General features: G+C 32.5%; 1 protein-coding gene across 1 annotated transcript; it reads left to right on the top strand.

Moving 5' to 3' along the window:
- The first annotated feature begins 18474 nt into the window (after positions 1 to 18474).
- On the top strand, positions 18475 to 70375 carry LOC142224432 (uncharacterized). Its single transcript, XM_075294205.1, has 3 exons — positions 18475 to 19134; positions 62805 to 62911; positions 70208 to 70375. Exons 1-3 carry the CDS (start codon positions 18867 to 18869, stop codon positions 70373 to 70375), a joined length of 543 nt encoding a protein of 180 aa, XP_075150320.1. The 5' UTR covers positions 18475 to 18866.
- Positions 70376 to 72089: the final 1714 nt, after the last annotated feature.

Genomic DNA, 72089 nt, shown 5'->3' with positions numbered 1-72089 from the left:
TAACAACCCTTTCATTTGTCTTCATTTTGGAATCTTCAATTATCAGGTAATATTCAGTGACGCTAACCTTTTGCAACAAAAATGTTTTATGATTTTATATATTTGTAGGTATTGGAATTGTAAAAGGAGGACAAAATCGTTAGGCAGCAATTTATTAAATGTGAAAAGTACAAGAAGAAGAAAAAGTGCGTTTTACAGTTGATAATATCACACGGAAATTGGAAATAGTGGAATAATAAACTAATATTTCAAAGAGATTCGATGCTGTTGATTTTTAATAAATATATTCAATATAATAATAAAACATGTCTTTTATTGAAGATAAAGTTGCTTATAGAAATAAATAAAATTGTATTTAAAAACGAAGGTAAGCAGTTCTAATTATGAAGTAAAAGTTTTACCACAAATGTGTAAGATTTGTCGAAATGAATGAAAAAATTTCAATAAAATCATTCCATATATGAATTCAAATTAGTTAAATGTTTTCATTCTGTAGTATAGTTGTATATAAATATAGGAAAATGTTAACTAATATATGGAATGCATTATTCCTAATTTCTACGAAAATCACATCGTTCAAACAAATAAAAATGTCTTTGGCGCTATACGAAGTTCAACTTTCTTCACAATGAGTTCATTTTAACTTAAAGAAGGGGTCACTTTTTTCTGGGTGTAATTGTAGTGAACATAGTTTAGCTTTGGCATCTGTTTAACAATGGACATTTTTCTGTGTATATTAGTCACCTTGTATAGAGTTTCAATTCTTCAAGAGTTCAATTAGAATGCGGTGTAAAAAACCACTAAGCAAACCCAGGTGTTATTTGATTTCTAAAAGACATGTTTATGGTTCTGTAGGTTTTAACCCTTAAATGCGCATTTTATATTTTATGACACAACTAGAAAAAATTCTTACGCCTTAACATTTTGACTAAATGTCAAGTTTGAAATCAAGTTTATTGCATTTAAACATCATAATGTTATTTTTAAAAAGATGTTTTTCTTTAAAATTTGTAGTATTTCTGAATAATCAATTAGCAAGTGTAACACATTCAAAATAAAATTAAATAATTTCTTAAACTCCCAGTAAATAAAACATTATTAATTTTATTAATTTATTTTTTATATATTTTTGTACTTTTTTACTTTTGTTAATTAAACATTATTTTTAACTATTTTGTGACAAAATTATCACTTATAAGATATAAATCTTGTTGTGCTTTTTTTTCAAATAAATACATAGAAATAAATAAATAAATTTGCAGTCAAATTTGAAATTAAATAATGTTTACCCGATTTGAAAATAATTGTGGTAAAAAAAACTGTGTAATGTAAAAATATCTCTATTCTCTATTTAAATAAATTTTTTTTCGTAACTAAAGACTTAGTTTAATGAGCACTGTATTTTTTAAGATACAACCACTATTTTGTTCAAAAGAACACATTTTTTTTTTTTTTGAAAAGAGTGTGGTATGCAAATGTTTTTTTTTTTTTTTTTGCCATTTTGCATATTATATATTTTTTCGTAAGAATCGGCGATCTTGTGCATTTAAGGGTTAAACTACAGCTTTTTTTTAACGACAAATATTATTGAAGTTTAGCTTTTATTACAATTTTTTCCACAAATAAAATATTTAAATTAAACAGCTGGTATATTGAATTCAATTAATTATTAAACCACTATGAACTATTATGCGGCTCCATCGTTGATTAAATGACATTTTAACTACTGCGGTTATGCATTATAAATTCCCCACATACATATATGGGTGCTTATGTGAGTGCATGTGCGTGTGTGTGTGGGTATAGATGATGGCATATATGATTTTCTGTTTATCAATTAATAAATATCAAATTTCATGCAAATAGATTAATTACGCACACACACAAACAAATACATTATTAAATATAGACAAAAGAGATGTTATAGTACTTAAATTTAATGACATAACAAACAATAATTTGACAAATTAATCTAAACAAATGAATGACAAGGAAAACAAAAGCTATTCACACAGTCAAACAGCGATAGTTCACTCGTACTCGTTTAGTTGGTGGCATTAAAACGCAACTCACACCATCATTGTAAATAATCACATTCAAAATGTTCAAATTGAGAGAACACCTCAAACAAATGCTTAAGGTAAAAGTTTTGCAATTAATTTTCATAATCTAAATATAATTTAATTGCTTTCATTTGTATACTTTTGGAAATGAAAATGTAGATCACACACACACACACTGGTACACTCACATATACACTCCAAGAATATCAGCTTCCTTAATTTTATCCTTCCTTCCTTCTATGGGTATGCTCATAGCATACACCTTAAAATCTTAATTTCTTAATACAAATACAAATAAAGACTTGATGCAAATAACCGCACACAAATATATGTGTGTGTGTGCGTGAACACACATTCATACATACATGTGTATATTTAACACATATGCTCATAGAATATGTTTAGAGAAATATAATAACTTCTTTAATAACCTAGGACGATAGACGAAGAAAACATCTGTAGAGATAATGATGATGCTGATGACATACTTGTGGAAATACAAAAGTCATCAACAAAACTCTTTTTCCTTATATTTCTTGAAATAACAAAGACAACAAACAGAGCCAAGTAGAAATTCAAGGGAAATGTTTTACATTTGCATACACCAAACACCATGATAGACACAGAGGGGGAGCACTCACAGCTGTAACAAGAAAACTTTTCTAGAATGAGAACGAAAGAGAGATAGAGAGACATTTGTCTATGAGCAAGTGGTTATGTTTAAGTTGTAGTAGCCTTACTAGTAAACACCCAACAAGCTCTCAATCATTCGCTCATACACACTCCCCTATGCAAATGCTACCTCACACATTCCCAGCCAAGCCGTTAGACTTTGGCAAAACATTCATTGAGAGACAACTGCAATAAAGTTTTCCCTTTTTTCTTTTTATTATTAATCTAGCAAAGTTTATTTAATAAAAAACCTTATAATAAAACCAAAAGATTCTTTTTTGAGGAAGTATGGACAAACAATCTCTGACAATTTCATATATTATTATGCAGCATCAACATCAATGAAGAAAAATCTCTTGAATGAGAGAAGACTATACCTAAGAATATAGAGATACATAAGTGGAAAAGGCGGCAGAAAAAAAAAAAAAAACAAAAATAGAAACAAAATATAACATTAGCTACATTGAAATTAATTGCACTCTGCCTGAGAAAAAAAAATTGCAAAAGCAGCCCACAACTTCAACTTGTTTCGTGGAATACACATTCATACTGATCCCCATACTAAGTCATTTATTCATACAGTGTCGAACAAAGTTATTTGCAGAGTGGAATTTTTTTTAATAAAACATCAAATCTTATAGCAAATAATATATATTTTTTAATTTTAAAGTTAACTTACTGTTACAATTGTATTTCACTTAAAGAAACTATAATTTAATTTTACTGTACTGTGCATAGATTGGCTAGTCATTGGTTAAGATTCGGTTCACCGCAAAGGATAATAAAAGTAGAAGTTTACTAAATCTATTCAATAATATCGGTATCATATTTACCTCTTCTTAATGATGGACAGAACGCTTCGAAATTGGTAACGAGTCTCCAAAAAAAAAAATATGAATTGAGGTAGGCGGGGATTTCAGACACAACCCTAAAAAAATCGCTAAAATCCTTGTAAAACCTTATACAACGCAGCAGAAAGAAGGAGTTCTAGAACTGAAATATCTGAGTTATATGGCTACTGGAAAATGGACTCTGAACTCAAATTTTAAAATAGGCCGAGAAAAAACTCAGTTGATGAGAATTCTTGGAAAAAACCAATGGCAAACAACTGGGGACTTAAACCAAGAATTATACAAAGGCTAATGGTGATTTCGTTTGGGGAAAAAAGTGTTGCTTGTATAACGGTACAACATTTTATGGTGTTACCACAGTGTTGCCTTAACCCCTTGCAATGACAACTCCGTTTGCGTGTGAAAACGAACAAAAAAGGTGCAACACTGATATAAAATCAAAATAAAAGAAATTTGGCGAAAATATTTCGATTATTTTTTGTATCTTTTTGTTGTTTTTTTTTCGATCTTTATTTTTCAAATAAAAGTTTTTCTGTTTTTTTTCGAGCTTGAGATCTATATGTATTTTTTATTTTCCTTCAATATTTCGCAATTTCCTTGAATTGCTCCTTCAGGAATTACTGATCTATAATGAGTATATTATAATAAATGCTATTAATTTAATTTATTATAATATACTTATTATAGATCATTACTTCCTGAAGAAGCAATTCAAGGAAATTGCGAAATATTGAAGAAAAATAAAAAAATACATATAGATCTCAAGCTCGAAAAAACAGAAAAACTTTTATTTCGATTAATATTAACAACTATTATTGGAATCTCAACTAACACACAAATTTTTCTTGAACTACTCTCCAATAGCGCATCTACAATGGAGTTGGCCAAAAAAAATGCATTTGCTTTTTGCATTTTGCTATTATATTAAAAATATTTAATATCGAATTTTGTTGTCGCGGCACTAAACAATTGATATGCTTCCTCTTGGTAAATTAATCAGCTGTGTTGAGGAAATTGAAAAGCAACCACAATACATGCGTCACGCACTTTCTTTTGAATTTGCAACAACGCTATTATTAAGGTCGAAGAATAAAAGCGTCTTCAACATCTGATTGAAAGTGAAACCATCTGCGCCGTAGACCAGCTACGTTGTAAAATGTGTTACACTTTTGCTCTTGCGATGGGTAACACCCCATCAATCGAACGTGCACATTTTGGGTAGGCTGCACTGAATTTTCCAATTTCCAACAAAAATTTTCGATTTATGGGGGTAAGGTGTAAAATATGCAACATATTTTTTACCAATCGAAATCACCATAAGTGTGATAGTGGTTGCATTTATGCGAGTATTACTGTAGGTAGCATTAAGTTTATGTCGTCTTCGTGGCATCAACAAAATTTAGAAAAAAAATTTTTTAGTTGCAAATTTTACTTCGTACCGTCTTTGATGAAGATGCATAGATGATTTTAAAAAATAGTTTACCAATCTTATTTAGTATATCTATTTATAAACCTTTTATGTAAAGGATAACTACTTCAATTCATTTGAGCAATTGGTTTTTTTAAACATAAATCTTAAAAAATTCCGCTTTGGCGCTTTCAATTTCTAAACAGGATATCACAACAAAAAAGTTCCAAAAAAAAAACTTACTTATCCCAGCAAAAAGTAATCGATGCTAGATTGGTTACTTCTATAGTTTTTGCGCCAAATTTGATTTTGAGCATTCCTTTTCAATTTTCTTCTATGGTCATAGCTTGGAAAAATTATCACTTTTTTCGCCGTTTTTTCGCTTTTCAACTACAACTATAGAGGCTCATAAAAACCGAACGCCAACCAATCTAGCAAAATCCAGAAATTGTTTTTCTCTTCTCTTCGAATACTTTCGGCTGGAATAAGTGATTTGAATGTTAACCCCCATTTTCATGAAGCTCCGTTAGTGCTACGTTAGCTAACGAATTTTTAAACCGCACTATGAACATATCTGTCATCTTGCCTGTCTTTCCATATGCCAGTTAAGATCGTAACAGCTGAAAAATGTTCAGTTAAAGTTAACCGGAGAGAAGAGCAATTTAAAATCAGTTAACTGGCAGTTAAAGCCTGACGGAGCTACATGAAAATGGCCGTAAGGTGAATATTGTGTCTCGGCGTATTTATTTAAACAATTTATTTATTTAATTATTTATTCAGTCTAGAAATTTTAAATAAATTAAAATGTAATTCAAAGTTATTATTTAAGTGTCTTAATTCCTTTAGAGATCTCAAAATTGGCTCAAAAGATGCAATTGATCGATATATCAATATTTCATGGATTTTACTGACGTTGGTAATGATGTTCATGAACTAGATTCAACAGACAGTTATAAAGTCTTTTAATGTCAAATAGCATGTATTGCATTCTTCGAGATTGGTTTATTTGGAACCTTGACAAGTTTATGAATTCTCATGGATTATGTTATCCGATGAATTCAATATAGAGTGCAACTTGAGTGACTAAGTTGTAGACAAGCTTCAAATTTAAGACTGTTTAAAATGAAGACTGAGTCTCAATGGCGCAACGGCAAATCTAATTCTCATCAGTTTTGCAGTCCTCTCACTGAGACTGCGATTATATCTAATTAGACCACCATTCTAAGGATTTAGCTACCGATTGAAGCCTCCACGCAACAGTTTCACATGAAAGTTTCAGTGGTTGAATTCAAGACTAAGTGAAAGAATGAAATACACACTGAAATCTCAGTGATTGAGCAGAATAACAATGTTGTTTATTCCAATTGAACGGAAGTCTTCAGCAATTGACCGAAGTCACAGAGCACAGTGATTGAATTAGGGTCTTAGTGAAAGAATAAAGTGCGCACTGACGATTCAGTGATTGAGCGGAAAATAAAGTTCTTCATTCCCATTAACTTAAGCAACTTTCTCACAGCCCCAGATTTGAATTCCGTAGGCAAGATAACAAGAATAACACGATATTGAATAGATACCCTTTGGTCCACTAACATACAATTGATCTCCGAGAATTTTATTTTAATTTCGTTATTCGTTTTCTTAACATGCCTTTTCCATTTTAATTTCGTGTTAAGAGTCATACCCAGATATTTAGCTCAGTTTGCATAGAGAATTTAATTGATCAGTGTCTTCAATTTTTCATGTGCCCAATAAAAAAATATAACAGCCATTTGGGTAAAAACTTACATATTGTTTCCTCAGCATAGACATATTTGGTTATATTTTCTTCATTTTTTTTGATATTCTCTATTTTCTAATGCCGTACGGACTTACATTAATGACTGATCCCAGTCCATTTGATGTTAGATACACAATATACACGCAGAGAAGGAATATGATCACCTCAACCATGTTTCAAGAGCAAAATGCTATTTTTGTGTGGTGACCATGTAACATGTTTGTCACTAAAATATTATTTTCTCGTCAAATATAACCAGCTTGCCGAAATCAAATACATGATTTCCGAGAAAATAACATGGTTACGAAAACCATGTTACATGGTCACCAACCAAAAATAACATTTTGCTCTTAAAACATGTTTGAGGTGATCATATTCCTTCTCTGAGTGTATTATTCTCTTTTTTTCAGGCAGTTACAATAAAATATTTTAGCATATAACTCCCACTGTAGTAGTGATGTTTGATTCTTTGCAAGTATTTAAATTTATCCTCTCCCATCCACTGTATTTTTGTGCCACATACATATGTGATAACAAAAAGCATCCTTGCCAATGTACACAGATGCAGCAGCGAAGAACTCATTAAAGAAAGAACTCTCAAGTCCTCATATGAAAACACTCCACGCATTAAGTTTGTCGTCATTCATTAAAAAGCAAAACCAAACCAAAAAAAAAAAATCAACGGCGAGAAATCACACTCGCATTGTTCGTTGCGTATGCCTACCACATTGTTGTCATCGGGCACGGATGGTGGCTGATAGTCGTACAAAACCACAGACCGCAGCAATTGCAAAAGAATTTTTCAGAACTACTCAAAATGATATGAAATTATGATGAATTCCAACTGTGCACGAATTCTGGGTTGGAGAATTCAGTGTTTGTATAAGGAGGCCATACTAGAGTTTACAAAAAAAAAAAAAAAATAACAAGAGAAGAAATTTTGGTAACGTATTGCATCTTTGGAAAATATTAATACTTAGGACGAAGGGTATGGTTTTGTAGGAAGTTACTTGAATACTAGGCGGTACCATTTGTCATGCATTTCTTTGCAATATCCACATATGCAATCATATGCATTTGTACTCTCGTACAAATTTTCATTTATCATGTAACTCATGTAAAACTATTCTTCATACATTCTTTCAATATAATTTGTGAATATGACATACACCCACACACTTATATAGCCCAAAAAGGACTGTCTATGTTCCAGAGTATGAGTAACAGCAGTCTGCCATGTGTAGACATAGTAATAGCATTTAGCAATAAAACATATGAAAATTTAATTAACTTTATAATAATTTTATGCAATTTTGTTACTGACTATTATACATCATGTTGAAAGTTATTATCTTTACACTTTGTGTTGTTTGTGTGTAGATATCTATGTATTGTTCATTTCAGAATGAAGATACACAGCAATCATATTGAAAAATTAAAAAAAAATCATATGATATTTAGATTATTTGTAATGTATACATATTGTTTTAAGACAAAAGTTATGGGGTTTAAAAAAAAAAACTATTTTAATTAATTTGAGAATGGTCAAATATAGTTTGACGTTCTCTAAAAGTAGGGTTTGACAATTGCGAATTTAAAACACAACCACTTTTCTCATTAAACTGTCATCGTAAAATTGCCAATCATGCTGGAAGGAACAACGTTTACTCCGAGAATAGGATTCGCATAATAGGTACCATGCCATTCCATGAAAGTGGGGCCCAAAAATTCCATAACCTGACCATAACAGTTTGGCTGATAAGTCTAACAAAGAAAACTACATTTTTTTTTTGTTAAAATTCGTTTTTATTATTCAACATTGTTCCCTTCAAGAGCAATACAACGATTATAACGACCTTCCAATTTTTTGATACCATTTGGGTAGTACTCCTTCGGTTTTGCCTCAAAATAGGCATCAGTTTCGGCGATCACCTCTTCATTGCAGCCAAATTGTTTCCCTGCGAACATCCTTTTTGAGGTCTGAGAACAAGAAAAAGTCGCTGGGGGCCAGATCTGGAGAATACAGTGGGTGGGGAAGCAATTCGTAGCCCACTTCATGAATTTTTGCCATCGTTCTCAATGATTTGTGGCACGGTGCGTTGTCTTGGTGGAACAACACTTTTTTCTTCTTCATATGGGCCCGTTTTGCCGCGAATTCGAACTTCAAACGCTTCAATAACGCCATATAATAGTCACTGTTGATGGCTTTTCCCATCTCAAGATAATCGATAAAAATTATTCCATGCGCATCCCAAAAAACAGAGGCCATTACTTTGCCAGCGGACTTTTGAGTCTTTCCACGCTTCGGAGACGGTTCACTGGTCGCTGTCCACTCAGCCGACTGTCGATTGGACTCAGGAGTGTAGTGATGGAGCCATGTTTCATCCATTGTCACATATCGACGGAAAAACGCGGGTGTATTACGAGTTAACAGCTGCAAACACCGCTCAGAATCATCAACACGTTGTTGTTTTTCGTCAAATGTGAGCACAGACCTTCCGCATATCCAAATATTGATGAATGATATGACCAACACGTTCCTTTGATATCTTTAAGGCCTCTGCTATCTCGATCAACTTCATTTTACGGTCATTCAAAATCATTTTGAGGATTTTTTTGATGTTTTCGTCGGTAACCATCTCTTTCGGGCGTCCACTGCGTTCACCGCCCTCCGTGCTCATTTCACCACGCTTGAATTTTGCATACCAATCAATTATTGTTGATTTCCATGGGACAGAGTCCGGAATTTCATGATCAAGCCAAGTTTTTGCTTCCACCGTATTTTTTCCCCTCAGAAAACAGAATTTAACAAAACACGAAATTCCTTTTTTTCCATTTTTTTCATAATAACAAAAGTTGCTTCACAAAAGACGCTCTATCTCACAAAGTAATTGACTTACAGACGTCAAATTTTGACATGAATCATTTGAAGGTTGGTACTATATAAAAATAATATGCATTTAATACTAGCGACGCCATCTATGTGTCAGACCGGGAACTTATCAGCCAACCTGTTAAGAGACCAAGGGCTAAGGGAAGTAAATTTGGAGAAAACAAGGAACAATAATATTATGCAGGAAACTAAACAACTTACTGCAATGCGAAGTATAAGATATTTTGATACCCAATTGCTATGACTGTGGAGAATCCGAATCTGCGAACCGAAGACTCAATGGATGAACTATGGACCAGAGCCTTAGTGATTAAACTAAATACCTAGATCTCAGTAGTTATTCCACATACTTAAGTCTCGGAAATGAATATTAAAGTCAAAGATTCAGCTATATTGCTGTTCCATTGCCTAGGACTTTGGTGACTTATCGGTCTCAGTGGTTGATCTACAGACAAAAGTCAGACAGATCAAGTTCAATACCAAAGGATGTAATGAAAATAAAATCCTTGTTGTCAGGTATTTTGCTTTCCAATGAATTTGGTGATTGGTAAGCAGATCAAGATTTAATTGGTTGAACTACGTAATTCAGATGCTGGCCGAAGTGAGGAAACTGCTACTCGTAGTTACCGTGGTGCAATGGTTAGCATGCCCGCCTTGCATACACAGGGTCGTGGGTTCAAACTCAGTTTCGATCAAACATCACAAAAAGTTTTTCAGCGGTGGATTATCCCAACTCACTAATGCTGATGACATTTCTCAGTGCTACAAAGCTTCTCAGACTCGGCTATAAAAAGGAGGTCCCTTGTCATTGAGCTTAACATTGATCGGACAGCACTCAGTGATAAGAGAGATGTTCACCACTGTGGTATCACAATGGGCTGGATTGTCTAAGTGAGCCTGAAATATCGGGCTGCCACTATACCTAATCTAACCTACTCGTAGTGTGAGGTATTGTGTTGATTGATCGGCAGATCCAGGTCTGAGTTGTTGAAATATGGAAGAACGTGTTAGTGAATAAATTGAGACTGAAGAACTTCAAATCGAAGCCTCCGGTATTATTGGGTTGTCCAATCGCTATGACTTTGGTGATTGATCGACAGAACAAGGGTGATTGAGATCCTGACCAAAGACTCGCTGATTCAACCAAAGTTCCAGTGAATAAATTGAAAAGTGGAGACTCCGTGAAGAAACTTCAAATCGAAGCTCAAGTATTGTTGTGTTATGGTTCCATAACAAAATCTCATTGTTTGAACTTTAGACCGAAGTCTGAGTAATTGATATGCAGACCAAAGACTCATTGAGATCGAAGTCTCCGTAATTTAGATACAGTCTAAAGTCTCAGTGAATGAGCTACAGACCAAAATGTCATAGAATAAATGGAGACGGGCGTTTCTGTGCAGGAACTTCAAAACCGGACCTAATGTATTGTTGCATTGTCCAATTGATTGATTGATATGCGGAACTAGGTCTCAGTGGATTAACTGCAGACCAAAGTCTCGGTAATTGAGATACAAACCACAGTCTCATTGAGGTCGAAGTCTCAGTAATTTAGATATAGACTAAATTCTCTGTGATTAAGCTACAGACCAAAGTAACAGTGAATAAATGGAGACGGGAGTTTTAGAGAAGGAACTTCAAACCGAAGGCTAATCGCAATGACTTTGATGACTGATATGCCGAACTAGGTCTCAGTAGATGAACTTCAGATCGAAGTCTCGGTAATTGAGATGCAGAGCAAAACCTAGGTGAATAGATAGAACTGCAAACAAAAGTCTTAGTGAATAAATTGAGGTTTACAGTCTCAGTAAAGGAACAGCTTATTGAAGATCATGTATTGTTGTATTATCCAATAGACTTTGGTGATCTAACTCTCAATAGTTTAACTACAGATCGAAGTCTCATTAATTGAGATGCAGCCTAACGTCTTGGTGGTGGGACTGTAGACCAAAGTCTTGGTGAATAAATTGAAAACTGGAGTCTCCGTGAAGGAACAGGGTATTATAAGTTAGTGCATATGTTTGTAACACCCAGAAGGAGACGAGATAGACACATGGTGTATTTGGCAATAATGCTCAGGATGGGTCCCTGAGTTTATATAGCCATGTCCGTCTGTCCGTGACAACATTTTTGTAATCAAAGTCTAGGTCGCAGTTTTAGTCTAATCGACTTCAAATTTGGCACAAGTAAGTTTTTTGGGTCAGAATAGAACCCTATTGATTTTGGAAGAAATCGGTTCATATTTAGATATAGCACCCATATATATCTTTCGCCCGAAATTTTGCACAAGAAGAACTGGTACTGTAGTCTAGTGTGCCAAATTTGATAAAAATTGGTTCATATTTAGATATAGCTCCCATATATATCTTTCGCTCGATATGGACTTATATGGTCCCTGAAGCCAGAGTTTTAGCCCAATTTGGTTGACATTTTGCACTAGGAGTACAATTAGTAGTAAAGTCAAGTGTGCTAAATTTGGTTGAAATCGCTTCAGATTTAGATATAGCTCCCATATATATCATTCGGCCGATTTACACTCATATGACCATAGTGGCAAATCTTTAATTCCGATTTACTTGAAATTTTGCACAGGAAGTAGAATTAACATTCTGACTGTCCATACCAAATTTGGTTGATATCGGTTCAGATTTAAATATATCTCCCATATATAGCTTTCGCCCGATTTACACTCGTATGACCACAGAGGCCAATTTTTAACTCCGATTTAGTTAAAATTTTGCACAGGGAGTAGAATTAGCATTGTTGCTATGCGTGCCAAATTTGGTTGAAATCGGTTCAGATTTAGATATAGCTCCCATATATATGTTTTTCTGATTTCGACAAAAATGCTCAAAATACCAACATTTTCCTTGTAAAATCGCCACTACTTAGTCGAAAAATTGTAAAAATTACTATAATTTTCCTAAACTTCTAATACATATATACCGAGCGATAAATCATAAATAAACTTTTGCGAAGTTTCCTTAAAATTGCTTCAGATTTAAACGTTTCCCATATTTTTTTACTAACATTGTGTTCCACCCTAGTGCATTAGCCGACTTAAATTTTGAGTCTATAGATTTTGTAGAAGTCTATCAAATTCTGTCCAGATCGAGTGATATTTAAATGTATGTATTTGGGACAAACCTTTGTATATAGCCCCCAACACATTTGACGGATGTGATATGGTATCGAAAATTTAGATCTACAAAGTGGTGCAGGGTATAATATAGTCGGCACCGCCCGACTTTAGACTTTCCTTACTTGTTTTTTACTAACATTGTGTTCCACCCTAGTGCATTAGCCGACATAAATTTTGAGTCTATAGATTTTGTAGAAGTCTATCAAATTCTGTTCAGATCGAGTGATATTTAAATGTATGTATTTGGGACAAACCTTTATATATAGCCTCCAACACGTTTGACGAATGTGATATGGCATCGAAAATTTAGATCTACTAAGTGGTGCAGGGTATATTATTGTCGGCCCGCCCGACTTTTGACATTCCTTACTTGTTTTTTAATTGAAAAAGTGTTCAGCTACAATTAACTTTTGAATTGATTAATTATTTACTTAACACCAATTAGTTACAATACTCACTATTATGTCATTTCTATTAATTTGGTCTATTATTAGGTCTATGCCCTACGTTATGCATTTACAATTGAAGACAATTGGACTATATTTGAAGCTTACTGAAATTGGGTAACTTATAAAAATAACCAATTTCTGACAATTTTCAAAATTCATATCCTTAGGTCTGATAAATGTCATTTAATTAAAAACAAACTTAAAGTTTACCATTTACCATAGTCTGCATATTTGCAATCTTCTATAAAAATGTAGAAAAATAATTCTTCTCATGTTTGTCTTTCGAGTTACCAGAGAGCTTCCAGACAAAGTAACTTCCTTTAGAGATAATGCAAATATTTTGGCAAAATGTATGGAAATCCAAACAAACAAAAGAGGCACAAAGTTTCTCTAGTTGTAAGAGCAGAATAATTTCCTACACATTCCTGTAGGAATGTAAGAAAAATGAAATAGAAAAAGGGCCAAAAGAAGATATAAAAGTCTTTAGGAAATAACATTTGTTACCACAAATTCCAACAGTAAAAAAATCCCCCCCAAAAAAAACAAACAAAAATAAGGACGAGTTTATGCTTTACACTCTTTTTGTTTTACCTCTCGATATTCCTTTCTCTTCTCCTTAATATGTTTCATCTAAGGCCTTATGACTAATTCCTTGCTTAAGTTATAGGAGCAAAGTAAAGGAAACATATTTTTCCACAGGATTTGTAACCATGAACTTTATTGAATTTCGAAAATAAATGTCCCAAAACTATTGTTATGGAGTTGTAAAGATGCCAATGGTGTTTGGAATTCAAATAGAATTGGAAAGTTGCAGCACGTTCGAATATAATAAGCCTCTGAGAAGTTTTATTGTCTACAAAGAGTCAATAATACTGCAAGGAATGTGTAAAAGAAGCCTGTGGAAGAGAATCAAATGAAGATATTGTTTTTTTTTTTTTTTTTTTTTTTTTGTAATTCTATCTACATATTTTGCTTTTTTTTGCAAATTAATTCCTAAATGTATGTGAAGGAGTTTACAAGTTTAGAAATTTAAATTTTCTAAGATAAATATGCAATTTTTCAATCTATAGAAAATATTCCATGACAAGTATTTGAAGTTCAACTCAAGCACTTATATCTTTCGAAGGTTGATCGGTAACCCACTCTTGAATAAATTAATTTGAATCTCATACCACATTTGTGCACAGACGAATTTAATACCAGCCCTCAATACTTAAACATACAGTCCTTTATCAATTTGGATATCGGTACATATATCACTGCTTTCATAATTTACAGGGAGGGCATTTGGAGGGAGCCTAAATAAAAAATAAAATTAAATTAAATAAAAATTGATTTACGCCCATGTAGTCAGTACGCTGGACCAATGTTAACTTGCATCAAGATTGAGGAACTCTACAATTACTTTTGAGAGTGCCCAGAATGGTGAGCTGAATATCTTCCGCGTTTGAAGTGTGCCTTAGTGTCTTTTCTTATACCCACCACCATAGGATGGGGGTATACCCAGCAAAAACTGGGTAAGCACTAGTGATTCTTTCAGTAATACCGGTAATCAAAAAGTTACTACTTGCAGTATTACCTGGGACTTAAAAATAATAACTGACCTGATATTTTCTATTAATACCGTTAATCAAAATCATATCTTGAGGTCCGGGTTCGCCTCTACAGTGGGCACCGTTAATAGTAGCAATAAGTAATGCCAAATTACATTTCACAAAAAAAAAATTGCCAATAAAATATACCTTTGTTTTATAAAGTTGTATAGTACATAATTTATATTACAAAATAACATCATTGAATAGATCCATGTCGTGGAGCGTGGTATAGTTTTTTGGATGACAAAACAACAGGGGTGAGTTCGCACTTTTTGGGTATCTTTATGGTAAAGATATTATTTTTGGCGAGCTGGTATGCTTGCGAAGAAGTACTTATTTTTCGACTGCTGGTATGCTTGCACGGAAGTACTTTCCTCCAATGTCATGCCCGTGTAAAATATAACTAATGATATATGTACGAGGAAGTTGTTACCAATTTGGCGCAGGCATACTTGTACTCATACCTGGTAATAGGAGTTTTTGCTGTGTATTAACTTTGTCATTCCGTTTGTAACACATCGAAATATTGCTCTAAGACCCTATAAAGTATATTCTGGGTCGTGGTGAAATTCTGAGTCGATCTAAGCATGTCCGTCCGTCCGTCCGTCTGTTGAAATCACGCTAACTTCCGAACGAAACAAGCTATCGACTTGAAACTTGGCACAAGTAGTTGTTATTGATGTAGGTCGGATGGTATTGCAAATGGGTCATATAGGTCCACTTTTACGTATAGCCCACATATAAACGGACCCTCAGATTTGGCTTGCGGAGCCTCTAATAGAAGCATATTTCATCCGATCCGGCTGAAATTTGGTACATGGTGTTGGTATATGGTCTCTAACAACCACGCAAAAATTGGTCCACATCGGTCCATAGGTTAAAGTGGCAGCCCGATTAAGATTCAGGCTCACTTAGACTATTCACATCACTTACACTATTCACATTTAGACTATGGTCCACATCGGTCCATAATTATATGTAGCCCCCATATAAACCGATCACCAGATTTGACCTCCGGAGCCTCTTGGAAGACCAAAATTCATCTGATTCAGTTGAAATTTGGTACGTGGTGTTAATATATGGCCTCAAACACCCAAGCAAAAATTGGTCGAAATCGGTCAATAATTATATATAGGCCCCATATAAACCGATCCCCAGATTTGACCTCCGGAGCCCCTTGGAAGAGCAAAATTCATCCGATTCAGTCGAAATTTGGTACGTGATGTTAATATATGGTATCCAACATCCATGCAGGAATTGGTCCATATCGGTCCATATCGGTCCATAATTATATATAGCCCCCATATAAACCGTTCTCCAGATTTGACCTCCGGAGCCTCTTGGAGGAGCAAAATTCATTAGATCCGGTTCAAATGTGAAACGTGGTGTTAGTATGTAGTTTCTAACATCCATGCAAAAATTGGTCCACATCGGTTCACAATTATATATAGCCCTCATATAAACCGATCCCCATATTTGACCTCCGGAGCCTCGTGGAAGAGCAAAATTCAACTGGTATGTGGTGTTAATATATGGCCCCAAACACCCATGCAAAAATTGGCCGAAATCGGTTCATAATTATATATAGCCCCTATATAAACCGATCCCCACATTTGGCTTGCGGAGCTTCAAAGAGAAGCAAATTTTATCCGATCCGGTTGAAATTTGGAACATGGTGTTAGTATATGGTCTCTAACAACCGAGCCATAATTGGTCCATATCGGTCCATAATTATATATAGCTCCCATATAAATCGTTCTCCAGATTTGACCTCCGGAGCCTCTTGGAGAAGCAAAATTCATCCGATCCGGTTCAAATTTGGAACGTGGTTTTAGTATATGGCCGGTAACAATCATACCAAATTGGTCCATATCGGTCTATAGTTATATATAGCCGATCTCCAATCACAAAAAATTGGTCCACATCGGTTCATAATTATGGTTCCCACTCGAGTCGAAAATAGTCTACCAAAATTTTATTTCTATAGAAAATTTTGTTAAAATTTCATTTCTATGGAAAATTTTGTCAAAATTTTATTTCTGTAGAAAATTTTGTCAAAATGTTATTTCTATAGAAAATTTTGTTAAAATTTTATTTCCATAGAAAATATTGTCAACATTTTATTTCTGTAGCAAATTTTGTTGAACTGAATTATAAACGTATTTAATCGGTCTTTTTTGAATTAATATATACCATGTATAGACTTACTTACAATTTAGAAGACGGTGTTAGGAGGTTTTAAGATATCTTGTCATTGGCAAGCGTTACCGCAACTCAAGTCATTCGATTGTGGATGGCAGTGTTGAGAAGAAGTTTCTACGCAATCCATAGTGGAGTGTACATAAGCTTCGGCCTGGTCGAACTTACGGCCGTATGTACTTGTTAGTATTAACTCATCCATTAAAATTTTGACTTCATATTGACGGATTGCAGCTTGAAAATTGTCACGAAGAAAAATTGACCTGTACGATTCACCCGTACTCGAATGTTGTCTTAGTTTCAGTTCACTCTACCCATTTTCTAGACAACGGCTACGAAGTTTGAATCCAGGGACAGGAGGGTAAGTCAACACCCGGAAACCCCAGCTTTCAAAGTCACTATTGAACATTTCTTGGAATCCAGCCTTTGAGGCTTTTAGTAGTACATCCTTAACTTTGGCTGAGGTAGAATGTGGTGTGTTAGTCCTTCACTCTCGGGGCGCACGATAAATTGCCGGTTAAAACTGCACTGACTTCCCTTTTACCTATTCCTGAGTATGTGCTTTAGGTGCTCCAACATTGAGATTTGCTTCGTTCGTTGAGTTTTTAATTGATTTCTTAAATCAATTTCCAATGGTCAGAAGTAGTAGTTCTACAAATCCCATTATGTTTTTCAGCAAGTTCGTCTACTTCCGTGGAGAATTTGGACTTCATCTGGCTTGACTAGATCTTCGAGGTTAAACCTCGAACATTGCTCACAGATAATAGCAAAGCTCTTAATGTGAGGCCTCGCCTTGCATACACGGGTTAAATCCCAGTCTCAACTGAACACCTGGTTTATGCTGGTGACATTTCTGAGTTTATCAAAGCTTCTCTAAGTGGTTTTACCTTAATGTAAAACGCCGTTCGGACTCGACTACAAGCTAAACTTGGAATCGAGCAGACTTCAGTGGTAAGACAGAAAATTTCACCACTGTAATCAACAATGGACCGAATAGTCTAAGCGATCCTGAGATATGGGGATGCCATTATACCTAACTTAATCTAATGGTACTTTATTGTCTCTTAGAATGAATTGATTTCCGCACAGTAGTCACTTTTTTCATGGGCTATAACCGGGAAATGCGAAGTACCAAAGTGCCATTTCTCAGTGATGGACTCGCCCCATCGATTAAATGTGGTCCAGAGAATTCCATGGGACTGAAATACTATTATTTCATTTGGGTTGGGAAAAGGGAACACAGATTTGTATTACAGCAATCGTAACTTATTTTAAATAGAGCTAAAAAACTGTATTTCCAAGTACAACAATAAAAATCTCTCAATTTGATAGTGAATTTATATATTCTTCATAAAAACAACTTTCTTTATAAAATAAACTAATGCCTAAAATCATACTTTATATTTTTTGCAGATATTCAGCAGCCTAAAAGTAGGCTCATCTTAATAATTTAAAATATAACCGGTAAAAGAGAGCAAAACGAAAACAACGAATTTCATTGTTAGAATTTAAAACCCAAGCATCGACATGATTTCAATTCTCCCATACAAAACAATGATACGATGATGATGATGAGACCTTTGTAATCATTGCATGTCCACTGAATGTGTTAAAATAATGTTGTTGCAGCATTGCAACATTCATGGTGGCATAGGCTTATTTGATTTTGGCCATAACACAAGCATACGAGGAATAGAACAACAGCATCAACGACTAAATTCGAAACACCAGCAATATCAACTAAACGTTAAGGGAAACAGCCAAAGACAACAACAACAACGACGACGACAGTATCTGCATCGACAACCAGTGTCGAGTTGATGGGCCCCTGGTACTTAATTGGGGCCCTCCTACTGCTATCAGCAAGAGTGGGGGACTCCACCAATAAAATCATAATACCACAACAAATTGGCAGTGGCAGCATTTTGCATAACGGAAATGCCGTCAACGGTGGAGCCAGCAGCATGCATCATCACATACCAAAGACCTCCATTGCCAGCAATGCGGCCAACAACAAAGGTACAGTGCTCAGTGGCAATGGGGTTATCGTAGCAGGTGGTTCAATTGGGCCATCATCGTCGCTTAACAGTAAGTATCAGAATTTTGTAAATGCCCCCACCGACATTTTCATGTCCTGTTAACAATGGCCAATAGCTTTGCTTTTTGTTTGAAGGGGGTTCTTTTGTTAGCCTATCCTCGTTTACAATTCAAGCATCTTTTATTGAGTGGACTAAGAGTGGCTGCTTATGGCTTGGTCGTTTTTCAATTTTCGCTTGGAACATGATAAATGTTAACATATGTATATTTATTCGAGGGCCATAGATAGACAACAGCCGGCATCAAAACGAGACATGATACTCCACAAACGTGTCCAAATTTGACCATTATATGTGTGATGCATTGGAAAGTAGCATTTATGCAAATTTCAAGTGAGTGGACTTGACAAAACCGAAAAAAAAACGAAAAAAGAATAAAACGCAAATTTCTATGATACCATTTGGATGGATGAAATGTAAACAAAAAAAGGACATTCATGAACAGTGACTGCAAGATATGAGAAAAGGCAGGAATTGTAAAAAGTCTAGTTATTTTTTTGAGAAAAATTTTGTTTTGTTTTTATTCGTTTCTACTGTACGAATTTTTAAAGAAAAGTCACTAAGCCCTTTCATCTAACCTGGTCAACCCTGTTTGTCGATTTTTCCACTAGAAACATTATTCCATCTGTTAAGGTTAGATTAGGTTTAGTGGCCCGGTATTATTTCAAGCTCACTTAGACTATTCATTCAATTTTTTATACCACATGTGGTGAACTTTTCTTTTATCAATGTTAGCGGCCTTATTCCATGTTTGGCTCATTGATAAGGGACTTCCTTTTTATAGGCGTGTCCGAAATCACTTACTGAAAGGGGAAAATTCATTGAAAAAATTTTGTGTTCGATTGAAATTCTGATATAAAGTACTTCTGTTGTGCCAGTTTTGAGGCAAATTGGTCCCGTTTTTAATCGTTAACTCTTTTGTGCAATTTTTGTTATTATGATAGCAAATGCCACACTTTTTAAATTTTTGTGCCATCCTTTTGATATTTTATGGCACTTTTTTTTCTTGTTTAAAGCAATAGTGGTCATAAATTTTGACCATGGATCCTTTTCAATTTCGGGTGTAATCGGTGTCTTGGCATAAAATAGGACTAACGCGTTCAATACTATAATTTCGAGAATGTGCCCCTTCTCAAAAATATTTATCAAAGGGATATCTATGACTCCTGAAAATATGCAATGACATTTTTTCTGTTGTAGCTATACCGAATTCTCTCATGAACAGCAAATTCCATGGTGTGATTTTCGATTAAAAGGGAAATAAAATGGTAAAAATTAAAGAAATCACGCAACTTCATAATTTCATGGGGGGGAGGGGGGGTATATTAACTTTGTCATTCCGTTTGTAACATATCGAAATATTGCTCTAAGACCCCATAAAGTATATATATTCTGGGTCGTGGTGAAATTCTGAGTCGATGTGAGCATGTCCGTCCGTCCGTCCGTCTGTTGAAATCACGCTAACTTCCGAACGAAACAAGCTATTGACTTGAAACTTGGCACAAGTAGCTGTTATTGATGTAGGTCGGATGCTATTGCAAATGGGCCATATCGGTCCACTTTTACGTATAGCCCCCATATAAACGGACCCCCAAATTTGGCTTACGAATCCTCAAAGAGAAGCAAATTTCATCCGATCCGGCTGATGGTACTTGGTGTTAGTATATGGTCTCTAACAGCCATTCAAAAATTGGTCCACATCGGTCCATAATTATATATAGCCCCCATATAAACCGATCCCCAAATTTGGCTTACGAATCCTCTAAGAGAAGCAAATTTCATCCGATCCGGCTGAAATTTGGTACATGCTTTTGGTATATGGTCTTTAAAATCCATGCTAAAATTGCTCCACATCGGTCCATAATTATATATAGCCCCCATATAAACGGACCCCCAAATTTGGCTTGCGGAGCCTCTAAGAGAAGCAAATTTCATCCGATCCGGCTATTAGTATATGGTCTCTAACAACCATGCAAAAATTGGTCCACATTGGTCCATAATTATATATAGCCCCCATATAAACCGATCCCCAGATTTGGCTTGCGGAGCCTCTAAGAGAAGCTAATTTCATCCGATCTGGCTGAAATTTGGTACATAGTGTTAGTATATGGTATCTAACAACCATGCAAAAATTGGTCTACATCAGTGCATAATTATGTATAGCCTCCATATAAACTGATCCCCCGATTTGGCTTGCGGAGCCCCTAAGAGCAGCAAACTTCATCCGATCCGGCTGAAATTTGGTACATGATGTAAGTATATGGTCTCTAATGACCATGCAAAAATTGGTCAACATCGGTCCATAATTATATATAGCCGCCATATAAACCGATCACCAGATTTGACCTCCGGAGCCTCTTGGAAGACCAAAATTCATCTGATTCAGTCCATATTTGGTACGTGGTGTTAATATATGGCCTCAAACACCCATGCAAACATTGGTCGAAATCGGTCCATAATTATATATAGACCCCAAGTAAACCGATCCCCAAATTTGACCTCCGTAACAGCAAAATTCATCCGATTCGGTTGAAATTTGGTACGTGATGTTAGTATATTTTATCCAACAACCATGCAGGAATTGGTTCATATCAGTCCATAATTATATATAGCTCCCATATAAACCGATCCCCAGATTTAGCTAAGAGAAGCAAATTTCATCCGATTCGGTTGAAATTTGGTACATTGTGCTAGTATATGGCCGTTAACAACCATGCCTAACTAGGTCCATATCGGTCTACAGTTATATGTAGCTCTCAGATAAATCGATCCCCAATCACACAAAAATTGGTCCATATCAAGTTCATAATTCTATATAGCCCCCACATAAGCGACCCCCATATTAAAATTCTGGCTCTCTACGTATCGTGCAAAAAGTCCATATCGATTCGTAATTATTTGTAGACTTACCTATACATAACTTTTTTGTCTAATATATACCACGTATGGACTAACTCACAATTTAGAAAACGATGTTAAGAAGTTTTAAGATTCCACAACCCAAGTAATTCGATTGTGGATGACATTCTTTCGTATAAGTTTCTACGCAATCCATGGTGGAGGGTACATAAGATTCGGCCTGGCCGAACTTACGGCCGTATATACTTGTTTAAATTAGAATATCATCTTTTATTGCGACACTTTTTTGAGCCGTGTTGATAGCGCTTTGGAGATTGAACTCTTTGTATGCGAAAAAATTTGTTGTCCGATGGTGTAAAGTAGGGCCTATATGTGGGCGCATCGACACCTCTCATTTCTTGCTTCAATCCAATCAATTGATGAACCAGGATGGAGAAGCCCATAGTGCACTCAAAAAAGTTTACTTGGATCCAAAGATTTCGACCATCCTTTACGGATTTTAATATTGATTCCGAGACAAAGATGCGACCTTAAAATAAAGACATTTGTTAAGTGACCTATCTGGCTTTAAATCTAGGACTGAAAAAATTAAAATTGGGATACAGATCTCATTTATCGAATATGAGTTCTATTTTCCCGGTATATTAATAATAATAATAATGCTATTCACATACAAATAAATGTCAATTTAAAAATCCTAATTATATCTAATACTTCAAAGGTAAAAATGTTTTCTTAATTCCAACAAAATTTTAAACCAAAGATACAATATCCTCAAATAAGCCTTAGCCTGTATTTGAAGCTTTTTTAACATAAATATAAACATTCAATATTTTAGTCAATGTAACAACGTTTTTTTTTAATCAAAAATATGTTTCCTTACTTTAAGGAAAATTCGCCTTTGCTTAAAGACATACGATTTTAACGGATTTAAACTAATTAATTTAAAAAAAATTTAAACAATGATTACAAACTTTCTTTTAATTAAAATTTCATTATTTTAAAAAAATTTTCCCTTAATATTGTGTAAATTGAGCATCCTAAAATTTAGTTTGCATAATATTTAATACCACGTAAGTAGTTTTTCAGTGTGGATGATTTCTTTCTGATCCAGCTTTTGAGTCATCAATCCTAGCTATGCTACCATGTCTTGATCTCCACCACGTGTTCGCTATTATTTACACTACTATCACATTTCATTCACATTCCGTATCATGTTCTCTGTTCCGATTTCATTTTCCTTCAGCACCAAAATGTAAAAGAATGAAACGAAGCACTTAAGAATGACAACTTCAACGACATCTATTGTCAAGAAACCATAACAATCTTTTGACTACCCATAAATTAGGTTAGTTATAGTTGCAACCCGTTTTTTACAGGCTAACTTAGACAAATTAGTCCATTGAGATACCACAGTGGTGAGCTTCTCTCTTCTCACTGACTGCTGTTCGATTCCATCTTTTAGCTGAATAACAAGGACCTCCTTTTTATAGCCCAGTCCGAACGGCTTTTCACATTGCGGTGAGAGAAAGTTAGGTTGGGTTGTAGTGGATGACATCAATTTTGACTCAATTCCAATGAAATTTTCTTTGTGTACATTACAAACACCACGTTAGTTTTTTCTCGCATGAATCCACCGTCCCTTACTGAAAACAAAAAACAAAAATCTATGAAAAAATACTTCAGTAGAATTGGGTTCAGTGCAGTTCAGTTGTTAATACTGTCCCGCAAATTGTTATTATATTGGTCCTTTTCACCGTTTTGTTGCCATCATTGTGAGAGTGTGTATGTGTGAGACTCTGCCGACTACTATAACCTATGATAAAATCCTGGTGATGGTAGTGGCAATGGAGATGCCGATTTGAGGTCTGCTTTTGGTCAATGCAAAACCAAGCAAAAACCTATCAACAGATGTTGTATATTCACCATGATATGTGGCATATGTGAGTGGTTGCTATCCTGGTCAATTATTCACAGTTACAATATGTTTATTTTATCCCTCCCTTACATCTTTGGGGGCACATTGACCCATTAGCTGGAGCTGAGTTAGTTCACCCATCATAGTGGGGACAAATGACAATGGAATTGAATATGGGCTACAAAACCAGTGTGGTTAAATGAATTTTGGTTTTGTGTTGCACGCTAGTTTTTTTTTTTTTTTTTTGTGGAAATAATTTTTTACCCATTAATGCATAAATGTGACAAATGTAACTATGTGAATGATACGGCACTTCAACCTATAGATATTTTTGTGTAAACGAATATTCCATATAATTAAGAAAAAAAATCAACACAAGGTAGTCAATGACAAAATGTAAATCTTGAAGAGTTTTGGAGCATATTTTATGGAAATCCCGAATTGTCAAGTTCTCAATACAAATTTAGAATTACATTCCAACTAAAATTATTAAAACAATTTCTAATAACAGGTTGGCTGATAAGTCCCCGGTCTGACACATAGATGGCGTCGCTAGTATTAAATGCATATTATTTTTATATAATACCAACCTTCAAATGATTCGTGTCAAAATTTGACGTCTGTAAGTCAATTAGTTTGGGAGATAGAGCGTCTTTTGTGAAGCAACTTTTGTTATTGTGAAAAAAAATGGAAAAAAAGGAATTTCGTGTTTTGATAAAATACTGTTTTCTGAAGGGGAAAAATACGGTGGAAGCAAAAACTTGGCTTGATAATGAGTTTCCGGACTCTATCCCAGGGAAATCAACAATAATTGATTGGTATGCAAAATTCAAGTGTAGTGAAATGAGCACGGAGGACGGTGAACGCAGTGGACGCCCGAAAGAGATGGTTACCGACGAAAACATCAAAAAATCCACAAAATGATTTTGAATGACCGTAAAGTGAAGTTGATCGAGATAGCAGAGGCCTTAAAGATATCAAAGGAACGTTTTGATAATATCATTCATCAATATTGGAATATGCGGAAGCTCTGTGCAAAATGGGTGCCGTGCGAGCTCACATTTGACCAAAAACAACAACGTGTTGATGATTCTGAGCGGTGTTTGCAGCTGTTAACTCCTAATACCGCCGAGTTTTTCCGTCGATATGTGACAATGGATAAAATATGGCTCCATCACTACACTCCTGAGTCCAATCGACAGTCGGCTGAGTGGACAGCGACCGGTGAACCGTCTCCGAAACGTGGAAAGACTCATAACTCCGCTGGCAAAGTAATGGCCTCTGTTTTTTGGGATGCGCAGGGAATAATTTTTATCGATTATCTTGAGAAGGGAAAAACCATCAACAGTGACTATTATATGGCGATATTTGAGCGTTTGAAGGTCGAAATCGCGGCAAAACGGCCCCATATGAAGAAGAAAAATGTGTTGTTCCACCAAGACAACGCACCGTGCCACAAGTCATTGAGAACGATGGCAAAAATTCATGAATTGGGCTTCGAATTGCTTCGCCACCCACCGTATTCTCCAGATCTGTGGAATAGTCGCTGGGGGCAACTTTTTCTTGTTCTCAGACCTCAAAACGATGCTCGCAGGGAAAAAATTTGGCTGCAATGAAGAGGTGATCGCCGAAACTGAGGCCTATTTTGAAACCGAAGGAGTACTACCAAATAGGTATCAAAAAATTGTTGTATCGCTCTTGAAGGGAACTATGTTGAATAACAAAAACGAATTTTGACAACAAAAAATGTGTTTTTCTTTGTTAGACCGGGGACTTATCATCCAACCTGTTAAATAGTGAATTTGCAGTTATTTATATATTATAATTAACCCTTATACTACGTAGGGTATTAGGTCGTATTTTTCATCACCGAATTTCTTACTTTTGGATTATAATTAAAGGTTCTTACTACTCAGCATGAATTCAGCATATGTTACAAATTAATGCACTAAGTGATAGAAATTGTTAATTATATTCGAACAGTAAGATATGCGGTGTTGAAAAATACGATGTGGGGTCATCAAATGGCCCCAACGTAGCATAAGGGTTAAAATTCGTTGGCATAATATAGATATATTGAATTTTTGAAGTTTACTTAGGTACCCCTAAGCGTATGAGGACCAATATACACCATACGCCACTCTGGAAATAAATTAATAATAATCATCATACGACACTGAGGGCAGCTTTATGGACTAAAATAAAGGCACCATAAGGTATTACAATAATTTCATGATATATTAAAAAAAATTGCTAATTTGCATAGGAAATTAAGATAATAATATATACCCAGCAAAAAAATTTGGGAATTATTGTAAAGGCATAACTTTAAAAGCACTTCCAAAAATATCTTAATATCCAATAAGTTCATTTTAAAATTGTAACAATATGTAGGAAAAAATACCTTAACAAGCAAAAATTTTAAGCCAATTTGATTACAGTAGGACCCGTATTATATATGTCTGTGAATTCGTGTTCATTGGACATTGAATTCATAATGATGAACAGGTATCATTTGGCTAAAACAAATAATTTTCCATAGATGATTTAGTACTATTTACTATTTACTTTGGTATAATCCATGCCTAAAGCCAACGCTTGTCGTTAAACTCATTTTTATACCCTCCATCATAGGATGGGGAGTATATTAAGTATGTCATTCCGTTTGTAACACATCGAAATATTGCTCTCAGAACCCATAAAGTATATATATTCTGGGTCGTGGTGAAATTCTGAGTCGATCTAAGCATGTCCGTCCGTCTGTTGAAATCACGCTAACTTCACGCTAACGAAACAGGCTATAAACTTGAAACTTGGCATAAGTAGTTGTTATTCATGTAGGTCGAATGGTATTGCAAATGGGCCATATCGGATCACTTTTACGTCTAGCCCCCATATAAACGGACCCCCAGATTTGGTTTGCGGAGCCTCAAAGAGAAGCAAATTTCATCCGATCCGGCTCAAATTTGCTATATGGTGTTGGTATATGGTCTCGAACAACCATGCAAAAATTGGTCCACATCGGTCTATAATTATATATAGCCCCCATAAAAACTGATCGCCAGATTTGTCTTGCGGAGCCTCTAAGAGAAGCAAATTTCGTCCGATCCGGCTGAAATTTGGAACATGATGTTGGTATATGGTCTCGAACAACCATATTGGTTGGTATATGGTCTCGAACAACCAAAATTGGTCCACATCGGTCCATAAATATATATAGCCCCCATATAAACCGATCCCCAGATTTGACTTGCGGAGCCTCTAAGAGAAGCAAAATTCATTCGATCCGGTTGAAATTTGGTACATGGTGTTGGTATATAGTATCTAACAACCATGCAAAAATTGGTCCACATCGGTCTATAATTATATATAGCCCCATATAAACCGATCCCCAGAGGTAGCTTGCGGAGCCTCTAAGAGAAGCAAATTTCATTCGATCCGGTTGAAATTTTGTACATGGTGTTGGTATATAGTCTCTAACAACCATGCAAAAATTGGTCCATATCGGTCCATAATTATCTATAGTCGCCATATAAACCGATCCCCAGATTTGACCTCCGAAGCCTCTTGAAGCAGCAAAATTCATCCGCTCCGGTTGAAATTTGGTACATTTCTCTAGTGTATAGCCGATAACAACCATGCCAAAATTGGTCCGTATCGATCTATATTATATACAGCCACCATATAAGCCGATCGCCAATCACACAAAAATCACGATTGCTACTCGGGCCAAACATAACCTACCAAAATTTAATTGCCATAGAAAATTTTGTCAAAATTTTATATTTCTATAGAAAATGTTATCAAAATTTTATATTTCGATAGAAAATTTTGTCAACATTTTATATATTTAGGAAATATTGTCCAAATATAATTTCTATACAAAATTTTGTAAATATTTTAATTCTTATTTCTTCTTTCATTGCAAAATTTTATTTCTATAGAAAATTTATGAAGCATTTCATAGTTGGAGAGGAATATTTTGCAAGATCTTCCAAAACATTGAGAATTCTACCAATCTACCAAACAGTAAAAAATCTGTCATTTTTGACTCGTGTTCATAATTGTATATAGCCCCCATATAAAGCGACCCACATATTTCAATACTGGCTCTATAATTACCGCACAAACGTTCATATCGGTTCGTAATTATTTCTATATATACCGGTAAAGAACTGAATATATACGTATTTAATCGACCTTTCTTTTGTCTACTATATATCCGGCCTGGACTAACTTACAATTTAGAAGATTATGGTAAGAAGTTTTAAGATACCTTGCCTCGCAAGCCAAGTAATTTAATTGTGGATGACCATCTTTAGTAGAAGTTTCTACGCAATCCATGGTGGAGGGTACATAAGATTCGGCCTGGCCGAACTTACGGCCGTATACACTTGTCTTAATTAGGCCCTTCCATGACACATCCATAGTCCTGAGCCGATCCACTATCAAAGTACAATGTTAAGCCAGAGACGAAATTTGTCATTATGCCCACACAAAAATGCCTCAAAGGAACTTTGTCTTCCCAACTAGATGTAATTAGGTCAAATGGTTATCAAGGACAATAGGACTAAATATAGGCAATCATAGACATTTGTGTTCACAAAACTCTAACCTCTAAGACCTATGTAATACTGATACAATTTTAATAATATAATACTCATAAAATCATTTTACAATAATTTCCTAATAATCTTATAAATGTAAAATAAATATTTTGAGAAACATTCCAAGTAGATCATAATAAGATTTTAATACGAATAAATTGTTGAAGGGAAAAGTAACAATAAATCACAAATTTATGTAAGGACATAAGAATACTCCAAAGGGAAATGTCTAACATTTATTTCCTGCTCTAAAGCATATAATTAGATTTTAATTTGTTTGATAGGAAAATAAATTTACCAATCATATTATGGTCATTTACAATACAAAATTTCGATTATTACATCTTGTAAGCCAACGATGTATTTTGAGTATATTTTACAAATGTAATAGCATTATAAATCTATTTATATATAAATTTCTAATGTTTTCCACACACACACACTTTGAATAGATAACAAAATAAACTTTGATTTGGTAGTCAATAGCCAATTATGTTCTTTCAATACAAATATGGAATTACATTTCAACTAAAATAATTGAATCAATTTTTCCTAAAGCATATGAAACTTTGGACATTTTAATTTGTAATAGGAGCGCTTAGAATATTCGTTTTGATATTATTTCCTATTGAATATCGACTAATTGTGTTTGAGTTTATAAATGGTTATAGGTAAATTAAGATTATGAAATTAGTAAAGTAAAGAGGCCAATTATAAAGTGCCATTTGGCCTAGAGATTGAATTTGCATTATTATTTTTTGTCTAATTAAAATACTTTAAGAATAGTGTTGATTTATTGAATTTTTGTTATTAACTGAGGGACCCATATGCGTATGAGTACCAATATACATATACACCATATGCCACCCTGGAAATAAATTAATAATAATCATACGGCACTAGGGACAGATTTAAGAAATCGAGTAATTGCATCAAACGAAAATAGAATAATTTGATTAAATAATTACAACAATTTGATAAGAAACTGAAATAATGCAAAGGAAATATTCTACTGTAGGAAAATATATTAGGAAATAATGTCAACTGTATTTAATCTTAGACGAAATATGTTCAAAGTTTTGGAACTGAATGATTTGAAACTGAAGAAACAAATGTCGATGCCATGTCGCAAATACAATAGTCGATCGAAGATCAATAAAAATGGGTCTAATATTACATCCAACTTTAGGTTGTTAAGATTTCTTAACTGCTCGTATGTCAAATATATTCCAGGGACAGTATATTTTATTGTTTACAAGCTTACAACATCATTTTGATCTATTGAGTAAAGGAATTTAAGCGTGGGTGCGGGATTGCTATATATATGGTTGGAAAGCAACAAATTGCTTTCATTAGAGTCCTCGAACATTTTAATATTATTAGTATATCTTTTTTATACCCACCACCATAGAATGGTGACGGGGGTATAATAAGTTTGTCATTCCGTTTGTAACGCATCGAAATATCGATTTCCGACTATATAAAGTATATATATTCTTGATCAGGGAGAAATTCTAAGACGATATAACGATGTCCGTCTGTCCGTCTGTCTGTCTGTCTGTCTGTCTGTCTGTCTGTTGTAATCACGCTACAGTCTTCAATAATGAAGCAATCGTGCTGAAATTTTGCACAAACTCGTCCTTTGTCTGCAGGCAGGTCAAGTTCGAAGATGGGCTATATCGGTCCAGGTTTTGATATAGTCCCCATATAAACCGACCTCCCGATTTGGGGTCTTGGGCTTATAGAAATAGTAGTTTTTATCCAATTTGCATGCAATTTGAAATCTAGAGGTATTTTATGCCCGTAAAGAGGTGTGCCAAAAATGGTGAGTATCGGTCCATGTTTTGGTATAGCCCCCATATAGACCGATCTCCCGATTTTACTTCTTGGGCTTATAAAAACCGCAGTTTTTATTCAATTTACCTGAAATTGGAAATCAAGAGGTATTGTAGGACCACAAATACGTGTGCCAAAAATTGTGGGTATCGGTCCATGTTTTGGTATGGTCCCCATATAAAACGACCTCCCGATTTGGGGTCTTGGGCTTATAGGAACCGTAGTTTTTATCAAATTTGTCTGAAATTGGAAACCTAGAGGTATTTTAGGGCCATAAAGAGGTGTGCCGAAAATGGTGAGTATCGGTCCATATTTTGGTATAGCCCCCATATAGACCGATTTCCCGAGTTTACTTCTTGGGCTTCTAGAATCCGAAGTTTTTATTCAATTTACCTGAAATTGGAAATCTAGAGGTATTGTAGGACCACAAATACGTGTGCCGAAAACTGTGAGTATCGGTCCATATTTTGGTATAGCCCCCTTATAGACCGATCTCCCGATTTTACTTCTTGGGCTTATAGAACCAGCTGTTTTTATTCAATTTACCTGAAATTGTAAATCTAGAGGTATTATGGGACCACAAATACGTGTGCCAAAAATTGTGTGTATCGGTCCATATTTTGGTATAGCCCCCATATAGACCGATCTCCCGATTTTATTTCTTGGGCTTATAGAAACCGCAGTATTTATTCAATTTACCTGAAATTGGGAATCTAGAGGTATTGTAGGACCACAAATACGTGTGCCAAAAATTGTGAGTATCGGTCCATGTTTTGGTATGGTCCCCATATAAAACGACCTCCCGATTTGGGTCTTGGGTTTATAGAAACCGTAGTTTTTATCCAATTTGTCTGAAATTGGATATCTAGAGGTATTTTAGGACCATAAAGAGGTGTGCCGAAAATGGTGAGTATCGGCCCATATTTTGGTATATCCCCCATATAGACCGATTTCCCGATTTTACTTCTTGGGCTTCTAGAAACCGTAGTTTTTATCTGATTTGCCTGAAATTGTAAATATTCTGGTATTTTAGGCTCACAAAAACGTGCATCGGATTAAGTTTTTATCGGTCCATTTGGTAATGCCTCCATATAGACCGACTTCACTTCTTGAGGGTGTAGAAGGCGCACTGATCATGAAAATTGCTTGAAACTCAATGTAAAATTTCCAGATTTTACTTCTACAGATTTAAGATTTCAAATCAAGACGTTATTTTATAATTTTCTTGCACACTTACAAGAGATGTTAATGATTCCTCTAAAACTCAAACAAAAATGGTTCTTATAAATCCAGAATCTGATATAGTCCTCATAGTTGAAATCTTTAAATTTATCTTCGGGAAGTGTCCTCAAGCCCTCCTGAAATTTCAAAGGAAACCCTAATATTTGGTTCATGGTGGTGGGTATTTAAGATTCGGCCCGGCCGAACTTACTGCTGTATATACTTGTTTCTAGTACCATTTCCCGTTACCGTGATTCTGGCAATGATTCATCACGTCGAAAAAGTGGACGATAAAATACGGTGATAACTACAGAAATGATTCGAACAGTCAGGGCCTGTTTTAATCGCAATTCACGCCACAGTGGTAGAAACTTATTCATGAGCATATCGTGAGAGTGGATGCAATACATTCCAGAAAAAAATTGGAATTTGTTCTAAAGGCACGACTTAAGAAGCACTTTCAAAAATGTCCTCCTAAAAATCTTCTTTATTTTAAGTCCACAGGAGGTTCTTTTAATTATGTTTTTTATGACTCGCTTTTTCATATCTCTGATAAGTAATTTCAATTTGTTTCAAATAGGTAAAAAAAAACAAGTATACACGGCCGTAAGTTCGGGCAGGCCGAGTCTTATGTACCCTCCACCATGGATTGCGTAGAAACTTCTACGAAAGACTGTCATCCACAAATTTCAACTCACTCGGATGAAATTTGCTCCTCCAAGAGGCTCCAAAGCCAAATCTCGGGATCGGTTTATATGGGGGCTATAAATGATTATGGACTGATATGGAGCACTTTTGGTATGGTTGTTAAATATCATATACTACCACCACGGACCAAATTTCAACCAGATCGGATGAATTTTGCTTCTCCAAAAGGCACCGGAGGTCAAATCTGGCGATCGGTTTATATGGGAGCTATATATAATTATGGACTCATAGGGACCAATTCCTGCATGGTTGTTGGATACCATATACTAACATCACGAACCAAATTTCAACCGAATGGGAAGAATTTAGCTCTTCCGAGGTACTCCGGAGGTCAAATCTGGGGATCGGTTTATATGGGGCCTATATATAATTATGTACCGATATTAACCAACTTTTGCATGGGTGTTTGAAGCCATATATTAACATCACGTACCAAATTTCAACTGAATCAGATGAATTTTGGTCTTCGTAGAGGCTCCGGAGGTCAAATATGGTGATCGGTTTATATGGGGGCTATATATAATTATGGACCGATAGGGACCAATTTTTGCATGGTCACTAGAGACCATATACTAACATCATGTACCAAATTTCAGCCGGATCGGATGAAATTTGCTTCTCTTAGAGGCTCCGCAAGCCAAATCGGGGGATCTGTTTATATGGGGGCTATATATAATTATGGACAGATGTGAACCAATTTTTGCATGGTTGTTAGAGACCATATACTAACTCCATGTACCAAATTTCAGCCGGATCGGATGAAATTTGTTTCTATTAGAGGCTCTGCAAGCCAAATCGGGGGATCGGTTTATATGGGGGCTATATATAATTATGGACCGATGTGGACCAATTTTTGCATGGTTGTTAGAGACCATATACTAACACCATGTACCAAATTTCAGCCGGATCGGATGAAATTTGCTTCTCTTAGAGGCCTCGCAAGCCAAATTTGGGGGTCCGTTTATATGGGAGCTATACATAAAAGTGGTCCGATATGGCCCATTTGCAATACCATCTGACCTACATCAATAATAACTACTTATGCCAAGTTTCAAGTCGATAGCTTGTTTCGTTCGGAAGTTAGCATGATTTCAACAGACGGACATACTTAGATCGACTCAGAATTTCACCATGACCCAGAATATATATACTTTATGGGGTCTTAGAACAATATTTCGAAAACGGAATGACAAAGTTAATATGGGGGGTATATTATGGTGGAGGGTATAATAAGAATTGATAAAATGGTACAATTTTTTTTTTAAATTTGTGGAAAAAAAATGCTAAATCCATTCAAAAAATTTCGAATTTTTTAAAATATTTGACGTCAAACGTCTCAGACAAGCGTTATAATGCATTAAAAATTATATTAAATTATAAAACTTATTTATTTGGCAAAATATCACAGAATTTTTTAATTTAATGCATTAAAAATTATACAAAGCTATAAAACTTATTTATTTGGCAAAATATCACAGAATTTGGATCACACCTTAAGCACTGAATTCGGATCACACCTTAGGAAGTAATGCCTTTGAAATGGTGAACATTCGTCTTATGACAAGTGCATGTTAAATTCATCGCTTCTGCGCCAAGTTTGCACCACTTCCGGATCCAAAAAGAAAATTTTTATTACTTTCTAGGCGACGCTTTTTTGCTGGGTTATTGAGCAATGGACTTGGCCTAAAGTCATTAAAGTTCCAAAAAGTGCAAGAGCTCACCGATGCTGAAACAAAGTTAAACTGAAAAGAGCCAAAGCCAAAATGTACATCTCCGATTGGCCACCAGAACGCAAACGGCGCAGATGGTATTGGTGTGGGACAACGTAACAGCCGATGGTTGCTCTTTGTTCATATTTCTCGACCGTGCAGTCAAAATACATGCCGAATATTATCAGGAAAATATCCTGAAGTATTGAAAATCTGGACAGACACACATTTCAATACCATCGCTCTCAGAACATGTCAACCTAGAATAGAGGTTTCTCGTTTCTTTCCTATTGCCTTCAAAATCTCTGGATCTCAATCTGCTGGTCTTTTGTCCCTGGGGCATTATGGAGATATAATTAAAAACAGTGTCGATCATGTCAAGAGGGCGCTTCGCCGCGAATGGGCCAAAGTACCGCAGAACCACCTTCGTGTATCGTGTGCTATTTTTTTCGGCCGTGTGAAGACCATAGTTCGTGCCAATGATAACCAATCGGAACAAACTTAAATTGATTCTACAATTTGAAGTAATTTCCGAGATTTTTTGCTTTTGAAACATAAAGAGAAAAACAACAACAAAATATAGTGATTTACTTTGTTGCATTACATATTACATAAGACGATATTCGCCACCCTGTATGAGCTACATCACTAATAGCCCTTATGTCATTGTAATAATATTTATTGCATATATAATCACCTGCTCTACCATTCCACTATCACAAAAAACCAACCATATATTAGCTGCATATTTTTAGGGGGAAATGTCCGTTCAAATATATGGTCTACTTTTAGGGGCAAAATGTTATATTCTGACCATATGTCTTACTTTAAAACTTTTATGGTTTATTTTAAATGATTAATACGAATTTTTCGGTATACCGGTATAGTTTATTTGAACACCATAAAAATTGTCCATATTTCTATGGCAACGACACACAGTAAAAATGTCAGACTCGTAGGTATCTCTTCCTTTCAGTAATAGACACATCCACATGGGATGGAAAAGCAGAAATGCATAAAAGTAATAACATGCATACTTCATAACATTCCCATGTACGTTTGATGTACAGCAAACACATGTTACATTCGATACTGGATGCAGTCATCATTTGTGCTCCATGTTTTCATATTACTAAAGATTTATAGATGACGATAGGAGTAATAGAGAAATCTAGGAATGATCTGAGTGAAACAGCTACTTCCCATTCGTTGTTGTTGTTGTCACCCTTTTACTATTTCCAAATGGGCTTTGATTCTTAGCAGACATAGATTCATGTTAAACTAACAAATTCGTATGCCAAACACGTTTGCCAATTGGCTTTACAGGACTATTTCGTTCACCAAACCATGAATGCTATCCTTATAGCTCTACATGCGAGGAGGATAAAGGATATAGCTAAAAAACACACACACACACACACATACCCACAGAGAAGGTTTTCTCTAGACAAGCTATCGGTATAAATGCCAGTCAAAGGATATTAAACCAAATATTCGAAATGATTCTCTCCAATCAAAGAGAGGAATATATATTTGGTCATTGTACAACAAATATGGCTGGAATTAGTTTACCACCACCCCTTCCCCCATGGATGGTTTTGTTTGAGTGGGAAAATTCTTGATAGACCATAAAATACGAATAGCTTTTGCAGACCCCTCTTTTTGTAGCTATGGAGCCTAGACTGCCTCCACAATTTTTATGATAAATGATGAGGTAATGTTGACCTAAAATTCAATTGAATATGACAAATATTGGCCAAACTAGATAAGGGGACAGAATGCGAATTAGATTCTTTATGTTTTTTCCGAAGCCATTAACAATAAATCATATTCTAGTTTCAATTTAAAGCTTCCCTATTTACAAGGAAGGTCAATTTTAACTTCATGGTGATGCTCGAGGAATCCAGAAACAGAGAAATGTTCACAAGTTAGAAATGTGTTCGGATGGTATTGCAAATGGGCCATCTTGGACCACGTTAACGTATAACCCCCATATAAACCGACCCCCAAATTTGGCTTGCTTAGGCTCTAGGAAGAGAAAATTTCATCAGATCTGGTTGAAATATGGTACATGATGTTAGTATATGACCTCTAACATCCATGCAAAAATTGGTCCATAACTGCTCATAATTATATATAGCTCCCATATAATCCGATCCTCAGATTCTGCTTGAGGATCCTCTTGAAGGAGCAAATTTCATCCAATGCGGTTGAAATTTGGCACTTGGTGTCAGTATATGGACTCTAACATTAATGGCAAAATTGGCCTATATAGGACCATAATTAGATATAGCCCCCATATGAATCGATCCCCAGAGTTGACCTCCGGAGCCTCTTGGAGGTGCAAGTTTCATCCGATTCGGTTAAAATGTTGTATGTTATACTAGTATATGGTCTTTAACAACCATGAGAAAATTGGTCCATATCGATCCATAAATATATATATATAGCCCCCATATAAATCGATCCCCATATTTGACCTCCGGAGCCTCTTGGAGGAGCAAATGTCATCCGATTCTGTTGAAATTTTCTATGTTGTATAAGTATATGACCACTAACAACAATGCAAAAATTTATCCTTATCGGTCTATAATTATATATAGCCCCCAAATAAACCGATCCCCATATTCTGCTTGCGTATCCTCGTGGAGCAGTAAATTTCATCTGATGCGCTAGAAATTTGGTACGTGGTGTTAATATGTGGTCTCTTATATTAATGCTAAAATTGGTTATGGGGGCTATACTAAAATATGGACCGATACTCACCATTTTCGGCACTCCTTTTTATGGTCCTAAAATACCTCTAGATTTCCAATTTCAGACATATTGCATAAAAACTACGGTTTCTATAAGCCCATGACACCAAATCGCGAGGTCGTTTTATATGGGGACCATACCAAAACATGGACCGATACTCACAATTTGTGGTATTTTTGGTCCTACAATACGTCTAGATTTCCAATTTCAGGTAAATTGAATAAAAACTGCGGTTTCTATAAGCCCAAGAAGTAAAATCGGGAGATCGGTCTATATGGGGGCTATACCAAAATATGGACCACTACTCACAATTTTTGGGACACATACTTGTGGTTCTACAATACCTCTAGATTTCCAATTTCAGGTAAATTGAATAAATACTGCGGTTTCTATAAGACCAAGAAGTAAAATCGGGAGATCGGTCTATATGAGGGCTTAACCAAAACATGGACCGATACTCACCATTTTTGCCACACCTCTTTATGGTCATAAAATACCTCTAGATTTCAAATTTCAGGCAAATTGGATAAAAACTTCGATTTCTATAAGCCCAAGAAACCAAATTGGGAGGTCGGTTTATATGGGGACTATATCAAAACCTGGACCGATATAGCCCATCTTCGAACTTGACCTGCCTTCAGACAAAAGACGAGTTTGTGCAAAATTTCAGCACGATTGCTTCATTATTGAAGACTGTAGCGTGATTACAACAGACAGACAAACAGACAGACGGACATCGTTATATCGTCTTAGAATTTCTCCCTGATCAAGAATATATTTACTTTATATAGTCGGAAATCGATATTTCGATGTGTTACAAACGGAATGACAAACTTATTATACCCCCGTCACCATTCTATGGTGGTGGGTATAAAAATGTAATTAAATTAACTTCCTTTGTTGTTGAAATAAAGAACGTCTTTGGGAGTACACTTTTGGAAGTTCATTTAAAGTTGTGCCTTCAGTAGAACTTCAAATTTTTTTCCTGGGCTTCAATACATCTTTGAATCGGTATTATAGTTCGTCATAGTAGAGTTATATGATTATTTTACCCTTCGTCGATTATGTGATGTGTATCACACTAGTGCATGCCAGAATAGAGTGATCATTGCTTTCCGGCCGATGGAACAATCTTCAATTTCTTCGGAACATCTTATCCGGACTTGATACTCGACTCCAAATGGTCTTTAAAATCTTTTGTAAATAACGAAAAAATTGGTTTATACCAAATCGTGAACTTTTCTCGTGGTAGTCGTCTTTGAGACTCATTAAAACGGGCCTTGTACCATATATAAATACGATTTTTTGAAAATAGTTTTCTAAGGAGAAAATTCAATGTATACAAAATCCAACATTTTTTTGTTTTGATTTAACTGTGCCATTTTATTGCCAATTTCAAGCAGGTTGCCAGTATTTTCGGGGCTCTTGCCTCCAAAAATTGAACGTTTTGATTCCTGAAATCCCCAATTTAATTTAAAATTCCCCACAAAAATTCCCAATAAAGTTTTGGCATGGTTTTTCATAAAAGTTAAGGAATAGGCTGTAGAAATTGAAAAAAACAAGGAGAAGGTGGCTCAACATATCATCCGATACAATCCCTCATCATAGAATTTTTATATTATGCATATCGTCTTCTTGGTAAATGACCGAGAAATAAATATGAGAGTTTGGTCAACACGTGTATTTATGAATCAAAACTTAGTTCTAAATTGTCAAAATTGTTAATTGTTGTCCCGATATGACCTCTATTATATACCCAGAGAGTACAGATTGGTTGTGATAATCGAATTCATTGCCAACCTCCTTTTGGAAGTTACAACAACTATCTGATGGGATATATTTTCCACAATAGGGATGTACGCAGATGAGGCGGCAAGCCCTTACGAAAACATTTCACAATAGTAAAAAAATTCTTAGAAAATTGTAAAGTAGTTCTGGGACCCCCAAATAAATGCCGTGGAATAACGAGAAATATTTCTTTCTATACCCTCCATCATAGGATGGGGGTATATTAACTTTGTCATTCCGTTTGTAACACATCGAAATATTGCTCTAAGACCCCATAAAGTATATATATTCTGGGTCGTGGTGAAATTCTGAGTCGATCTAAGCATGTCCGTCCGTCCGTCCGTCCGTCTGTTGAAATCACGCTAACTTCCGAACGAAACAAGCTATCGACTTGAAACTTGGCACAAGTAGTTGTTATCGATGTAGGTCGGATGGTATTGAAAATGGGCCATATCGGTCCACTTGTACGTATAGCCCCCATATAAAGGGACCCTCAGATTTGGCTTGTGGAGCCTCTAAAAGAAGCATATTTCATCCGATCCGGCTTAAATTTGGTATATGGTGTTGGTATATGGTCTCTAACAACCATGCAAAAATTGGTCCACATCGGTCCATAATTATATATAGCCCCCATATAAACCGATCCCCAGATTTGGCTTGTGGAGCCTCCAACAGAAGCATATTTCATTCGATCCGGCTGAAATTTGATATATGGTGTTGGTATATGGTCTCTAACAACCATGCAAAAATTAGTTCACATCGGTCCATAATTATATATAGCCCCCATATAAACCGATCCCAAGATTTGGCTTGTGGAGCCTCTAACAGAAGCATATTTCATCCGATCCAGCTGAAATTTGGTACATGATGTTGGTATATGGTCTCTACCAACCATGCAAAAATTGGTTCTCATCGGTCCATAATTATATATAGCCCCCATATAAACCGATCCCCACATTTGGCTAGTGGAGCCTCTAAGGGAAGCATATTTCATCCGATCCGGCTGAAATTTGGTACACGGTGTTAACAATCATGCAAAAATTGGTTCACATTGGTCCATAATTATATATAGCCCCCATATAAACCGATCCCCAGATTTTGGCTTGCGGAGCCTCAAAGAAAAGCAAATTTCATCCGATCCGGCTGAAATTTGGTACATGATGTTGGTATATGGTCTCTAATAACCGTGCAAAAATTGGTCCACATCGGTTCATAATTATATATAGCCCCCACATAAACCGATCTCCAGATCTGGCTTGCGAAGCCTCAAAGAGGAGCAAATTGCATCCGATCCGGCTGAAATTTGGTACATGGTATTGGTATATGGTCTCTAACAACCGTGCAAAAATTGGTCCACATCGGTCCATAATTATATATGACGCTCATATAAACCGATCCCCAGATTTGGGTTGCGGAGCCTCAAAGAGAAGCAAATTTCATCCAATCTTTAACAACCGCCCCCATATAAAACGTTCTCCAGATTTGACCTCCGGAGCCTCTTGGAGGAGCAAAATTCATCCGATCCGGTTCAAAGTAGGAACGTGGTGTTAGTATATGGTCTCTAACAACCATACCAAAATTGGTCCAATCACACAAAACTTGGTCCATATCGGTTCATAATCATGGTTGCCACTAGAGCCAAAAATAATCTACCAACATTTTATTTCTATAGAAAATGTTGTCAAAATTTTATTTCTAGAGAAAATTTTGTTAAAATTTTATTCGGTTCATAATAAAATTTTCATCATTGTCAAAATTTTATTTCTATAGAAAATTTTGTCAAAAATTTATTTCTATAGAAAATTTTGTTCAAATTTTATTCGGTTCATAATCATAGTTGCCACTCGAGCCAAAAATAATCGACCACGATTTTATTTCTATAGAAAATTTTGTCAAAAGTTTATTTTTTTTTGAGATCTTAGGCATGTCCAAGTAAAAATTTTTATATAAACCATAATTCTAGACCTGATCTTTTATATCCACCACCATAGAATGGTGACGGGGGTATAATAAGTTTGTCATTCCGTTTGTAACACATCGAAATATCGATTTCCGACTATATAAAGTATATATATTTTTGATCAGGGAGAAATTCTAAGACGATATAACCATGTCCGTCTGTCTGTCTGTTGTAATCACGCTACAGTCTTCAATAACGAAGCAATCATGCTGAAATTTTGTACAAGCTCGTCTTTTGTCTGCAGGCAGGTCAAGTTCGAAGATGGGCTATATCGGTCTAGGTTTTGATATAGTCCCCATACAAACCGACCTCCCGATTTGGGGTCTTGGGCTTATAGAAATCGTAGTTTTTATCCAATTTGTCTGAAATTTGAAATCTAGAGGTATTTTATGAGCATAAAGAGGTGTGCCAAAAATGGTGAGTATCGGTCCATGTTTTGGTTAAGCCCCCATATAAACCGATATCCCGATTTTACTTCTTGGATTTCTAGAATCCGCAGTTTTTATTCAATTTACCAGAAATTGGAAATCTAGAAGTATTTTATGACCATAAAGAGATGTGTCGAAAAGCGCGTGTATTGGTTCATGTTTTGGTATATCGCCAATATAGACCGATCTCCGGATTTTATTTCTTGGGATTATAAAAACTATAGTATCCAATTTGCATGAAATTCGAAATCTAGAATTATTTTTGGACCATAAAGAGATACGCCGAAAATGATGAGTATCGGTCAATGTTTGAGTATAGAACCCATATAGATCGATCTCCCGATTTTACTTTTTGGGTTTGTAGAAACCGTGGTTGTTGGAGGTTGTTTAGGACTATAAATTGGTGTGCAAGAAATGATTTTATTGTTTGGGATTCTAGAAACCTTAGTTTTTATCCAATTTGCATGAAATTCGAAATCTAGAATTACTTTAGGACCATAAAAAGGTGTGCCGAAAACGGCGAGTATCGGTCCATGTTTTAGTATAGCCCCCATAAGAACGATTTCCCGATTTAACTCCATGGGTTTCTAGAAACCGTAGTTTTCATCCGATTTGCCTGAAATTTCAATTCTTGATCATGTTCATGATCATGAATTGCTTGAAACTCAATGTAAAACTTCCAGATTTTACTTCTCGGGTGAAAATCTACAGATTTAAGATTTCAAATCGAGACGTTATTTTATAATTTTCTTGCACACTTACAAGAGATGTTAATGATTCCTCTAAAGCTCAAACAAAAATGGTTCTTACAAATCCAGATTCTGATATAGTCTTCATAGGTAAAATCTTAAAATTTATCTTCGGGAAGTATACTGGTTGAACTGCTCTGCTTGATTTGTCCTCAAATCCCCCTGAAATTTCAAAGGAAACCCTAATATTTGATTCATGGTAATGGGTATTTAAGATTCGGTCTGGCCGAACTTACGGCCGTATAAACTTGTTATAATGAACAGAGTTCGAAAATTCCCCATAAAATGCCCAAATGTGTGGAAATTCCCCACCAAATCCCCTATTCCCCAACTCAAAAATTTCGTCCCCATCCATGAAATTTTCCCAGATTTGAGAAAAAATCCCCAACACTGGCAACACTGCTTCCAGGAAGTGTAGGAAGTCAAAACTGGGGAAACATACGTACCATATTAAAGTTAAACTTTCTTACCACAATAAATGGGAGGTATTTTGCACATAGGTCTTAGGTTAGGTTAGGTATAGTGGCAGACCAATATTTCAGGCTCTCTTAGACAATCCATTGTGATATCACAGTGGTGAACCTCTCTTATCATTGAGTGCTGCCCGATTCTATGTTAAGCTCAATGACAAGGGACCTCATTTTTATAGCCGAGTTCGAACGGCATTCCACATCGCAGTGAAACCACGTAGAGAAGCTTTGAAACAATCAAAAATGTCACCTGCATTACACTAATAGAAAAAGTTTCGTTATATAAACGAAATGTGTCGTTAAAAGTCAGTCAATGAAACAAATTCGTTAATACAACGAAATTTTTCATTATTATAACGAATTTTGTGTTAATCAACGTAACGTTTCGTACAATTAACGAATATTTTTATTGTATTAATGAAAATGTTTTGTTATATCAACGAAAAATTTTCGTTGGCTGAATTTTAATGAAATTTTCTTTGTGTGTATACTGAGGTGGGAAAAACCGTCGCTGAAAAACTTTTTGGTGCCTGCTAACCATTGCAGCATGGTGGGTCCCCATGATCACCTCAAGTATGTTTTGAGATCATAATGTTGTTTTTAAACAGGGAACATGTAAGATGTTTGTCAGCACCATGTTATTTTCAAGGAAATAACCGATTTTTTTTTACAAGATTAACTTCTAGACAGTTTTCCTTCTTTCATTTTTATTTGGGGATTTTCCCTTATAGCTGGTTCTGTTTATTGTAAGATTCAGCTCCTCTCTCCTCTCTAAGGGATGCCCTTGCCACACATCACTTTGAATGTTAGCGGTGGTTTTCAGCCTCATATCGAAGTCATGGAGGTGAAGCCATTTTTTCCTGTCGTAGAATGAATATAATACCTCTTTCGTTTTTTGGCTTATTGGCCACTATATCATTATTGAATTCGGATTCGTGTTATTTTATTATATTGAAATATCCCTAAAGCTACACTATTATATAACATTTACTATAATTAAGTAGCCATGTTACCAACTCCCCCACCACATACATGGAATATCTTGACATTTTACCATGAAAATCCCCAACAGTCCCATCAAACTATAAGCGACACGTAACACACTCAACTAATTGACGAAAGGTCACATTTGAAAACTTTTGGTTAAATGCTTTATCCCTAAAGACCCAAAGGCAACCAACCACATATATAAGTAGTCCGAATATCCACTCATGAATAAATCTCATCCATTTATCTCTACTCCGAAGAGGGAATATGTGATTGTGTTTAATTGTGACAGACTCCCGTTGGGATGAACCATAAATGGAATTGCAATTGGGGATGGGTGGTACATCGAGTGTATGCGTGTGTGTGTGTGTGTACGCACACAAAGTCAAAAGTTCAATTTGAATACGTGACACAAAATCACATGGGATCACCATATCCGGTGCATTCTGTGTGAAGTGCATGAATGCGTAAATGCGTGCTTGCATTTTGGCCCCTTTAGATACGCAACAACTGTTGCTGAAATGACAACATGAACATTTTGCGTTGAACCATGCTATCACTATCCAGCGAAATTGAATGAAGAAAAATTGAACATGTATTCGTGGGCATTGGATATTAAGGGATTTTCAGAAATCGTGGCAATATTTAATTGAAAATTTATTTACCACAAAAATCAAATATCGTGGATATCACATGGAAAACAACGTGGACATTGTTAAGGTAAGCACAAGTTTATTCATAGTTCGAATTGACTCACATTCACAAAATAAAATACCCAGAAAAATGTATTCAGTAACACTCAGCAATAAGATAGTATTCGAGCTTTATGGAGAGTATAGATTAAAGATTTGAATCGGCAATTGAGTCATTGCCGATCCATATCTATACACGCCTAAACTATGTGCCCAACCTGTGGCTGATATCTAAAGAATGGACGCAAAGGAAAGCGCTTTAGTTATGTGTTTTAATTTTTTTTTTTTAATTTTACTATTCAACAGCAAAAAATTTCGGAAATAACTTGAATTTTTAAAATCAGTACAAATTTTTTAGGATTTGGTACAACCGGAAGCCTTCAAATGATCAACAAAGCCATCACACGCCTCACAATAGTGGCTCTGCGGAATTCTGGTCCATTCCTGGCGGAGCGCCGTCCTTACATTATAAACACATCAGTGCCAGCCTTACCCTCCAAAATACCCAAGATACCCAAACTCAACAACCCAACGGATTGAAATCGGGAGATGTTGGTGGCCACTGTGAGCTAGAAATGCAGCAAAGAATGTCCTTTTTGAACCATTCTTGGTTGACGAATGAGACCTGTTGAAATGGTTCGCAGTCTAGACTGAAATATTTGTCTGCCCAAAGCTTCAATACTGTCTTTAGGACGTTTTTCCGGCGGCCAATCGGAGATAAAAATTTCAATGTGAACTCTTTGGCAAGAAAAATAGATTATTTTGTTTATACACAAACGGCTAAATTTCGAGTGACTTCTTATTGGACAAAACCAAATATGGTGACTGTCCTTTTTTGTGCAAGTGAAACAACTCTCTGAGCTCTAGCACTTTTCGAAATTTCAATGGCTCACTATGTGGTCCTCATGCTCAATTCAATTTGTGTTCCATCCGTTCTCAAGATGTGCCCAGATCACGAGCAAATTTTCTACCAATGCGGCTCAGATTTCGATGAAATTTTGTCATCAATTTTTGGATCATCTCTAGAATTGTTACTGTTTTTGTTTTGTCCAATTTTGGAGGTTATTCAACAACGGTTGCAACAGTTGGTAACATTCTACCAAAAATTGTATATTTTTTGGTAGATTGGTAGAATTCTTGATGTTTTGGTAGAATTTTCAAAATATTTCTCCCCAGCTAAGAGATACTTTAATTTTCTACAGAAATAAAACGTTGGCAACATTTCTATAGAAATAAAATTTTGACAAAATTTTCTATAGAAATAAAATTTGCAAAATTGTCTATAGAAATAAAATTTTGACAAAATTTTCTATAAAAATAAAATTTTAACATAATTTTCTATAGAAATAAAATTTTGTCAACATTTTCTATAGAAATAAAATTTTGACAAAATTTTCTATAAAAATAAAATTTTAACAAAATTTTCTACAGAAATAAAATTTTGACAATATTTTCTATAGAAATAAAATGTTGCCAATTTTTTTAATAAAAATAAATTGTTAAAAAATTTTCCAAACAACTAAAATTTTTACGAGCTTTTCTGTAAAAATAAAATTATAACGAAACTTTCTATTAAAATGAAATTTTGACAAAATATTCTTTAGAACAAAAATTTTGACAACATTTTCTATAGATATGAAATTTTGATAAAATGTTCTATAGAAATAAAATTTTGACAAAATTTTCTACAGAAATAACATTTTGACAAAATTTCCTAAGAAATAAAATTTTGACAATATTTTCTATAGAAATAAAATTTTGACAAAATATTCTAAGTTTTCTATAGAAATAAAATTTTGTCAAAAATTTCCTAAGTTTTTTTATAGAAATAAAATTTTGACAAAATTTTCTACAGAAATAACATTTTGACAAAATTTCCAATAGAAATAAAATTTTGACAATATTTCCTATAGAAATAAAATTTTGACAAAATTTTCTATAGAAATAAAATTTTGCTAATTTTTTTAATAAAAATAACATGTTAAAAAATTTTTCAAAGAAATACAGTTTTTATGAAATTTTCTGTAGAAATAAAATTTTAACGAAACTTTCTATTGAAATAAAATTTTGACAAAATTTTCTATAGAAACAAAATTTCGACAACATTTTTTATAGAACTAAAATTTTTACAACATTTTTTATAGAATAAAATTTTGACAAAATTTTTTATAGAAATAAAATTTTGACAAAATTTTCTATAGAAATAAAATTTTGACAAAACTATCTATAGAAATAAAATTTTGACAAAACTTTTTATAGAAATAAAATGTTGACAAAATTTTCTATAGAAATAAAATTTTGACAAAATGTTCTATAGAAATAAAATTTTGACAAAGTTTTCTATAGAAATAAAATTTTTACAACATTTTTTATAGAAATAAAATTTCGACAAAATTTTCTATAGAAATAAAATTTTGCCAATTTTTTTAATAAAAATAAAATGTTAAATAAAATTTTTACGAAATTTTCTTTAGAAATAAAATTTTAACGAAACTTTCTATGGAAATAAAATTTTGACAAAATTTTCTTTAGAACTAAAATTTTGACAACATTTTTTATAGAAATAAAATTTTGACAAAATTTTCTACAGAAATAACATTTTGACAAAATTTCCTACAGAAATAATATTTTGGCAATATTTCGTATAGAAATAAAATTTTGACAAAATTTTCTATAGAAATAAAATTTTGCTAATTTTTTTTAATAAAAATAACATGTTAAAAATTTTTCAAAGAAATACAGTTTTTATGAAATTTTCTGTAGAAATAAAATTTTAACGAAACTTTCTATTGAAATAAAATTTTGACAAAATTTCGACAAAATTTTTTATAGAACTAAAATTTTTACAACATTTTTTATAGAATAAAATTTTGACAAAATTTTTTATAAAAATAAAATTTTGACAAAATTTTCTATAGAAATAAAATTTTGACAAAATGTTCTATAGAAATAAAATTTTGACAAAGTTTTCTATAGAAATAAAATTTCGACAAAATTTTCTATAGAAATAAAATTTTGCCAATTTTTTTAATAAAAATAAAATGTTAAATAAAATTTTTACGAAATTTTCTTTAGAAATAAAATTTTAACGAAACTTTCTATGGAAATAAAATTTTGACAAAATTTTCTTTAGAACTAAAATTTTGACATTTTTTATAGAAATAAAATTTTGACAAAATTTTCTACAGAAATAACATTTTGACAAAATTTCCTACAGAAATAAAATTTTGACAATATTTCCTATAGAAATAAAATTTTGACAGAATTTTCTATAGAAATAAAATTTTGACAAAATTTTCTATAGGAATAAAGTTTTGCCAATTTTTTTAATAAAAATAAAATGTTAAAAAATTTGTCAAAGAAATAAAATTTTTATGAAATTTTCTGTAGAAATAAAATTTTAGCGAAACTTTCTCTGGAAATAAAATTTTGACAAAATTTTCTTTAGAATTAAAATTTTGACAACATTTTCTATAGATATGAAATTTTGATAAAATGTTCTATAGAAATAAAATTTTGACAAATTTTTCTATAGAAACAAAATTTTGACAAAATTTTCAATAGAAATAAAATGTTGACAAAATTTTTTATAGAAATAAAATTTTACAACATTTTTTATAGAAATAAAATTTTGACAAAATTTTGTATAGAAATAAAATTTTGACAAAATTTTGTATAGAAATAAAATTTTGAAAATATTTTCTATAGAAATAACATTTTGACAAAATTATCTATAGAAATAACATTTTGACAAAATTATCTATAGAAATAAAATTTTGACAAAATTTTCTATAGAAATAAAATTTTGACAAAACTTTTTATAGAAATAAAATTTTGACAAAATTTTCTATAGAAATAAAATTTTGACAAATTTTCTATAGAAATAAAATTTTGATAAAATTTTTGATAGAAATAAAATTTTGACAAATATTCTATAGAACTAAAATTTTGACAAAATTTTCTATAGAAATAAAATTTTGACAAAATTTTCTATAGAACTAGAATTTTGATAAAATTTTTGATAGAAATAAAATTTTGACAAAATTTTCTACAGAAATAACATTTTGACAAAATTTTCTGTAGAAAAAAAAATTGACAAAATTTTCTATAGAAATAAATTTTTAACAAAATTTGGACAAAGTTTTTATAGAAATAAAATTTTGACAAAATTATCTATAGAAATAAATTTTTAACAAAATTTTGACAAAATATTCTATAGATATAAAATTTTGACAAAATTTTCTATAGAAATAAAATTTTTAGAAAATTTTCTATAGAAACAACATTTTGACTAAATTTCCTATAAATTCCATATTTTTAAAATTTTTAATATTTTAAATTTCGGTCAAAGTCCTTTGTAAGTTCTCCCTTTTTGTTGAAGTAGTAACTTTCCCTTGCTGGAGCAAGCTAATAACGTTCAAACATTTAAAATTCGACACAGTTACAATTTAATGGATATTTATACACCCAAAAGCGTGTCGCTAATAGGACAATTGATATTGCATATATTGAAATTAAGTGCTAAAACAAAAAAAAAAACAAAATTCTTTCAAAAAAAAAAAAAATATTTATTTTATACTAATCGCAAAAATTTCAAAGTAAAAATTGATAAAATTGGTACAATTTTTATACCCTGCTCCACACTGTGGAACAGGGTATTATAAGTTAGTGCATATGTTTGCAACACATAGAAGGAGACGAGATAGACACATGGTGTCTTTGGCAAAAATGGTCATTATACCCTGCTCCACACTGTGGAACAGGGTATTATAAGTTAGTGCATATGTTTGCAACACATAGAAGGAGACGAGATAGACACATGGTGTCTTTGGCAAAAATGGTCAGGGTGGGCTCCTGAGTCGATATAGCCATGTCCGTCTGTCCGTCTGTCCGTCTGTCCGTGAACACATTTTGTAATCAAAGTCTAGGTCGCAGTTTTAGTCCAATCGACTTCAAGTTTGGAACAAGTATGTGTTTTGGCTCAGAATAGATCCCTATTGATTTTGGAAGAAATCGGTTCAGATTTAGATATAGCTCCCATATATATATATTTCGCCCGATATGGACTTATATGCCCCCAGAAGCCAGAGTTTTACCCTAATTGGCTTAAAATTTTGCACAAGAAGAACAAGTAGTACTATAGTCAAGTGTGCCAAATTTCATTGAAATCGGTTCAGATTTAGATATAGCTCCCGTATATATCTTTCGCCCGATATGCACTAATACGGTCCCAGAAGCCAGAGTTATACCCCAATTAGGTTGAAATTTTGCACAGGGAGTAGAATTAGCAGTGTAGTCAAGTGTGCAAAATTTTATTGAAATCGGTTCAGATTTAGATATAGCTCCCATATATATCGTTCGCCCGATTTACACTCATATGACCACAGAAGCCAATCTTTAGCTCCGATTTAGTTGAAATTTTGCACAGGGAGTAGAATTAGCATTGTAGCTGTGCGTGCTAAATTTGGTTAAAATCGGTTCAGATTTAGATATATCTCCCATATATAGCTTTCGCCCGATTTACACTCATATGACCACAGAGGCCAATTTTTTGCTCCGATTTAGTTGAAATTTTGCACAGGGAGTAGAATTAGCATTGTAGCTATGCGTGCCAAATTTAATTGAAATCGGTTCAGATTTAGATATAGCTCCCATATATAGCTTTCGCCCGATTTACACTCATATGACCACAGAGGCCAATCTTTAGCTCCGATTTAGGTGAAATTTTGCACTGGGAGTAGAATTAGCATTGTAGCTATGCGTGCCAAATTTGGTTGAAATCGGTTCAGATTTAGATATATCTCCCATATATAGCTTTCGCCCGATTTACACTCATATGACCACAGAGGCCATTTTTTGCTCCGATTTAGTTGAAATTTTGCACAGGGAGTAGAATTGGCATTGTGGCTATGCGTGCCAAATTTGGTTGAAATCGGTTCAGATTTAGATATAGCTCCCATATATAGCTTTCGCCCGATTTACACTCATATGACCACAGAGGCCAATTTTTTGCTCCGATTTAGTGAAAATTTTGCACAGAGAGTAGAACTAGCATTGTAGCTATGCGTGCCAAATTTGGTTGAAATCGGTTCGGATTTAGATATAGCTCCCATATATATGTTTTTCTGATTTCGACAAAAATGGTCAAAATACCAACATATTCCTTGTAAAATCGCCACTGTTTAGTCGAAAAGTTGTAAAAATTACTCTAATTTTCCTAAACTTCTAATACATGTATATCGAGCGATAAATCATAAATAAACTTTTGCGAAGTTTCCATAAAATTGCTTCAGATTTAAATGTTTCCCATATTTTTTTACTAACATTGTGTTCCACCCTAGTGCATTAGCCGACTTAAATTTTGAGTCTATAGATTTTGTAGAAGTCTATCAAATTCTGTTCAAATCGAGTGATATTTAAATGTATGTATTTGGGACAAACCTTTATATATAGCCCCCAACACATTTGGTGGATGTGATATGGTATCGAAAATTTAGATCTACAAAGTGGTGCAGGGTATAACATAGTCGGCCCCGCCCGACTTTAGACTTTCCTTACTTGTTTTAAATTGTGGTAGATTATTTTTGGCATATTATCAGTATCCGTGATAAGAAGCAATTGTACGAACAACAAAAGATTTATTCACGTTCAAATGGGTTATAACGATAGTCACGTGTGGCTTTCCAGTCAAATATAAAACAATCACACTATCACACTTGAAGTAAATGAGGGTCACCTGAAGTTGCTTGCAATCCATATTAACCACCTGGACATGTTTTAGTCTGGTTGGTGGACATTCTCATAGTCTTCTATAGATGTGGCTGGGAAAGATGACTAAAATTTGGATCTTATATGACAATCATTAAGGAAGCTAATGAAGTCAAAATGAAATTAATTTTGGATAAAAAATGAGGCTTAAGGATAATATCCGTAGTCCTATGAATGCTGGCGCTGACGGACTTGCCCAGATCGATTCAGAATTTCAAAATAATCAAAAAATATTCGTGGGAAGTCTTTATGGAGTACATATAAGGAGTACAATGTGCTATAGCCAGAAAGAGCTAATACAATGGAGGCTGCATAAAAATTTGGATAAATGTACTCGATTTTCGAATCAGACTTGCCATGTGTCCATACAAAGTTTTCATTATTATACACACACACACAAAAAAAATCTGATTTAATCATGAATTTAATTGATCCAATTAATTTCTTAATTGAAAAGTCTTCAATCACAGAAATGAGTGTATCAATTAAAAATTAATTGACAGCCAATTAAAAAAATAATTGATCCAATTAAACAAATTATTGATACTATTAATTTGTGTGAATGATTTTTATTTCTATTAAAAAATTTGTTGAATCAATTAAATTTTTAATTGAATATTTTTTAAAACTCAATTAAGATTTTAATTGGAAAAATGTTCGAGAATTTTTTTTCTGTGTATGCTGCAAGTTGATTTCCCTGAATCGCCTTAGATTTTCAACCAGATAAAGTTTTTTATTTCAATATACTACAATCGGAACAATAAACCCCATAGGTATAGAGCCAATTCGATACTTCAGGCTCAGTTAGACCAATCAGTCCATTGTTATAAAATTATTTATTTGATGATAAATCTTCGTTCTGTGATAGAGGATATAAAAAAGTTATGAGGATTTATACCAAAGACAAAAACAAAATTGCATTTTTTTTTCATCTCTTGACTATGACATCCTTGCTATTTTGTCTCATGGAATTTGCTAATTAATTCATAGATATTTAAAATATTTCTTTAATTATAACACAGATATTTACATCACCTCTAGGCTATGATTTTAGTATACAACCATCAACGCTTTATTATTGCTACTATCATTCCCCCCCCCCCCCCCAATAATGACAATTCGCACACAATTACACACATCTCCAGTTTAAAGACGCATATCCTGTTTCACCAATACGCTCAAATGACATGGTGTCTACCACAAACGTAGTCATGTACTTCAATACACAGAACTCCATGTCATCGTGGTGGCCCCATAAATCGTTATAGCCACTGTTGCTTTTGGCCATGTAAGTGGAAAATTTAAGTTTTATTATATCCACTACCACGACAACGACACGAGTACAGCTATCACATTGCCATATGGCCTATAGGCCAAAAACCAACATGTGGCCTTAGTGGACTGTTGAGACTCTTTTGGTTGGCTAAAAATAACAACGACAACAAAATTGCGTAGATTTTATGGCATTGTTCAAGCACTACAATTGTGAGGGCTGAATGAACAATTTTGGGCAGTTTTTGTTACAATCGAATGAAATTTCATATCTGCAATTGTGAAGGATAGTCGAGAATGTGTAATTGTTAAAATTCAGAGTGGAGATTAAAAAGGACTTAAACCAAAACGTATTAAGAAATTTAGAGAGAAATGTAATTGCTCTCAAAAATGGGTGAACCCTCCAGGGAACTAAAGCCATTCTAACTTTAATTTAGTTCATTACAATTATTATGGTTTAGTTACAATTTCCCCACACTGAAAAAAATATTTACTTGATATTAAAGATTACGCAACCTAAATTTTAAGATGCGAAATTTACAAAATATTAAGGACAAATTTCTTTAAAGTAATGAAATTTTACTCAAAATAAACTTCATAATCTTTGCTTCAAAAATTGTTTTCATTAAATTTAGGACACAAATTTTGTAAATTTGCGTCCCTCCGGTAAAGCCGCATGTCTTTGAACTACGACTAATTTTCCTTAAAGTAAAGAAACACATTTTTGATTTAAAGAAATTTTCCTTAAATTAACTAAAATATTGAAACTTTAGATTTAAGATAAAAACGCTTCAAATATAGGCTAAGACATATTTGGAGGATTTAGCGTCTTTTGTTTAATGTTTTTTCTTTTTTTAATTAAGAAAACCTTTTTTTACTTTGAAGTATCCCCTTCATTAATAAACCGCGAAAAGAGAATGAAAATTTGATAAATAGGATCTGTATCCTAATTTTATTTTTTTGGTCTTAGATTTAAAGCCAGATAGGTCGCTAAAAAAAATTCTTTATTTTAAAGGAGCCGCATCTTTGGCTCGGAATCAATACCAAAATCCTTAAGGGAGGGTCAAAATCTTTGGATTAAGTAAACATTTTTTTTTTTTTTTTTTTGAGTGCAATATGAGAAAGTTTTTTGTTTTCAGTGTCTACGTTAAACAAATTATTTCTAGCTGGCTTTTGTCTTCTTTCCGATTTAGCCATCTTTTACTCTCAATGCTATTTAAGGACGGCCATGTTTTGATTTTCCCATATATGTTGGTGTAAGCGAAATTTTCGCTCAAATGTCCGAATATCTTTGAGATATTGCATCATAAAAATACATTAATCTTAATTATAATACCACCAACATAGAAGAAGAACAAAAAAGATTTACAAGACCATATAAAATAAAAAAACACACACACACCAAATCCGAAAGATTTGTAATCTTATTTGTTTTTATGTCTTTTTCCTTTCAACTAAGCCAATAATTTAAAAGGAAGTTTTATTCCTTCACTGAAAAACTATTGTCGGAAATACAAAGATTTGCTGTCCTTAAAATGCAAATGTGAGATTTACTTAAAATAAAAGACTAGATTATAGAGTAGCTTGCGATTCTTTTTAATTTTTACTATTTTGTATACTAGTTATTGTTATAAATTAAGTCAATTATTCAAGGAAGTGTGTAGCTTTTGGGTCATATAGGGTCTAGCGACTTGACTCTTTATGAAAAAAATAAAAAAAGGCGCATTTGTCGTTGACAAGAAAATTTTCAATGAATACGTTTTGTACTTAGAATAGACAAAAATTCGACTTTACATAAAAGAAAACTCTATACACTGAAAAAAAGTATGCCCGGTTCTAAAAATTTTGTCCTTACACTAAGGGTTTTGGTATTGATTCCGAGCCAAAGAAGCGGATAATTGAAGTAATGATATCTCTGGGACAAATTCTCTAAATTAGAATTTTGCGTATTTGATTTTAGGAAAGAAATTTGAATTTAGTCGTTTTTTTCTGTTTTTTCTGTTTTTTTCTTTCTATGCTATCAAAGTCCTTTAAACACGTTTCAACGACAACTTCAATTTACAAATTCAAACTCGAAGTAGAAATTATTCCATGTTTCAAGTAAATAAAGTCTTTAAAATATAGTATTGAAATATATTTCCTTTGCTTTTTTGCTTTGTAGTCAAAATACAAAAAGTCAAGAAATCCACACTCATTATGTTTTAATTGTTCGTGAATGTTTCCGTTTCATTTTGTTACCTTCCATTCACGATTTTGGAATGTAATTTTTTCTATTAGTGGAAAGACAATTTCATTAATTTTGAAGAATATCTCAAAATTACTAAAAATTACTCAATTTCATGAAAAATCATGAATGGCGTGCTCATTTTTAAAACGATCCGTTCATGAAAGTGAATCAACACACACACATGTGGTGTCAAACGGAGAACAGACGGTGTATATCGGACAACGATAAATTGTCACCATGCGTCCTCAAAATAATAACCAGCGTTCATGATCTAAAAACGTAATGGTTACGAGTTTATAAAAAACAAGTATATACGGCCGTAAGTTCGGCCAGGCCGAATCTTATGTACCCTCCACCATGGATTGCGTAGAAACTTCTACGAAAGACTGTCATCCACAAATTTCAACTCACATGGTTGTTAAATATCATATGCTACCACCACTTACCAAATTTCAACCAGATCGGATGAATTTTGCTCTTCGAAGAGGATTCGGAGTTCAAATCGGGGATCGGTTTATATGGGAGCTATATATTATTATGGACTGATAGGAACCAATTCCTGCATGGTTGTTGGATACCCTATACTAACATCACGTACCAAATTTCAACCGAATGGGAAGAATTTTGCTCTTCCAAGGTGCTCCGGAGGTCAAATCTGGGGATCGGTTTATATGGGGGCTCAATATAATTATGGACCGATATGGACCAATTCCTGCATGGTTGTTAGCGACCATTTACTAAAACCACGTACCAAATTTCAACCGGATCGGATGAACTTTGCTCTTCGAAGGGTCTCCGGAGGTCAAATATGGGGATCGGTTTATATGGGGGTTCTATATAATTATGGACCGATATGGACCAATTTTTGCATGGTTGTTAGAGACCATATACTAACACCATGTACCAAATTTCAGCCGGATCGGATGAAATTTGCTTCTCTTAGAGGCTCCGCAAGCCAAATCAGGGATCGGTTTATATGGGGGCTATATATAATTATGGACCGATGTGAACCAATTTTTGCATGGTTGTTAGAGACCATAACTAACACCATGTACCAAATTTCAGCCGGATCGGATGAAATTTGTTTCTCTTAGAGGCTCCGCAAGCCAAATCGGGGGATCGGTTTATATGGGGGCTATATATAATTATGGACCGATATGTACCAATTTTTGCATGGTTGTTAGAGACCATATACTAACACCACGTACCAAATTTCAGCCGGATCGGCTCTGCAAGCCAAATCGGGGGTCGGTTTATATGGGGGCTATATATAATTATGGACGGATATGGACCAGTTTTTGCATGGTTGTTAGAGACCATATACTAACACCATGTACCAAATTTCAGCCGGATCGGATGAAATTTGCTTCTCTTAGAGGCCTCGCAAGCCAAATTTGGGGGTCCGTTTATATGGGGGCTATACGTAAAAGTGGACCGATATGGCCCATTTGCAATACCGTCCGACCTACATCAATAACAACTACTTGTGCCAAGTTTCAAGTCGATAGCTTGTTTCGTTCGGAAGTTAGCGTGATTTCAACAGACGGACGGACGGACGGACATGCTCAGATCGACTCAGAATTTCACCACGACCCAGAATATATACTTTATGGGGTCTTAGAGCAATATTTCGATGTGTTACAAACGGAATGACAAAGTTAATATACCCCCCATCCTATGGTGGAGGGTATAAAAAAATCCGCTACCGTGACTCGAACTTGGGTTAACTGCACCATACGCGCTAACAGTCTTAGCGCATTGCACCACCGACGAAGTGACCATAAGAACGTCTAACGAATATTTTAAGACTTTTCATGGCCAAAGAAAACGAAAGCCTTTCATGAAATTGTGAACGCTCGTGGACGAAGCAGTGAATTTTCTGTTTTAATTTTTCGTGAATATTTCCGTTTCATTTTGTTACCATTCGTTCACGATTTTGGAATGTAATTTTTTCTATTAGTGTAAAGACAATTTCAAGTTGACCTTTGTCAAATAATTTTTCTTTTGTTTTAATTTTTATTAAGGACATAAAATCTTTGGCCTCAATATCTTTTCAGAGTAGAACTGAGGTCTATTTGTGCTTAAAACTTGATAATAAATCTTCAAAATTATTGAAATCATCCCTAAATTCAATGAATTTTTATAACTTGACTACAAAGCCAAAACGTATTCAAAAATACGAGATTTCTTTTGAGAGTTTTTTTAGGTGTCTGTACACAAAGTCGTGTTTGAATTTGAGGTTACATAAGGACAAATTATGATTTGTGTTCTGCTGTGAAGTATGCTAATCTTATATTTAAAAGTGAAGCAATGTCTAAATCGGTTCTTATTTTTCTCCCATACGGATTCACACCCATACTTACAAAAAATTTAGTTGCATTCAAGGAATTTTACCATCGCGTAAGGCCTTTCTTAACGATTCCAACCCAATGATGTTGCTTCTTTAAAATAAAGACTTTTTAATTTCGTTGTTTTTTCCGATATATCAATAAATGCATGTATAAATAAACGTCAGTTTAAAAACTCAAGTTATAACAAATACTTCAAAGCTAAAAATGTTAAACCAAGTATGATAAATCCTCAAAATGAGTATTAGCCTATTCTTGATTTTTATGAATGAAATTATGAATTTAATATCTCAGCTAATTTAGAGATCATTTCTTTAAACCAAAAAAAAAATTTCTTAAATTTATGGAAAAATTACCTAACTTCAAAGACATACGGACTTTAACAGAGAGACACAAATTTCAAAAATTCTTGTCCTAAATTTAAAGAACCAATATTTTAATATATTTATTTTATAGAAACTTGTCCTTAATATTGTATATATTGCTTGCACTAATATTTAGGTTCCATAATCTTCTCTTTTGGTCAATAGTTTTATTCAGTGTAGTGTTTATTAAATGTTACTTAGGAAAGTGCACTAACAAGGAGGAGGAGTCTCTTTAACGAATTTTACCTATGAAAATACCAAAAATCGTCTAAAAAGTTCTCTTGTTAGAGAAATTTCCACACTGAAAAAAAATATTGTCGTGATGCCAAAGATTTCATGTCTTTACAATACGAATACAAATTTTGCTTAGCATAGAAAAACATTTCTTTAATATAAAGTTTTTTTTTTCCTTGTCTAAAAGTCGATAAACTTTTCAATGAAGTCATATTGTCCTTATAATTAAGTGATTTGACTTAAAAATGGGTATCATAACATGAAAGAAAAATTTTTTGGGCTAAGTTCAACTTGACTTTAATAATTCAGAAAAATTCTTTAAATTTAATGAAATTGTCTTTAAATTTGTTGTCTTTTTGCATCTTGACTACAAAGCAAAAAATCGTTCAAATATAGGACATGTTTTTCAAAACTTTATTGTAAAGACGTTTTTTACTTAAAACATAGCATAATTTCTACTGGAAGTCGAGTCTGTATTTGGAAAGTAAAGTTGTCGTTAACTCGTTTTTAAAGGACTTTGATAGCATATGAAGAAAAAAAGCTGAAAAAACGAAAAATTTATATTTGCTTCCTAGAAGCAAGTACACAAAACCCAAATTTAAAAGAGAATTGTTTCTTAAAAGTGTCCTTACTTGCATTCTCCGCTTCTTTGGCTCGGAATCAATACCAACATTTTTAGAGTAAAGACAAAATCTTTGGAACCGGGCATGTTTTTTTTCAGTGCATATGTCACGAATTTCAAATGAAAAATGTTCATAGTTTAACGCCAAAAAATTTTTGTTTTATTATCCCCTCCATTTCTCAACCTTTAAACACTTTAATCACATTCCTTGGCTGTTATATATTTTCCATACAATGTAGTTAATTTGTTTTCTTCATTTTAATTAAATAATCAATGATTTAATGTAAACTTTAAGATTTTATATAATTTATAGTGCGTCGTCGTTTATTCGATGCATTATATAAATCAATTTGAATGTTTTCATTCAAAGGAATATTGGGGTAAATGCAGTTTTTTCACCACATTCACACAAACGTTAGTTGTAAATGTCAATGCCACCCATCAAATTCATGCAATGAAATATTTCGTAATAATTTCAATCATTTATGTTCAACACATGTAACAGCCAGAATGGGGGATTCAGACTTTTTGATGATATTTACGATGGTGAAAATTCATTGAATTTTCTTCAAATTTCTGGTTCCGTTTTCCATATTCCCCCCGAATTTCTTACACTGTTTCGCAGCCTTTTATGCTACAACTATAGCTCGAATAAATTTACACACACTCACACACATATAGCCAATAATGTTATACAATACCAAACAAAAGTGTATATGAGTATGAATTTTGTGGCTGGGGTGTGTATAATTGTGTAAGTGGGTGTATGTATATGTGTCAGCTACATATATATATGTATGTATGCTTGTGTGTATTGAAACATTTAACAACATCGTTTACATATCATTAGGTTTTACCCATGTAAACATGAGTGCCTTTTGTTAGATGAGAGTTGAACATGGTGTATGTGTGTGAGTGTGTTAGGTGTATTTGCAGGAAACGGAAACGGATACATGCTCTGACATGTGTATGAGATAATATGCCAGCTCAACACAACACTACAACGCTATATTGAATTCTGCTGATGTTGTTTTCATTATTATTGGCGGTGTGCTGCTTGTTGTGTATGGGTGTTTGTGCGTGTATGTGTGGGTGGAATTTGGAAGTAAACATTTTGTGTTTATTGCCAGTTAATTTATTAGTTCAATAATTGAAATTTGATTGAATTTAATTACAATGCCATATATTATTATAACAACGACCTCGAGACCATGCCACCAAACCGAACAATAGCATAACATCGCCAGCAACAACAACAATGAAAGCGACAGGAATATCAATAAGGATGATAATAATGATAATGCTGATGCTGATGCTATTGACAATTATAAGCAGAGCCAATGACCAAAATAGCAGTAGCAGTAGTAGTAGTCAAGAGAAATCATTGACTTTATTTAAATATATCAACATTAGGGTGGAACGTCAAAATTTCGCAAATACAGCTGACAAATGTAGTCCTGTGATCTATTGCATATATTTGGCTGGAAAACAACAAGTGGCTATCGTTTGAGCCCTCCAGCATTTAAATATGAACAATAATTTGGTTTCCCATAACATTGCTCGTTACCATGTTACTGGTAGCACGTGTAAAAGTAGACAAAAAACTCGATAACAATACCAGAAATCCACGACGCAGTAGTAGAAAATATGCTAATGAGCAGAACATTTTGCTAGAACGGATGTAAAAATATTAAAAAAAAAAAACGTGGACTAAGCCACTGAAGTTCCAAAAAGAGCACTAGCTTACCGATGCACCAAAAATATTAGACTTGTAAAAACCAAGGAGTTACTTCGCTTGCACGATAGTGGCCAGTTACCATTTTTTTAATAAGAAAAGATTCCAAATTTAGCAGTTTGTTAACAAAAAAAAAAAATATCGAGTTTACTTACCAAGAGGTCAGCAAAAAATTTACATTTTCAATTGGTCACCAAAACTTAAACGGCGCTCAGGGTAATTGTGTGGGCTGCCATACCAGCTAGTGGTCGCCTCCAGCTCATGTTAATCTAACGTGGTGTTAAAAAAGACCGAATATTATGAGAAATTGTCCTAAGGCAGCTCTGAAGTCCTGCACAGAAAAAAATTTCCGTAATTAAAGTAATGCTAAATTTAACTTATTTCTATTGGAAAAAAATTATTTGCTTGTAGTTAATTTTTATTATTTTTATCGAAATTTTCCACAGCTGAATGAAATCTTACTTTTTTTAAGTATGTCTCAAAAATTTTATGAAATAAACGTGAGGATAAAGTTCAATGACCGTATACATAAGTTCAATATGAAATAAAGCAAAAGAAAATTTTCGTACGATACCCAAAAATAGTATTGCTATTCATAGCAATTTTTTTTATAAATAAAATTTTGACACAATTTTCTATAGAAATAAAATTTTGACTAAATTTTCTATAGAAATAAAATTTTATAGAAAAAAATTTTCTATACAAACAAAATGTTAACAACATTTTTTAAAGCCATAAAATTTTGACACAATTTTTTATAGAAATAAAATTTTGACAAAATTTTCTATAGAAATAAAATTTTGACAAAATATTCTATAGAAATAAAATTTTGACAAAACGTTCTAAAGCAATCAAATTTGACAAAACTTTCTATAGAAATAAAATTTTGACAAAATATTCTATAGAAATAAAATTTTTACAAAATTTTCTATAGAAATAAAATTTTGACAAAATATTCTATAGAAATAAAATTTTTACAAAATTTTCTAAAGCAATAAAATTTTGACAAAATTTCTAAAGCAATATAATTTTGACAAAAATTTTCTATAGAAATAAAATGTTGACAAAATTTTCTATAGAAATAAAATTTTTAGAAAATTTTCTATAGAAAAAATCTTTGACAAAATTAAAAAAAATCTATAGAAAATTTGACAAAATTTTTTTTAGAAATAAAAGTTTGACAAAATTTTCTACGGAAATAAAATTTGACGAAATTTTCTATGAAAATAAAATTTTGGCAAAATTTTCTATAGAAATAAAGTTTTGAAAAAAAAATATCTATAGAAATAAAGTTTTGAAAAATGTTTCTATAGAAATAATATTTTGACAAAATTTCATATACAAAATAACATTTTGCCAAAATTTCCTATAGAAATAAAATTTTGACAAAGTTTTCTATGGAAATAAAATTTTGACAAAATTTTCTATAGAAATAAAATTTTTTCAAATAAAATTTTGACATTTTCTATAGAAATAAAGTTTCGAAAAAATTTTCTATAGAAATAAAATTTTGATAATACTTCCTATAGAAATAAAATTTTGATAATACTTCCTATAGAAATAAAATTTTGACAATACTTCCTATAGAAATAAAATGTTCACAAAATTTCCTATAGAAATAAAATGTTCACAAAATTTCCTATAGAAATAAAATTTTGACAAAATTTCCTATAGATATAAAAAATTTCCTATAGAAATAAAAGTTTGACAAAATTTTCTATGGAAATAAAATTTGACGAAATTTTCTATGAAAATAAGATTTTGACAAAATATTCTATAGAAATAAAATTTTGAAAAAAATTTCTATAGATATAAAGTTTTGAAAAAATTTCTAAAGAAATAAAATTTTGACAAAATTTTCTATAGAAATAAAATTTTAACAAAATATTCTATAGAAATAAAATTTTGACAAAATATTCTATAGAAATAAAATTTTGACAAAATTTTCTATAGAAATAAAATTTTAATAAAATAATGTTTTTTTCAAGGTCTTGGTCTAAATTTTGATAAAATTTTCAATTGAAATTAAAATTTTTATAAAATTTACTAAAGAAGTAAAATTTAGCAAAATATGTTTTTGTGTTTTTTTTGTATCTTTTTTCTTTTTGGCAACCATAGTCTTTATACGTTTGGGTTTAAGTAAGGTTGGCACTAAAATATACCATATATCCCTCGGAGAGTGTACAATTAAGCTGGTGTACCCGACTAGGGATTGTAATAAAAATCAAAATGCGGACTGATTGAATTTTTCTTTTTTTTTTTTTTAATTTATCAAAAATCGACCAACATAAAATAAATCTTTTAATAGCTTTTCAAAATATTTGAAAATGGATTATTCGATGTTGAGGATTGCAAAAGGTCAGCTACAGCTTTTGTGACAAACAGTCGGTGAATCGAAAAGACGATGTTTGAATTTTGCCTCCCTCCCTCCATCTCTTTTCTATAGAAATAAAATTTTCACAAAATTTTCTATGGAAATAAAATTTTGACAAAATTTTCTATAGAAATAAAATTTTGACAAAATTGTCTATAGAAATAAAATTTTTCTTAGAAATAAGATTTTAACAAAATTTTCTATGGAAATAAAATTTTGACAAAATTTTATATAGAAATAAAAATTTTCTATAGAAATAATATTTTGACAAAATTTTCTATAGGAATAAAATTTTGACAAAATTTTCTATAGAAATAAAATTTTGAGAACATTTTCTATAGAAGTAAAATACGTTTTTTTGGTAAACTTTTCTTCCAATTTTGGTAGATTATTTTTAGGTTGAGTGCCAACCGTGGTCTTAATAAGTTAGGGTTTAAGTGAGCTTGGCATACAAATGTACCAAATATCCGCAGAGCCACTTTGCCATTGAGCTAAACATGTGTTTTAATGCTATAGAGTTTAAAACACCATCATACGCTACACGAAGCGTCATCCCAGTCTATGTATCCACCCTAATAACTAAGTCTATAGCACACATAATATAACCACAAAAGAACAAACCACAATAACATGGCCACAACAACCACATCCACATGAACACCACCCAGACATTGACACAAACATTATCATCAACACCACAAATATCGTTGAGAGCCATCATGACTCTATTTAGGGATAATTTGCTGCTTTTGTCATTATCATTTTGAGATATTATCCCCAAAAACAAACAAACTAAATATGCATAAAATTTTATATAGATAATTAAAGCATTTTACAATTTCGAGCATATCAGAAATTTTTAATACAAATAATCAAAAATTGTATGACAACAAACTATTTATGTCATTTCGAAATCAAAAGATAATTATGATTTAATTATAATCGCTTATTAGTTTCATTGATTGTCTAAGTCTTTTAGAGTGTGAATAAATTAAATGGATGAATTGGAAATTCATTTATCATTGCAGCTATCACAGAAGAACCCGAATTTACCGAATACATAGAAAATGTTACAGTACCTGCTGGACGCAATATCAAATTGGCGTGTTCTGTTAAAAATTTAGGATCATATAAGGTAAGTGAAAAATTAAATAATTGAAAATTACAATTAATACTAAACTAATTAGGGGCCTGGGTATTCATTATATATTTATAATTATGAATTAATTTACCACCATAAGCTCAATATTAACTATCCAATTTCTAATTATCAAACCATTTTTCACATTTCCCATTAATCAATTTCATATAAAAAAATAAGCAATCACACCAAGGCGTTTGGGTAACAGAAATATATGGGCGCTCTTGGCGTATGAGTATTATAAATTATTTTAAATATCAATAAGGATGTCTAACATATACACATTTTAGTTCTTTATATAGTTTCCATCTGCTTCTTTGATACTACTTTTTATAGACCTATGGTTGAACTCAAACGACCAATAAAACACAGAGGGCACATCCAAGCGTATAATTACCGAAAATACATGAACCATTCTGGCGTATGAGTATTTAGAATTATTTCAAATACCGAACAAACATATATAAAATAATTAGAAATCAAATCTAACAAAAAAACTATACCAGCTCTTAAATTTTTTGTGATTTCAAGAGGGTCAAACCCATACGCTTATAAAGTTTTATTTGGAGATGGTTTATCAAAGGCTTTATAAAAAAAAAAAACATTAATATGGGTCAGTTTAGTCAGATCGATATGAAACAATTCGCGTGAAAGTTACCGTGATTTTAGCAGACGGACGGACATGTCTAGATGAACTCTAAATTTCACCAATATATAATTTATACTGTATGTGGTCTCAGACACAGTTGCCACTCTGACCAAAGACAACCTACCAAAATTGTTAGAATATTTTACCAAAAATCTACCAAATTAATAAAAAGTCTTATTTTTAAGTTTTTGACTTTGATCAATGGACTTTGATAGTATGACTTAGAACAAAAATTTAAATTTTTAATTATATTGAATTTATAGAAAATTTTGTCCAAATTTTAGTTTTATAGAAAAATTTTCAAAATTTTATTTCTATAGAATATTTTGCCAAAATTATATTTTTTAGAAAATTTTTTTCAAAATTTTATTGCATTAGAAAATTTTGTCAAAATTTTAGTTCTTTAGAAAATTTTGTCAAAATTTTAGTTCTATAGATTTTTTTTAAAATTTTATTTCTATAGACATTTTTGTCAAAATTGTATTTCTTTAGAAAATTTTGTCAAAATTTTATGTCTTTAGAAAATTGTAGTCAAAATTTTATTTCTTTAGAAAATTGTAGTAAAAATTGTATTTCTATAGAAATGTTTCTATAGAAATTTTTAATAGAAATGTTTCTCAAAATTTTATTTCTTTAGAAAAATTTGTCAAAATTTTAGTTCTATAGATTTTTTTTCAAAATTTTATTTCTATATTCTATAGAAATTTTTGTACAAATTTTAGTTCTATAGAAAAATTTTTCAAAATTTTACTTCTATAGAAAATTTTCTCCATTTGTCAAAATTTTATTTCTTTAGAAAATTTTGTCAAAATTTTAGTTCTATAGATTTTTTTTTTAATTTTATTTCTATAGAAATTTTTGTCAAAATTTTATTTGTTTAGAAAATTTTGTGAAAATTTTATTTCTTTAGAAAATTGTAGTCAAAATTTTATTTCTGTAGAAAATTGTAGTCAAAATTTTAGTTCTATGGAAAAATTGTTTATAATTTTTTTTTCTATTGAATATTTTGCCAAAATTTTATTTCTTTGGAAACGTTTGTCAAAATTTTATTTCTTTGGAAAATTTTGTCAAAATTTTAGTTATATAGAAAGTTTGCTCAAAATTTTTTTATACTTAAAATATTGTCAAAATTTTATTTCTATTGAAGATTTTGTCAAACTTTTATTTCTGTATAAAATTGAAGTAACTCTTGGAGAGGAATCTACCAAAACGTCAAGAATTCTACTTCTATAGAACATCTTGTCAAAATTTTATTTCTTTGGAAAATTTTGTCAACAAATTTTATTTCTATAGACAATTTTGTCAAAATTTTATTTCTTTAGGAAATTTTAGTCAAAATTTTATTTCTATAGAAAATTTTGTACAAATTTTTGCTTCTTTAGAAAATGTTGTCCATATTTTAGTTCTACAGAAAAGTTTCTCAAAATTTTACTGCTATAGAATATTTCTCAAAAGTTTATTTCTATAGGATATTTTGCCAAAAATTTTTTTCTTTAGAAAATTTTGTCAAAATTTTAGTTATATAGATTTTTTTTCATAATTTTATTTCTTTAGAAAATTTTGTCAAAATTTTAGTTTTATAGAATTTTTTTTTCAAAATTTCATTTCTATTGAATATTTTGTCAAAATTTTATTTCTTTAGAAATTTTTGTCAAAATTTTAGTTATATAGAAAATTTTCTCAACATTTTGTGTCTTTTGAAAATATTGTCTAAATTTTACTTCTATTGAACATTTTGTCAAACTTTTATTTCTGTATAAAATTGAAGTTACTCTTGGATGGGAATCTACCAAAATGTCAAGAATTCTATCAAACAGTAAAAAATCTACTATGTTTAATAGAATTCTGCCAACTGCGATTTCAGATCAATATTTTTATGAATTACAAACAGAATCTTTAATGTAAAAATCATATTTTTCATAGAAGATTACCTCAATTGTATATAATAATCACACCTAATAAAAACACGTGAGGCCTTGAGGCTTATAAATAGCTAAAATTATTTTAAATAATAAAACAAAACATCCATAAATAAATCAATCCCTTGCCTGAAACCAATTTTAGTAATCATCAAATTCATATATTCCATAATTATTATTATTTATAAGGTTACGTTTACACTAGGCAAATTTTTGGCCAAAAACGTTTTTCCAGGAACAATAATTTGTATTTTAAATTAATTTAAAATTTAAAAAGTATCCATAACTAAGAACATTTGGTTGTAAAAAATATTGGGATGTCACACCTAAGCGTATGAGTAACAAAAATACATTATCCCTGGTAGCGTATGAGTATTTCAAATTCTAAAAATCACCTCCATACAAATTAAATCGCAATAAAGCAAATCTATATTTGACATTTAATAAAAGTCTTTGCTTTCTATAAATATTATCATCCATTGCCTGATATCACATTTAATCATCCAATGTCCCCATTGAAAGTGAACTTCACAAAAAAAATCCTCATGATAAAAATAACCTTTACTCCTCCATTCAAAAGTAAGACACAAAGCTCTATCGTGAGCTCAGCTGCATATAAAGAGTGTCTTATTGTTGCAAGGAATCTTTAATAGTACGGAAATGACACGGAAAATAACAATAAAATGACAGTGTAGCGAATGATATAAGAATTGCAAAAAAAGGAACAGAAAATACAAACGCATATGCTCTGGCAAAAAAAAAAAACGCAAAACGAAAGCATCACCCTCTCCGGATAAGTGACAGACAAATGACAGTTGTCGTTCTCTGACAAAAATAAATAAAAATCGAAAAAAGTACGAAATTTCCAAACTATGCTATTTATACACGCATATATCAACTCTCAACGAATGTACATGAACATTCGATGTACGTTGTATATTTGTTTGATTGTCATTGCAAAAGACATCGCTATTTATTTGTAATCGTGAAAAGTGCACGAATATATCATAGGACTGATGATATTAAAGGCCAATAACAAAAAAATTAACGAAAATTTGGTAGTGCCACTTTGTAAAAAAAGGTGGCAAAATAATTTAAAGAAAAGTGGCACTCGGTTTTTATAAAAAATACAAAAATTCGTATTAAATGAGTTTTATGAATTTCTCTATGAAATTATGAAGTTGCGTTTTTTTAATTCGATCGAAATAAGCCCAACAAACATTTTATATATATTTCATTTCATAGGCTTATCTAATACAGAAGAAAAATCGTTGCATACTTTCAAGCGCCATAATTGTTTGCTTGCTAACACTACGGTGCGGGGACAACGTACCAAATTTGTAGTATCGGACTGATTAGTTTGATTTTATGTTGGGGCATCAATTGCATCCGTAATTTTAAAGGGATCCGGGTTCAAAATCTACAAAAACTACTGCACTAACAAAGAAATTGAGAAAGAAGCTGTTCAACGTGGTATAAAAATATCAAAAATATGTCATTTAGTGGCTTAACAAAACAGCGAAAATTTTGTCAATTTTTATGCAAAATTTGTCATTTTTCTATAGAATATTTAGTCAAAATATTACTTCACTTTTTTCTTCTGTAGAAATTTTTATCATATTTTTGTTTTTGACAATTTTGTCAAAACTTTTTTCTACAGGAAATTTTTTATGCAAAATTTTGTCAATTTTTTTCTGCAAAATTTTGTCAATTTTTTTTTGCAAAATTTTGTCAATTTTTTTAAGAAAATTTTTTGCAAATTTTTTTCTATAGGAAATCTCGTCAAAATTTTATTCCTAGAGAAAAATTTTTCAAAATTTTATTCCTAGAGAAAATTTGGTCATTTTTTGTTTTTGAAAATTTTGTCAATTTTTTTTTCTATAGAACATTTTGCCAATTTTTTTATGCAAAATTTTATCAATATTTTTCTTGTATAGAAAATTTTGTCGAAAGTTTATTTCAATGGAAAATTTTGTCAACATTTTATTTCATTTGAAAATTTTGTCAAAATTTTTTTCTTCTATAGAAATTTTTTATCATATTTTTGCTTTTGAAAATTCAAAATTTTTTCTATAAAAAAACTTTTTGCTATAAGAAATTTGGCCAACTTTTTTCTATACAAAATTTTGTCAACTTTATAGAAAATTTTGTCAAACTTTTTTCTTTAGGAAATATCGTCAACATTTTATTCCTGGGGAAACATTTTTCAAAATTTTATTCCTAGAGAAAATTTTTTCATTTTTTGTTTTTGAAAAATTAGTCAATTTTTTATACAAAATTTTTCATTTTTTCTATAGAAAATGTTGTCAAAATTTTAGTTTTATAGAAAATTTTGTCAAAATTTTATTTCGGTGGAAAATTTTATCAAAAATTTATTTCAATGGAAAATTTTGTCCAATTTTATTTCATTTGAAAATTTTGTAAAAATTTGTTCTTCGATATTAATTTTTATCATATTTTTGTTTTTGAAATTTTTGTCAAAACTTTTTTCTATAGGAAATTTTGTCAAATTTTTTATGCAAAATTTTGTAATTTTTTTTCATTACAAAACTTTGTCAAAATTTTTATACCCTGCTCCACACTGTGGAATTTTTATCATATTTTATCATATAGAATTAGCACTGTAGCTATGCATACAATATTTGGTTGAAATCGGTTCAGATTTAGATATAGCTCCAATATATAGCTTTCGGCCGATTTACACTCATATGACCACCGAGGCCCATTTTTTGCTCCGATTTAGTTTAAATTTTGCACAGGGAGTAGAATTAGCACTGTAGCTATGCATACAATATTTGGTTGAAATCGGTTCAGATTTAGATATAGCTCCCATATATAGCTTTCGCCCGATTTACACTCATATGACCACAGAGGCCAATTTTTAACTCCGATTTAGTTGAAGTTTTGCACAGAGAGTAAAATTAGCATTGTTGCTATGCGTGCCAAATTTGGTTGAAATCGGTTCAGGTTTAAATATAGCTCCCATATATATGTTTTTATGATTTCGACAAAAATGGTCAAAATACCAACATTTTCCTTGTAAAATCGCCACTGCTTAGTCGAGAAGTTGTAAAAATGACTCTAATTTTACAAAACTTCTAATACATATATATCAAGCGATAAATCATAAATAAACTTTTTCGAAGTTTCTTTAAAATTACTTCAGATTTAAACGTTTCCCATATTTTTTTACTAACATTGTGTTCCACCCTAGCGCATTAGCCGACTTAAATCTTGAGTCTATAGATTTTGTAGAAGTCTATCAAATTCTGTCCAGATCGACAAACCTCTATATATAGCATTTAACGGATGTGATATGGTATCGAACATTTAGATCTACAAAGTGGTGCAGGGTATAATATAGTAGGCCCCGCCCGACTTTAGACTTTCCTTACTTGTTTCTTCATATTTTTGTTTAGACTTTCCTTACTTGTTTCTTCATATTTGTGTTCTTGAAAATTTTGTCAAATTTTGTTTATTCAAATTTTTTTCTATAGATTTTTTTTTTAGGAAATCTCGTCAACATTTTTTATGCAAAATTTTGTAAAATTTTTTCATTACAAAATTTTGTCAAAACTTTTTTCTATAGGAAATTTTGTCAAATTTTGTTTATTCAAATTTTTTCTATAGAATTTTTTTCTTTAGGAAATCTCGTCAACATTTTTTTTTAAATTTTTTTCCAAGAGAAAATTTTGTCACTTTTTTCTACAGGAAATTTTGTAAAATTGTGTCAATTCAAATTTTTTTCTATAGATTTTTTTTTCTGTAGGAAATCTCGTCAACATTTTGTTTGTTTTTTAATTTTATTCCAAGAGAAAATTTTGTCCAAAATTTTTTTATGCAAAATTTTCTTTCTATAAAAAATGTTTTTCAAAATTTTTTTCTATAGGAAATCTCGTCAAAGTATTTTTCCTAGAAAAAAATCTTTTAAAATTTTATTTCTATAGAAAATTTTGTCAACATTTTATTCCTAGAGAAAATTTGCAAATAAAAAATTGCAAAATCTGAAATCCTACCAATCTACTAAGCCGTAAAAATTCTACCACTTTTGGTAAAATTCTAACAACTATGGCAACCGTGACTGCTACCCCTAATGTCATATTACACATACTGTCTTATGATAAATGGTCAAACAATCTACCACTACACAACGGTAGAAGAGTTACTGGCGAGTATAGAAAAAGTTAATGGTCTTTACATTTCCAGCAACAGTTATCGAAACAGATATTGATACTTCTAATGGCATATTACATCTACTGTCTTGAGTTATAATGATCCTTTGTGATATCAAATTGGAAGTTGTAGTACCTTGAATGTAGAATAACCACATCATCTAAATAGGGTATCCTATGTTACAGCCGTATAAACAGCAGTACAGTAGAATCTCTCAAACTTGGACACTTTGAAAACGGGACACCTCTCAGAAGTGGGCAACTGTAGTGAGACGTTTGACACATAAGAATTAAACTCTCATAACTGGACACACCCCAAATGTGGACAAATTGTTGGCGACAGAGGGTTTCCACTTGTCAGAGATTTCACTGTATCGATATCAAAGTGAATTCATTCAAAATTCATCCAGTGTAACTGGTAACTATTCCCCATATATATGTTCAGACACAAAAAAAAAACACACACACAAAAACATATTAAGGCACTGATTGTTATTACCGGTTGAAGTTGTACAAAAAACCCCATGGCAAAAAAATACTTCCCAATGAGATTCAAATAAGAGATGCAGTTATGTGTTTGTGCGTTTTGGTTTTTCTTGGTATTTTGCAAACCATTTACATATTGTCAATGTTAAATGTGGCACGACTTCACTCACATTGCCATGATGTATTCACTGTTGAGAGTCCTGTTGAATTCCCATTGCTGCATTCATTTTAATGTGACACATACTGCCACTGTCTGTCCGTCCGTCCGCCTGGTGGCAGGGGTTGCTAGGTCGTCTCTCTGTGATGTGTATGAGATAGATTTTCACCGTCATGGTCCCAGTTCCACCAAAATAAAATACTTCACACAGCCGTCTGGAGTGTATTTTATTTGGTGTGGTAAGATAAATGCCAATCCCTTCACTCTACATTGGAAGTCCTTTTTTTAATAAATCACATTCCACCATGAGTGAATTGAAGAGTAGTGGATTTTTTACGGTTTTCGTTTTTTTTTTTTTTTTTGTTTTTAATTTCGATATGCTCGGTATATTATTAATTTCTCGTTATTTTTTTATTTTATTTTTGTCAACGAGGGCAACCATTCACTCTTGTGAGTGTGAGCCTTAATGGTGTGGTGTAAATCTTTTATTTCAATAAGCATTTAACTTAACAACATTGCAATTTATATGGACAAAAGATTAATTGTCTGAAAGAGTCAGTCAGTCAGTCAGTCATATATGTGCAAAAGCTAAGTTTTGAGGAGATGAACTTAAAAAAAAATTATCACAATATTAAATTCTTTGAAAATATTTCTTTTTATTTAAGCCGCATTAAATATATTCTACTAGACTTATTTTATTTTTAAAATTATTATTAATTTTTTAAAGAATTTTGTTTAAAAAGAATTTTAAGGTTTAAAAAAATATGCCAAAAAATATCGTTAACCTGTCATCTCTAAGACATTCCCCAAAGAGAGGAATATTTTGCAAAATCTAGCAAAATATTAAGAATTCCACCAAACTACCAAATTAATTCTTCTAGACTTATTTTATTTTTAAAATTTTGAATTTTTTTAAAGAATTTTGTTTAAAAAATTTTTTGAGGTTTAAAAAATATGCCAAAAATATCGTTATCCTGTCATCTCTAAGACATTCCCCCATTTTCCCATATTGGGAATTACAAAATTTTATATTTTCTGATATTTCCTTAATATAAATATTAAAAACCTTAAATTTGGCAAACATTTCTCTTTAAAAATGCGTTTAACTTGAAATTTGATTTAAGTTCAAGAAAATTTCAATATTTTTGTTTTAAGAAAAATAAATTCTTGCGATTTGCGATTCCGAATATCGGAAAATGGGGGTTTATCGTAATAATTTTTTTCCCGAAAAATATTATTTTAAAAATAAAAATTTTTATTGTTTGAATTTTTGTAATTTGTATCACTATCCTTTTTTTGATTGAATTCATTTATTTGCTGGCTGAATGGAAAAAGTGAGTCTATTTTAATAATTTCTGTCAAGCAATGTCACATTTATATTTGTCATTGAAGCATTAAATTAATTTGTTGCTGACATTGCATCACCGAGAGTATGATGATGGAGTTGCTGACATTGTTAGTTGGTGGTCAGGTTAATGTGACGACATACAGGATATGTGAACGATGCTATTAACAAACATTTATTGGTTTTATTTGCACCATACGGGAATTATGAAAAATGATTCATGCATTTTTATTCAAGGGATTTATAAAGTTTATAAAAATTTCCAAGCGTGACATTTATCTGCGGCCAATTGTGTTTTTATATATATATATTTGTAATATTATTTATCAGATATCAAACGAGGGTCGTTGGTTTAATTAAAATTGTTAAATATATATAAAAGCAATATTTTCAACCTAAAATGTAATTAAAAAAACTTATTTTCAATTTTTATAAGGTTTTTCT

Source organism: Haematobia irritans, chromosome 2, assembly GCF_050003625.1.
Source record: "Haematobia irritans isolate KBUSLIRL chromosome 2, ASM5000362v1, whole genome shotgun sequence".
Classification (NCBI taxonomy): domain Eukaryota; kingdom Metazoa; phylum Arthropoda; class Insecta; order Diptera; family Muscidae; genus Haematobia; species Haematobia irritans.
Note: the sequence above shows the minus strand (reverse complement) of the source record. Positions and strands in the feature narration are given on the sequence as shown.

Excerpts from the sequence above, each read along its gene's own strand:
- LOC142224432 (XM_075294205.1), top strand. The coding sequence starts at position 18,867 with ATGGGCCCCTGGTACTTAATTGGGGCCCTCCTACTGCTATCAGCAAGA. Across the intron at positions 19,135-62,804 it reads GCCATCATCGTCGCTTAACA|CTATCACAGAAGAACCCGAA; the intron begins GTAAGTATCAGA and ends TTATCATTGCAG. Across the intron at positions 62,912-70,207 it reads AAAATTTAGGATCATATAAG|ATTCAAATAAGAGATGCAGT; the intron begins GTAAGTGAAAAA and ends CTTCCCAATGAG.